The sequence below is a fragment of the Lupinus angustifolius genome, chromosome LG11 (assembly GCF_001865875.1).
Source record: "Lupinus angustifolius cultivar Tanjil chromosome LG11, LupAngTanjil_v1.0, whole genome shotgun sequence".
NCBI classification, from domain to species: Eukaryota; Viridiplantae; Streptophyta; class Magnoliopsida; order Fabales; family Fabaceae; genus Lupinus; species Lupinus angustifolius.
Genome location: NC_032019.1, coordinates 3,600,751 through 3,672,839, shown reverse-complemented (window position 1 = coordinate 3,672,839; position 72,089 = coordinate 3,600,751). Strand labels below are relative to the sequence as shown.

Here is a 72,089-nt window from a genome sequence, read left to right as displayed (position 1 = left end):
ATTTAGATATTGTGAGGTTACCTTGATTCAAGTAATAGAAGTCATGGAGCAATTCTGAAATTTTGAACATATCACCTTGTGAGAACCTATCTTGGAGGTCCTTCCAAACCTCAGCAGCTGAATCGATCCATAGTATTGACTTGACAGTTGGCTCCTCTACTGAACGTTGTAACCATGAGAGCACCATATTGTTGCTTCTCTTCCATAAATCGTGAAGGGGGTCATCTGGTGGTGGCTGCTTCAGTGTTCTAGTGATGAACTTTAATTTGTTCTTGGTATCAAGGGTGAGCTTCATAGATCGAGCCCAAGAATGGTAGTTAGTTCCATTTAAAAGAGGTGTTACCCTGTGCAGGGCTCTCGGTTGGGTGAAGGTAATATGGATTATTGCTTTGATCAACAGGGTAATTTTGTGTAGCCATTGATGAATCTGTCGAAGAGAAGAAAGGAGAAGATGAGGGTTTTGGGAAGAGGAATCAGAGCGTTGAATGCTCTGATACCATCTTAGAGAAATAACACAGCGGAAAAAGGGAGAAGAGAAAAATGCAAGAAGTTCTTTTATTCAATCTTGCAAAGAGAAAGTTTTACACAGAAAATTGAAAGAAGATGATGATTAAATTAGTAAAATTGTCTAACTAACAAAACTAACCTACATCCTATAAATAGAAACCAGCTAACTAACAAATAGAAAATGGGCTGAAGAATAACAAGCCCAAACATAAAAACAAAGAAAGAAAGAAAACGGGCTGAAGAGCAAAAGAGGCCCAAACCAAACTAACCATAAAAAGAAAAAGAAAGGGAAAAAAGTCATAGATGCTTGAAGCTTAAGGCAACAAAGGAAGGAAATTAACAACTTTATCCAATGTTTAGGCGGCGTGTTCAGTATGACAATACTCTAGCTCTAGTAGAGGTTTGTGTTGTTCAGATGAGTTTACACTCATGTAGCAAAGTTTTGTGTTCCCATAACTACTGATTAGGTCGTATCTTGTCACTATCATTCTTTATATGGCTAGTTTGATTGTCTGGACATGATCAGTGATTCCATGAGTCAGATCTTTTTTTGACCGATATTTAGCCATAACCTTAAATATTTGCCGACTTATGGTGTATCCTGGAAATGGGCTGGAATAGTAATTATTATTTTGACTATCATTAGTAGCAGTGAAATATTATCTGAAGAATAAAAATCACCACAGAATATGTAAAAGTAATTTATATATGCAAGGTGAACTGGGCATTCATATTTATACATGGTGCATGCATCATTTTTCAAGATAATGGGTATAAGACATCGGAAACCATCCACAAGTATTCTGATAGCTTTCTCTCAACTTTTTAACATTTAGCATCATTTTACCAGCTTTCTATGCTTGGTTAGGGCTCTCTTCTGTGGGAAATAGTATAAGGAGTAAAGCAAATATATGCTAAAGACGCAGTATGACACAACATTTTGGGGACAATAATTTTGTTGTCCTTTTTTTGGAGTGGATTTTTTAGATTATTTGTGAATAGAGATTACATGTCTCACTTTTGGTGTCTCATTTGTGTATCAAGTCAATTAAAAAGTGACACCTAGTTAAAAAGAAAAATAGTAAAAACATAAAATATATTTTTGATATCATATGAATAAATATGATTGATCTTATACATGGAGACATGAACTTTTTGAGACATGTGATCCTGGTTCATTATTTGTACAACTAACTCGTACACTTTCTTTTGCTTCTTTAGAGATATTAAACTTATTTGTTGCAAAAATGAGTTACTAAATTCTAGGCAGGCATGGCAAAATTCCTCATCTACCCGCTAAAATACCTGCAGCGGGTATGTATAAAAATAGCTTGTGGGTGGGAGCGAATATCATGACATTCACCCCGCGGATACCCACATATTTATAAATTTATTTTTAATTAAATAATTTATATATATTATTATTATTATTATTATTTTAATTATATATTATCTATTTTGTATTATTTATAATGAATTTTATTGATTGAAATATATGATAAATTTAACATGTACATAAATTTTATTATTTATGTAATAATTAATTTATATGTACTAATTATTACACAATATATAAATATATATTGAAAGTTAAACACCCATAGAATACCCGCAAATACTCACTGCCTATACGGATACCTGTAAATAGTGTAGGTATGTCTACAGGAAAATACCACCCGTGACCGTTCTACTCTATTGCCCTCCCTAATTCTAAGAGTATCTATACATTCCATTTCCTATTTCACGTAGGAAGATATTTGGTGGACACCAAGGCACACTTTTGTGACATTTTCAATGGGATGGGGATCATGTCTCATATCAAGTTAATAAGAAAACTTCATTCACTTAAAAAGAAAAATTATAAAAATAAAAAATAATATTTTAATATTATTTCATGAACTTTGATTGGTATAAGACATAAAGACAAAGAAATTGTGTAATATGTGATCCTTATCCTTTTCAATGCATGTAAAAGTCCACCGTTAATTAGGACCAAATTTGCCATTTATTTTCTTGTCCGTATTTTTTACTATATTTTAACTATATTATTTTAAATCTTTGGTTTTTTTTAGAAATTTAATATATATTTATATTTTACTTTCTAATTATACACTCTTATTTATTACTTTTATTTTTCACCTGATGTTACTTCATATGTTAATTTAATTTTAATGTACATTAAATAAAATTGTGTAGTCGAATTGTAATCAATTTTTACATTATTTATTAAAATATGTGTATAAACTTAAATATTAACCGTGGTAATTGTTTTGGTTGTTTTTCGGTAGATAGTCATTTAGCTTTTTCAACATTGAACATAAATTAAATGCTGATGCTAAAACTAATATGTAGTCACTCAAACACGTGTTGGGACACAGCATTCTTTAATTTTTTTTAGCTGAAAGTTGGGGCATAAGATTTTAGATGTAGATGTGAAGGTCAAAGTACCTCTGATCTATGAACAGTTGTCACAACATAAAGGATTCTCTTGGGCCCTTTAAACACAAACAAGCGAAGCAGCTTTGAGGTTTGATACCATATTTGATTCGAGGACCATTTGGTCCAAGGAAGTGAACATGAAAAAAAAGATCAAAAAGGAAATTATTCCTATAGAAGAAAATGATAATTTTATATTTGGATAGGTGATTGGGATTGGAAAAAATTATTCCTAGTAATATATGCGTTCTTCATTTAATTATAAATATGGAAAATGATATATCTCTTATAAATCCTTCTCACTTGGGTTAGAAAGATTTTGTAAGAAAATATATCATTACTTTAATAAAAATATATATCTCATCACAAAAGTAGAGAATAACTTTTAAAAAAAGTGTTTGTATTTATTTTATATTATTTCTAACATTCTAAATATACTGTCAACTAAAATTTACTCAATTGATAAGAATCTCATATATATCATTTGAGTTCAAATCTCATTATTGATTTCATATAGTACATACATTATACTCAATATAAAATAGTGGATTCCTTGATAATTCTCATCTACTTTTATTGTCATTTCATATAATAGTATTTCATCCAACCAAATATTACAAGAAAGCAATGGCATGCAAACCAAGCCTAACGGATGCATAATATTATATTGAATATGGATTCTCTCCTACGGTTGAGAGAGAAATAGACAAACATTCTCACATAAGGACCGATCATATCATGTGTGATTGTAAGGGTAAGTTGCTTATAAGTTAGGTAAGGCTTATTAAATTATATTTCATATCAAGCTTAACATTATATAAGGGTTGGTATAAGTTGGATAAGATTTGTTTTAAATGTTGAACAAATTATTTTGATGTTGAGACAGTATTTAACAAAGTCTAAGTGAATGGGTATAATTATACTTGTGAATTACTTAAGTAACTTTGGAATGGAGGTTCACCAACAAAAATCAAACCAAAGATTTTATTTTATGAACACTTTTGGAAGTTGGAACAACAATTTGTTATACTAAATTCCATCTCATATTATTGTGTTATTGGAAAAGAAATCTGATATCTCAAGTCTTGTCTCATATATTATAACAAAATAGATTTTAATTATTATTATTTTTGCTTCATTATTATTAGATGAGACAACGTATAAGACACGATTTTAGAAAACATATTGCAAGTTAATGCTCCCTTACTGAAGACATGGTGGTCTTAATAGTGCAAAATTATGATATGGATAATAAGCAGTAATATATAGTAATCAATTTGGTAATGATGCTATACAACTAGCTAAGAATCATAACCTAATTATCTGGACAATAAAATAGCTGACGAGTCATGAACCACTATAGCCCTTGAATATTGAACAGTGGTCTGTGGTGTGTGGACTCATCCAATCTTCAACAACAAAGACTTCAATGAAAACCCACCAAATTGCGTATATATAGTCATGTGCACAAAGATACACAGCACAACACCGTATGTGGAGATATAGATATAAACTTTGAGAGTGCCTCTGCCAGTGTCACCACTTACATTTGAAGGGAACTTATGTATGGAGGAGGGGTTAGGAGGGACCACACATGTGGCATCTGCACCACAACCCTATATATAACTACACCTCTTTAAGCCCACCCACTAGCTATTATTCCAAAAGCATAGGTCATATCTAGTCTTTGACCTTTGCCATGTTAATTCCTATTCTTCTTACAATTGTGTCACAAATTTCATTCTTTAATTTGTATATCAGTCTCGAAATTAATAGCCTTCAATTTCAATGCTCCATCAAGACTGTTTTATCATCCCAGATTCAAATGCTTATTGGAATGACCATGAATGGCTCAACATGGATCCAAATGTGTATTAGGTTGGTCACAAACTCATCGACCCAATAGGCAAGCCAACACAAAAGGACTAGGACCCTTAAAGTCCGAGACATGGCACAAGATCCAAACTACATTACTTCGGCCCATAATGCCTAGGATTCGGCCCACAAAGTAGCTTACAAGCCACCATGTACTTATAGACTGACTAATAGGACATCATTCATGACGTAGTTGGACATTCCTTCAGGGCAAGACAAACTTATATTAACCATTATGAATAGAGGAGACCATTACATATGAAGCATCATCTCTTTTACGTCTCTCTATTTTATTTAGTCTTCCATTGCACTCTATAAATACTTACTTCAACTTTCGATCATTTTAGGTACCTACACAAAAAAAGTCGAATGTCGATCTCAACTCAAACTACATAAGGTCGACTTTGTCTCAATTTGATCAAAATCCTCCCTTACCATGTCATCTCCCTCCACACAAAAAATCAAACACCAATGTTAAGGGGTGAAAGTTGACTGAAAGCCTTGTTTAAGAATTAAAAAGGGTAAAAACTATATAAAGAAAGTAATAGATTTATTAACCTTTTAAAGTTGAAGTTGTAATTTCCATTTTCTTGAATACTAATTTTTTATTTCTAAAACCTTAAAAAATGTCTGACATATACTGCCATAAAATTCAAAGATGCCTTGCTTTATGAATGATTGCAACTTTAGTGGAGTCATCTCTCAAGTAACCAAATTGGTTAGGTTTTGTCCTCTTCTTTTATATCAATTGTGTTAGTCTTGTTTTGCACAGAAAAACAATCGTACCTAGTCACTAGAACTAACTATTGATTTTGGATACAATGTGGGGAGGATTCAATTCAACCGAGAAAAGTGAAAAAGTTTCGAAGCTTGTTTTTTAACAACTAAAAAAAAGTTGATATGATATATAACATAAAGTGGTTATTATTTTAATTAAATATAACATGGCATCCGTATAGAGAAAATTTATGAATATTCCTATAATAATGTTATCGAAATTTAGCATAATGTGGTTGTTTTTTTTTATATAAAATAATATGATATAGTTGTATCAAAATCATGGGGGCTTATTTATTTTTTTATAAGATTTTAAGGCTTACTTATAAAATTTAACCTATGAGGGCTTATTTAAAAATTGCAAGAAACCATAGAAACAAGATTAATTTAGCCCATGATATTTAAATGAATTATACACATATTTGAAAATGATTTTAAAATTTTCTATTATGACATGTATTATTTTTTAAACTAATTTTGACTCGAAATACAAAGAAATTAAGAATCAAATTAAAATAACTTAATGATGCTTTGTCTGTAATTCTGCTTAGTTGTGAAAGGAAAATAGGTAGTAAATAAAAAACAAAGAATAACATAAGCCCATAAAAAGGAAGGAAAAGTATATCAGCCCAAAACCTTTATGGCTAACCCAAATAAACGAGGCTTTTTATTTGCATGGGTGATCCAGCATCAAACCCGATCGGATCAATGCACTGCCTGGATTGACCCACACAAAAAGTAACGTGTAGCAAACAAAGAAAGACTAGCTAGTATGAATTTATGATTAATCAAAAAGAGAGACAATCCACTTTTTCTATTGAGTTAAAAAACCGATTTCACATTTTAGTCATCTATTTTATAAAAATTTAATAGTTCATATCTATTAATTAATTCAAATAATATGAACCATTAATTTTTTATAAAATGAATGATTAAAATGTAAAGTAAGTAAATCTACTCTCAATAAAAAAATATGAAAAGCGTGAATAATGCAAGAGTATTTTAATTTTCTATTTATTTTTTATTATAACTTTATATTTTATAACTTCTACTTTCATCTTTATATATAATTATACTAATAAATAATTATATATATTAATATATAATATCTTAAAGGCAAAATCCCATTTACAACCAATAGGGACTTTGTTGTCAGGTAGGGGAATAATTGACCAAGTATTGTTGAGTTGAAGAGCTTGTAATTCTTGGTTCATGGCTTCTTGCCAACAGGGAATAGAGGAGGCTTGTTTGTAGGTGGAAGGTTCAGGAATGGTTGATACAGCAAGACAAAAATTTCTGTAAGAGGAAGCACAATTAGTATAACTGAGACAAGAAGATAAAGGATAAAGAATACTTGTAGGGGGTTCTGGTTGTTGAGGAGTGGATGTGGAAAGGCTGCAGTGATAGTCTTTTAAGTGAGACGGAGGGTTCCTAATTTTGGTTGATTGGCTAGTTGGTTGAGGGATGGTTTGTTGAGGAGAGGAATTGGGTTGGTTTTGGGATAAGGTTGGGAATCTGGCAAGGTAGCATAAGTGTTGTCATTGGAATCAATGATATGGGTATCAAGGGATGAAGAGGTAGGTTTGCAGATGGAATTAGTGTTGAGGTCATGTTTATGATTGTAATGAAAGGGGAAATGTTTTTCATAAAAGATTGTGTTCCTTGAAATGAAGACAAAATGGGATTGAAGGTTGTATAAAATGAATCATTTGGTTCCTTCTTTATATCCAAGAAAAACAGCCTTAATAGCCCTAGGTTGGAATTTAGTTCTGTGAGATTGTAAGGTAGTTGCTTATGCTAAGCATCCAAACACTCTGAGGTGGTCCATAGAAGGTAGGGTTTTATAAAGGGATTGATAAGGGCTCTCATGTTTAAGTAAGGGTGAAGGCAATATCATTTTATTGAGGGGTTTCAACATAATTTCTTTGATTAATGATACCATTTTTAGTTAGGTATGCATCAAGAACTCAACTCTATTATCACTCCTGAGACATTTAAGTTTCTTATCAAACTGAGTTTCTATATATGAGATGAAATGGATTAAATGAGACCTAGTCTTTGCCTTTGATTTTAGAAGAATGATCCATGTAAACCTTGTGTGATCATCCATAAGAGTGAGGAAATATTTGTGACCATATATAGATGGTACATAATATGGGCCCCAAATGTCAGCATGTAATATATCAAAGTAGTGTGAGGTAAGAGATGTACTTATATTAAAGGGTAACCTTTTTTGCTTAGCTATGTGGCAAACATGGCAATGAGTAATATTATGAGTAGTATGAATATAAGGAAAATATTTTCTAAGCTGAATTAAAACAGGAATTGGTGTATGTCCAAGTCTAAGGTGCCATAGGCAATTATCATTATTTGTCTTAACAGAATTAGTAGTAGTAGAGTAATGTCCTATAAAAGCCTAGAATTGTGTAAATCTATCAAGAAGAGCCCTTGATGTAGCCTAGATGAACCAATCATCCTCTTGGTATAGTTCTACAAAATTAAACATTTATTGTAAGAGATAATGAAGTGGCAATTGAGATTATGCATTAGCTTATTTACTGGAAGAATGTTAATGTGAAATTGTGGGACAAGCAATACATCAGTCAATTTGAGTGTAGGAGTAAGAAAAATAGTGCCTGAAATGCAAGTAGACACTTTGTCACCATTAGGCAGAGTGATGAACATGGGTGTTATGGACTTATAGGTTTAAAAATTATGTATATCATTGGTAATATGGTATGTACCACTTGTGTCCATGATTTAGCAGGGTTTGATATTACTTGGTAATGCATGGGGTATCTTAGTCTGAATGATAGAATTAACAGTGTGATCTCCTGCTTTGGCATTATGCATCAGGTCCAGAATACTCTGAACTTGCTCATCTGTGAATACTTTGCTAGTTCCTTGGGCTGACTTAGCTAGCTGCAATTGATTGTCTTCACTGCCTTGGTCCAAGGGGAAGCCAATTGTATGATTTTCCATCTTGGTGGATCTGTTGTTCTGGTATCCAGGAGGATAACCATGCTTGATAAAGCATGTGTCAATGGTGTGGTTAGTTCTTTGGCAGTGGGTATAGAAATTGTTCCCTTAATTTCTGCCTCCACCATTGAATCTAGACTTGTTTCCTCTATAGGTATTGCCTCCCCTTCCTCTAAAATTAGGGTTGTTACCTATATTGCTACTTGTGTTCTAGTAAGTTTCTTGACTTGTGCTGAGAGTTGAGGCCCTATTTTGAGGTTCTGGATCAGGGAGGCTTGGAACATTGAATTGCCTATCTTGTTGACTCGATAGAGAGAAGGCTTTACTTATGTTGGGTAAGGGATCAAGAAGCATTATTTGAGATCTGAATTCAGCATGTTGCTCATTCAGACCTTTTAAGAACCTAATTACATAACTTTGTTCTCTATAATCTCTTACTAGGGGAATCACTCCACAAGAACATGGGATGGAGCACTTACATTTAGGGATAGGCATAAAGGTTTCAATTTCTTCCCAAAGACTCTTTAATTCACCAAAGTATTTAGATATTGTGAGGTTACCTTGATTCAAGTAATAGAAGTCATGGAGCAATTCTGAAATTTTGAACATATCACCTTGTGAGAACCTATCTTGGAGGTCCTTCCAAACCTCAGCAGCTGAATCGATCCATAGTATTGACTTGACAGTTGGCTCCTCTACTGAACGTTGTAACCATGAGAGCACCATATTGTTGCTTCTCTTCCATAAATCGTGAAGGGGGTCATCTGGTGGTGGCTGCTTCAGTGTTCTAGTGATGAACTTTAATTTGTTCTTGGTATCAAGGGTGAGCTTCATAGATCGAGCCCAAGAATGGTAGTTAGTTCCATTTAAAAGAGGTGTTACCCTGTGCAGGGCTCTCGGTTGGGTGAAGGTAATATGGATTATTGCTTTGATCAACAGGGTAATTTTGTGTAGCCATTGATGAATCTGTCGAAGAGAAGAAAGGAGAAGATGAGGGTTTTGGGAAGAGGAATCAGAGCGTTGAATGCTCTGATACCATCTTAGAGAAATAACACAGCGGAAAAAGGGAGAAGAGAAAAATGCAAGAAGTTCTTTTATTCAATCTTGCAAAGAGAAAGTTTTACACAGAAAATTGAAAGAAGATGATGATTAAATTAGTAAAATTGTCTAACTAACAAAACTAACCTACATCCTATAAATAGAAACCAGCTAACTAACAAATAGAAAATGGGCTGAAGAATAACAAGCCCAAACATAAAAACAAAGAAAGAAAGAAAACGGGCTGAAGAGCAAAAGAGGCCCAAACCAAACTAACCATAAAAAGAAAAAGAAAGGGAAAAAAGTCATAGATGCTTGAAGCTTAAGGCAACAAAGGAAGGAAATTAACAACTTTATCCAATGTTTAGGCGGCGTGTTCAGTATGACAATACTCTAGCTCTAGTAGAGGTTTGTGTTGTTCAGATGAGTTTACACTCATGTAGCAAAGTTTTGTGTTCCCATAACTACTGATTAGGTCGTATCTTGTCACTATCATTCTTTATATGGCTAGTTTGATTGTCTGGACATGATCAGTGATTCCATGAGTCAGATCTTTTTTTGACCGATATTTAGCCATAACCTTAAATATTTGCCGACTTATGGTGTATCCTGGAAATGGGCTGGAATAGTAATTATTATTTTGACTATCATTAGTAGCAGTGAAATATTATCTGAAGAATAAAAATCACCACAGAATATGTAAAAGTAATTTATATATGCAAGGTGAACTGGGCATTCATATTTATACATGGTGCATGCATCATTTTTCAAGATAATGGGTATAAGACATCGGAAACCATCCACAAGTATTCTGATAGCTTTCTCTCAACTTTTTAACATTTAGCATCATTTTACCAGCTTTCTATGCTTGGTTAGGGCTCTCTTCTGTGGGAAATAGTATAAGGAGTAAAGCAAATATATGCTAAAGACGCAGTATGACACAACATTTTGGGGACAATAATTTTGTTGTCCTTTTTTTGGAGTGGATTTTTTAGATTATTTGTGAATAGAGATTACATGTCTCACTTTTGGTGTCTCATTTGTGTATCAAGTCAATTAAAAAGTGACACCTAGTTAAAAAGAAAAATAGTAAAAACATAAAATATATTTTTGATATCATATGAATAAATATGATTGATCTTATACATGGAGACATGAACTTTTTGAGACATGTGATCCTGGTTCATTATTTGTACAACTAACTCGTACACTTTCTTTTGCTTCTTTAGAGATATTAAACTTATTTGTTGCAAAAATGAGTTACTAAATTCTAGGCAGGCATGGCAAAATTCCTCATCTACCCGCTAAAATACCTGCAGCGGGTATGTATAAAAATAGCTTGTGGGTGGGAGCGAATATCATGACATTCACCCCGCGGATACCCACATATTTATAAATTTATTTTTAATTAAATAATTTATATATATTATTATTATTATTATTATTTTAATTATATATTATCTATTTTGTATTATTTATAATGAATTTTATTGATTGAAATATATGATAAATTTAACATGTACATAAATTTTATTATTTATGTAATAATTAATTTATATGTACTAATTATTACACAATATATAAATATATATTGAAAGTTAAACACCCATAGAATACCCGCAAATACTCACTGCCTATACGGATACCTGTAAATAGTGTAGGTATGTCTACAGGAAAATACCACCCGTGACCGTTCTACTCTATTGCCCTCCCTAATTCTAAGAGTATCTATACATTCCATTTCCTATTTCACGTAGGAAGATATTTGGTGGACACCAAGGCACACTTTTGTGACATTTTCAATGGGATGGGGATCATGTCTCATATCAAGTTAATAAGAAAACTTCATTCACTTAAAAAGAAAAATTATAAAAATAAAAAATAATATTTTAATATTATTTCATGAACTTTGATTGGTATAAGACATAAAGACAAAGAAATTGTGTAATATGTGATCCTTATCCTTTTCAATGCATGTAAAAGTCCACCGTTAATTAGGACCAAATTTGCCATTTATTTTCTTGTCCGTATTTTTTACTATATTTTAACTATATTATTTTAAATCTTTGGTTTTTTTTAGAAATTTAATATATATTTATATTTTACTTTCTAATTATACACTCTTATTTATTACTTTTATTTTTCACCTGATGTTACTTCATATGTTAATTTAATTTTAATGTACATTAAATAAAATTGTGTAGTCGAATTGTAATCAATTTTTACATTATTTATTAAAATATGTGTATAAACTTAAATATTAACCGTGGTAATTGTTTTGGTTGTTTTTCGGTAGATAGTCATTTAGCTTTTTCAACATTGAACATAAATTAAATGCTGATGCTAAAACTAATATGTAGTCACTCAAACACGTGTTGGGACACAGCATTCTTTAATTTTTTTTAGCTGAAAGTTGGGGCATAAGATTTTAGATGTAGATGTGAAGGTCAAAGTACCTCTGATCTATGAACAGTTGTCACAACATAAAGGATTCTCTTGGGCCCTTTAAACACAAACAAGCGAAGCAGCTTTGAGGTTTGATACCATATTTGATTCGAGGACCATTTGGTCCAAGGAAGTGAACATGAAAAAAAAGATCAAAAAGGAAATTATTCCTATAGAAGAAAATGATAATTTTATATTTGGATAGGTGATTGGGATTGGAAAAAATTATTCCTAGTAATATATGCGTTCTTCATTTAATTATAAATATGGAAAATGATATATCTCTTATAAATCCTTCTCACTTGGGTTAGAAAGATTTTGTAAGAAAATATATCATTACTTTAATAAAAATATATATCTCATCACAAAAGTAGAGAATAACTTTTAAAAAAAGTGTTTGTATTTATTTTATATTATTTCTAACATTCTAAATATACTGTCAACTAAAATTTACTCAATTGATAAGAATCTCATATATATCATTTGAGTTCAAATCTCATTATTGATTTCATATAGTACATACATTATACTCAATATAAAATAGTGGATTCCTTGATAATTCTCATCTACTTTTATTGTCATTTCATATAATAGTATTTCATCCAACCAAATATTACAAGAAAGCAATGGCATGCAAACCAAGCCTAACGGATGCATAATATTATATTGAATATGGATTCTCTCCTACGGTTGAGAGAGAAATAGACAAACATTCTCACATAAGGACCGATCATATCATGTGTGATTGTAAGGGTAAGTTGCTTATAAGTTAGGTAAGGCTTATTAAATTATATTTCATATCAAGCTTAACATTATATAAGGGTTGGTATAAGTTGGATAAGATTTGTTTTAAATGTTGAACAAATTATTTTGATGTTGAGACAGTATTTAACAAAGTCTAAGTGAATGGGTATAATTATACTTGTGAATTACTTAAGTAACTTTGGAATGGAGGTTCACCAACAAAAATCAAACCAAAGATTTTATTTTATGAACACTTTTGGAAGTTGGAACAACAATTTGTTATACTAAATTCCATCTCATATTATTGTGTTATTGGAAAAGAAATCTGATATCTCAAGTCTTGTCTCATATATTATAACAAAATAGATTTTAATTATTATTATTTTTGCTTCATTATTATTAGATGAGACAACGTATAAGACACGATTTTAGAAAACATATTGCAAGTTAATGCTCCCTTACTGAAGACATGGTGGTCTTAATAGTGCAAAATTATGATATGGATAATAAGCAGTAATATATAGTAATCAATTTGGTAATGATGCTATACAACTAGCTAAGAATCATAACCTAATTATCTGGACAATAAAATAGCTGACGAGTCATGAACCACTATAGCCCTTGAATATTGAACAGTGGTCTGTGGTGTGTGGACTCATCCAATCTTCAACAACAAAGACTTCAATGAAAACCCACCAAATTGCGTATATATAGTCATGTGCACAAAGATACACAGCACAACACCGTATGTGGAGATATAGATATAAACTTTGAGAGTGCCTCTGCCAGTGTCACCACTTACATTTGAAGGGAACTTATGTATGGAGGAGGGGTTAGGAGGGACCACACATGTGGCATCTGCACCACAACCCTATATATAACTACACCTCTTTAAGCCCACCCACTAGCTATTATTCCAAAAGCATAGGTCATATCTAGTCTTTGACCTTTGCCATGTTAATTCCTATTCTTCTTACAATTGTGTCACAAATTTCATTCTTTAATTTGTATATCAGTCTCGAAATTAATAGCCTTCAATTTCAATGCTCCATCAAGACTGTTTTATCATCCCAGATTCAAATGCTTATTGGAATGACCATGAATGGCTCAACATGGATCCAAATGTGTATTAGGTTGGTCACAAACTCATCGACCCAATAGGCAAGCCAACACAAAAGGACTAGGACCCTTAAAGTCCGAGACATGGCACAAGATCCAAACTACATTACTTCGGCCCATAATGCCTAGGATTCGGCCCACAAAGTAGCTTACAAGCCACCATGTACTTATAGACTGACTAATAGGACATCATTCATGACGTAGTTGGACATTCCTTCAGGGCAAGACAAACTTATATTAACCATTATGAATAGAGGAGACCATTACATATGAAGCATCATCTCTTTTACGTCTCTCTATTTTATTTAGTCTTCCATTGCACTCTATAAATACTTACTTCAACTTTCGATCATTTTAGGTACCTACACAAAAAAAGTCGAATGTCGATCTCAACTCAAACTACATAAGGTCGACTTTGTCTCAATTTGATCAAAATCCTCCCTTACCATGTCATCTCCCTCCACACAAAAAATCAAACACCAATGTTAAGGGGTGAAAGTTGACTGAAAGCCTTGTTTAAGAATTAAAAAGGGTAAAAACTATATAAAGAAAGTAATAGATTTATTAACCTTTTAAAGTTGAAGTTGTAATTTCCATTTTCTTGAATACTAATTTTTTATTTCTAAAACCTTAAAAAATGTCTGACATATACTGCCATAAAATTCAAAGATGCCTTGCTTTATGAATGATTGCAACTTTAGTGGAGTCATCTCTCAAGTAACCAAATTGGTTAGGTTTTGTCCTCTTCTTTTATATCAATTGTGTTAGTCTTGTTTTGCACAGAAAAACAATCGTACCTAGTCACTAGAACTAACTATTGATTTTGGATACAATGTGGGGAGGATTCAATTCAACCGAGAAAAGTGAAAAAGTTTCGAAGCTTGTTTTTTAACAACTAAAAAAAAGTTGATATGATATATAACATAAAGTGGTTATTATTTTAATTAAATATAACATGGCATCCGTATAGAGAAAATTTATGAATATTCCTATAATAATGTTATCGAAATTTAGCATAATGTGGTTGTTTTTTTTTATATAAAATAATATGATATAGTTGTATCAAAATCATGGGGGCTTATTTATTTTTTTATAAGATTTTAAGGCTTACTTATAAAATTTAACCTATGAGGGCTTATTTAAAAATTGCAAGAAACCATAGAAACAAGATTAATTTAGCCCATGATATTTAAATGAATTATACACATATTTGAAAATGATTTTAAAATTTTCTATTATGACATGTATTATTTTTTAAACTAATTTTGACTCGAAATACAAAGAAATTAAGAATCAAATTAAAATAACTTAATGATGCTTTGTCTGTAATTCTGCTTAGTTGTGAAAGGAAAATAGGTAGTAAATAAAAAACAAAGAATAACATAAGCCCATAAAAAGGAAGGAAAAGTATATCAGCCCAAAACCTTTATGGCTAACCCAAATAAACGAGGCTTTTTATTTGCATGGGTGATCCAGCATCAAACCCGATCGGATCAATGCACTGCCTGGATTGACCCACACAAAAAGTAACGTGTAGCAAACAAAGAAAGACTAGCTAGTATGAATTTATGATTAATCAAAAAGAGAGACAATCCACTTTTTCTATTGAGTTAAAAAACCGATTTCACATTTTAGTCATCTATTTTATAAAAATTTAATAGTTCATATCTATTAATTAATTCAAATAATATGAACCATTAATTTTTTATAAAATGAATGATTAAAATGTAAAGTAAGTAAATCTACTCTCAATAAAAAAATATGAAAAGCGTGAATAATGCAAGAGTATTTTAATTTTCTATTTATTTTTTATTATAACTTTATATTTTATAACTTCTACTTTCATCTTTATATATAATTATACTAATAAATAATTATATATATTAATATATAATATCTTAAAGGCAAAATCCAAAATAATTTTCATGAAGTAGTTTATGTTTCCCAATTTCATATTTTATAACTTCTACTTTCATCTTTATATATACTTATACTAATAAATAATTATATATTAATATATAATATCTTACTTTAAAACTCAAAATAACTTTTATGAAGTAGTTTATGTTTCCTAATTTTATATTTTATAACTTATAATTTTATTTTATAACTTCTACTTTCATCTTTATATATATTTATACTAATAAATAATTATATATTAATATATAATATGCAATTATATTATGTTAGGATTAATACTAGAAAGGAATGTTTATGTAAATTTCTATAATAATACTAATTTCATTTAAATGGGACATTGTGGCTACAAGCCTACAATATTTGCAACTTATGTCTAAAAGAAAGAATTATTTCTCATATTCATGATTCATAACTTATAGAATTTTTTTTACTAGGTTTATCATATCTATTAATTTGTGCAATTATTAATACACAATTAAAAAATATTTCATGACGACATTCCATATTACGTTCTAAACATGGTAAATTTATTTCAATTATTTCACTCTAACCATATACTTCGCCTCAACTAATATATTTAAATTTGAAATATGTAGACCACACATTACAGACAATAGGAAAGTGGTTGACAATCGTGCCTCTCAATATGCTAGTTTATATAATATTAATGTACAGATTCACACACTTAATATATAATTTAATATTTATATTATTTTTTTGGATTGGAAGGTGCAGATTTATACATACAGTAAATAAAATGTTTTAGGAATGAATTGGAAATAAAATTAATTGCATATCCGAAATAAAAAGCTACACTCGTCACAACTATCAATTTATATGATTTATTTAAATAATATAAATTAGGTAAAAAATAAAAGTAATATAATAGGAGTATAATAAGTATACCTCTCCCAAGAATAATTTCTTTTCTAACTCAAACTTCAGAGATTTTAAGGGTAATCAATGTATATAACTCTTAAATAAACCTCATATACTTTTTATATTAATTTAATTTATGGATTTAATATGTATAGATGACAGTATAAGTGATTTTACACCATCAATAAATCATTCACTATTTATATGTTAATCAACTCCTAAACAAAAGTAATACAAATCAATAATTGATAATGTGATGACAACCTAAAAAAATTTATACAGACAGTATATAGATTTTAAACTCTTAATTTATATAATTTGTTTAAATATTGTAAAATTAAAGTCAATCATCCGTGCTTGGCAAAAAATTTAAAACTAGTAACTAGTAAGCTATATACTTGATTCCAGGCTCAAGGATTACTTTTCAACCGTAATTTTAAATATTTTAAAAAATCTTCAAAATAACTATTATATATATATATATATCAGTCAAAACTGAGAGTAATTAAATAAAAAATCTTACAAAATAATGCGAGGATGAATCTATTTACACCCAAATTAAGTTAGATTTAAGAAAATGAATAACTGAGATTGAATGTAATTAGTGTAACTAAATTTGGAGTATAAATGGATCTCTCCTTATAATATTATATTATTCAAAAGTGAGAGTAATTAAAACGACAGTATTCGGCTGCGCTTGGCACTTTCCATAGAAATTGTTGCAATGCTCATCTCTTATCTGAATGAATGTGTCCAAAATACGGACTTGATTCAACCATTTCTACAAATATTGCACGTGTTGGGTCACCCGCTAAACCAATGTTACACATCAAACTCAGGCATTGACCAAATAAAATGCATGCATGCAAAACAAACCAATGGCAAAGTCCTTCTTTTTGTTACCTTTGACTTTTTGTTACAAAGAATACTTTTAAGATTTCCTCCTCTGTTCTATTTCTATCTACTAGTAGTATATATAATGTTTCCTTCCAAAATTATATCTCCTCGTAAACATCAATTTTAAGATTTATGATTGTCGGTTGTTTCTTACATAACTTTCTCAACAACCAAACAGAGCCCCTAGCATCAACAAAAAAGGAAAGAAGTAACATTTAAAAAAGATAATAGATTCATGGAACCTAGACGGTAATTGGGTTGTTTTAGTTTGTTTAGTCCATGTACACCGTACCGTGTACATTCTGTTTATGGGGTTTCAATGTTTCAAAATAAAAATCGAGTCTTTTCATAATGACGCACAAGAACCATCCATTGGTAGAATTGAAAAGCATAGCTTGATCTGTTTGTAGGTATCATCTTCAGTTTTGTACTTTTATACAAATTTATTTTTGCCTTTTTGTTTAGTTGTTAATCATCTCTCTTTTTTATTTTTGTGTATATTGTTTCTTCAGTGTCATTAGGTTACAGCAATACTTGGAAATATAAAGTTTGTGCTGTAAACAAGTGTCCCTAAAACATTAGTTAGCACTTGTTTTATTTGTTTATGTTGTGCTTTACTATAATGCAGGCAGGGGGAGTGTGATAGTGGATTTGTTCAAAAGTATACTTTTTGTGAAGCTGTGATTGGAAGTTAGGAACCTCCCACTTTCAATGGTTTGCATGTGATGGGTGGAAACGAGAGGTTAGTTTTGAGCCTATTTTGGACTTTATTCTTCAAACTCACATGATTTTTAAATTGACACTTTAATTGTGGCTATTGAGGGGTTTGAAAAGTTCAAACTTTGGTTCTGTCCTGTTTCTGATAGAAGCAAGTGTCCAATTCTGATCTGTTTTTTATTCCTGCTTTCTATAAAGTGAAAAGTAAGTTATGCGGTGCTACGTTTTGGACTTTATTATATTATATTGAATGGTAGATGAATTATGTGGCGTTATTGAGCACCAAAGTACATTGCTATGATTCTGTGAAATGGTAAAAAATGACTCAAGTTATTTTTTTATTCCAGGGGGAGGGACTTGTAGCCATAGGTTCTTTATGTTTTAGAATTTGATTCTGTTCGGATCTCTTATGAGAATGACAATTTAAAATTGTAGTTTTGTGTTATTATTTCTGAGAAACAACATAAATAATGTCTGAGAAATTCGTGCCAATAGGCCTTGAAGATGAAATCTGGTGCTCCTTGAAACCAACTTGTTTTTGCCTTCAGAGTATTGAGAGATTTTAGTTGATAAGTTCTTTAAGTTCAAAGTAAGTTAATCCAAAGGCTTATACATTTTTTCTAGTAGAAGTCAATGCTAGAAAAATGAACAAACTTGGGTGCAATTCTCCTGTCCCTGTAGTGAGTTAGGATCCTCTGGAAATGCAACTTCCAATAACACTTTTATCATTTTGAATATAATGAACTTACATTTTTACCACTAAAAATAAGTGTAAAAAATATATATTTGACTCTCCATTAATGGAGAGAATCCTTATTATGTTTTTATACATGATATGAGCAATAGGTATAAGTAAAGGTCAATGTTGTACTTTTTTTTGCAAAAAAAACCTATGTTTTGTGGCATTGCCATGTGATTCACTAGTGTTGTACTTTTATTGGAAAACAACAGCTATGTTTTGTTACTTTGTCATCTGATTCAGTAGGTCCCATATCAAAACCCACCTAAAATGTTAAAGAGAATGTCTAAATTAATATGTTACTAATGTTTAATATTTCTCTAAGTAAAGAACATCACCCTATGGGGTAGCCAGGTTCATGATATATTTTTGTTAAATTAATAAGCGGCCAAAGGCTTCCTCAAGTCAAATGAGTCTTCTCCATGAGTTAACATGAACATGTAAACTTGCTTAAATACACCATTCAATACTAACAGTCCCTATCAATTTACCTAAACTTCAAAGTAATCTGTGTGTTTTTCTTTAATTTTATTTAGTTTATATACCATCTCCTGAGAGTCCTAAAATTCGCCAAATCTTCAAATCACTATTGAAAATTAACAAGAGAAATCTACACATAGGCTTCAAACCTGACTCGAGAACTTGTATTTTCAAATGCTAGTAGGCCCAAGGTTCAACTTGTTTTGTTCAAACTTTATTTGACTCCTTTAGTTTTTAATAAGCACAAAAATTAAAGCTTCATTGTATTTTAACTATGCATAACAATGACATTTTTGGAGGGGGGGTCTGGTTTACCACCTTACAAATTTTGATACATTTTCTCATCCAGGTTGACAACTTTGACTTGAAGTTATATATACATAATCCAAACTAGCTTCAAGCTGTCTTATTGCTCAGGAAATCTTCAGCATTTACAGCTTCAACCAATAACCATCAACTTCTGTTAACATCCCAACCTTTCGTTCAGGTTGGTTAAATGTTTGTGAATCATTGCTAATGTTCAATAATGTCTCTTTCATCATTAGTTCATTACTCTATTATATCACCAATCAGTAGAGTTACTACTTAAGTAAGCATTAAGAATTTGTTTGTGAGTTGAGTTTTGAGGGGAAGAGAAGACTTGGGAGTGATGAAATACACTTGTGAGATAACTCTGAAGTTTTAAATTTCACTTCATTCTCCTCCAAAATCTAACTCGCAAACATACCCTAGGCATTACATATATGCTTGAAAGGTGTATGAGTCTATTTTGCATGCAATGTAAGTGATTATATGCTTCAGTTTAACTATTTCCATTGCTCACCCATAGCAATAATCTGTTATTACAGGTCATTGTTGATGCGTTAAATGGGTCATCAAATTGATGAAAATCTTGAAACAAAAGAGATGGGTGAGAGAAGTTTGTCAAATTCACGTAGTCAGGTACCATATCTTCACAAAGTGGGAGTTCCTCCAAGACAAAACCTCTTCAAGGAATTCCAAGCCACAGTGAAAGAAACATTCTTCTCCGACGACCCTCTACGCTCCTTCAAGGATCAAACTAAATCTCGGAAATTCATCTTAGGCATTGAAGCCATATTTCCCATACTCAGTTGGGGGAGAAATTATACTTTCAAAAAATTTAGAGGAGACCTTATAGCTGGTCTTACTATTGCAAGTCTCTGCATTCCTCAGGTAAACTTTCTTTTAACTAACGGTTTTAAGCTCTTATAGAACAGTATAATAGAATCATAATATAAATAGAGAATTGCAATTCATACAACTCACTCACCCAATTCTTGAAAATTTAACTGTAATTCTTGGCTTGATAAACAGGACATTGGATATGCAAAGCTTGCAAATTTGGATCCGCAGTATGGACTGTGTAAGAATCTTGTCTCATATTAACAACTCAAGTATATTTTCTTTGGATATTGTGGACTGATATGTTGTTGCCTTTTGTTCTGCCCTTTACAGACTCTAGCTTTGTTCCACCACTGATTTACGCTGTCATGGGTAGTTCTCGAGATATTGCAATTGGACCCGTGGCAGTGGTTTCTCTCTTGTTGGGGACTTTACTTCAGAATGAGATTGATCCTGTCGCAAATCCAACAGATTATCGGCGACTTGCTTTCACTGCGACATTTTTCGCTGGGATTACTCAAGCAATTCTTGGAGTTTTTAGGTATGACGCTACTGACTTGAGGGAATTTACACTTGGATCTTCTTAATATTAGTGTTTAAGCCCTGCACATGGCTAGTGCTACCAACCTCCAATGAAGGCACCACTTTTTATTACACCATGGTGATATTTTTGTTGGGTTGATATTTTGATCAGGTTAGGATTTTTGATTGACTTCCTATCCCATGCTGCAATTGTTGGTTTTATGGGGGGAGCTGCTATCACAATTGCACTTCAACAGCTTAAGGGATTTCTTGGGATTGTAAAGTTCACAAAGAAAAGTGACATTATCTCTGTGATGCAATCAGTGTTCTCATCAGCCCATCATGGAGTATGCTTCCTTTTTCTCTGTATATATATACCAGTGAATTCGTGAAACACTCCAACTATACATGGAGTTTAATTCTGAAGATATTTAATGCATATGTGTGCTAAATTTGATTACTATGTTACATATTGCAGTGGAACTGGCAAACTATAGTAATTGGAGCTAGCTTTCTAACTTTTCTTCTGTTTGCCAAACATATTGTAAGCATCCTACATCGTTTTATTATTTATTCCTTTTCCTTAATCAGATTGTTAAGATTGTATATTATTTATCCTGTGAATATTTGGATCAGGGCAAGAACAGGAAATTGTTCTGGGTGCCAGCAATCGCCCCATTGATATCAGTTATACTCGCCACTTTTTTTGTATACATAACCCGTGCAGACAAGGCAGGTGTTGCAATTGTAAGTATATGTATTTCTCTTCTCATCCTGAATATAACATATTATAATCTTTGTCTTGTGACTAAGCTTTTGTCTATTGATTTGTGAAGGTAAAACACATAGATAAAGGAATTAATCCTTCTTCTGTGAAGGAAATTTATTGGAGTGGTGATTACCTCGGCAAAGGTTTTAGAATTGGCATTGTGGCTGGAATGATAGCATTGACTGTAAGCAAACCTTAATCTAATGTTCTCTTGTGAAGATTATTTTAAAATTTACTCCTTCCTATTGTATAAACCGCTACATTTTGGTTATCAGGAAGCCATAGCGATTGGAAGAACATTTGCTTCTAAGAAGGACTATCAGATCGATGGAAACAAAGAAATGGTGGCATTAGGAGCTATGAATGTTGTTGGTTCAATGACTTCCTGCTATGTAGCAACTGGTAAGAAAGATGGAATAAGTTATCATATGTGATTAAATAGTGAGTGCTTTAGATCCTTTATAGTGTATGAAACATGCCTGCTAGTTATGATGCAAACTTTAACATATATTGGTTGGAGTATCCCTTGTAATCCGTAAATTAAATCTCTTAAAAAAATCTTTAAGGTTCAGTAACAACTAAGTGCATGTAAGTGGGATCTAGACTAAATTTTTATAGCATCTGATCTACCTTCTTGCTATCTTCAGGTTCATTCTCTCGGTCTGCAGTAAATTACATGGCTGGCTGTGAAACTGCAGTCTCCAATATTGTCATGTCCATCGTTGTATTTTTAACCCTTCTATTCATCACCCCTCTTTTCCAGTACACTCCAAATGCTATTCTTTCTGCTATCATCATATCTGCTGTCATCAACCTTGTGGACTATCAGGCCGCAATTTTGATATGGAAGATTGATAAATTTGACTTTGTTGCTTGCATGGGAGCATTTTTTGGCGTTGTTTTTGGCTCGGTTGAGATAGGACTTTTAATTGCGGTAAGGTCTAAGGACTAAGACTTAGTTATCTTATGCTCTAAAAGAATTAAGTTCTGATTGGTTGTGTTGAATTGTTACATGTTGTGGCAGGTGTCTATATCCTTTGCAAAGATCCTATTGCAAGTCACAAGGCCCCGAACTGCTATTCTCGGAAAGATTCCTAGAACAACTGTGTATAGAAACATTCAACAGTATCCTGAAGCCACTAAGGTTCCTGGTGTAGTGATTGTAAGAGTTGATTCTGCAATATACTTTTCCAACTCCAATTATGTTAAAGAAAGGTAAAAATGCATTCCTCCTTTCTATATACTTAAATGGATTAGAATTCTTATCTGGACTTCTGGATTGAACTGCAAAATAGTCTAGTACAAATAGTGATTTAATAATGGAAGTTTTTGTCAATCATCTAAAATGATAAAGCATAACCCTTTTTCTCTATGTGTGTAAATCATTGAACCTCGTTCTCATGCTTATGATGCAGGATATTAAGATGGCTGATGGATGAGGAAGAACAAATAAAAGGAGATTATCAAACAAAAATACAATTTTTGATAGTTGAAATGTCACGTGCGTATCTACATATTTCCCTTTCTTTTAATTTGTCACATTTTCCTCAAAATAAGCACATAATTTAGGATAGTTCTTCACCTTAAATGTTGTGTTTGTTGCAGCCGTTACAGACATCGACACCAGTGGCATCCATGCCCTTGAAGAATTATATAAAAGTCTCCAGAAGCGAGAAATTCAGGTAATGAACCAAATTACTATACATCTATGCTAATTACAATTCTAAATGATATCATATCATGTTACAATTATATATCTCACAAAACAAGTACCTCTTTGAACAGCTTGTTCTGGCAAATCCTGGTTCGTTAGTGATTGACAAGCTCCACACATCAAACTTTGCTGATTTGCTTGGTGAGAACAAGATCTTCCTCACTGTTGCTGAGGCTGTTGCATATTGTTATCCAAAGCTGGCTGAAGACCCATGATAATTCTAGAAAATTTTGTTTTGCTTCTTAGGATATAGGAAAAAAGAGATGCAGATTAAAAAAATGGAATGTAGTAGTGAGACATGCATGAGGCTTTAAGCTAAGTAGCTAATTAAGAAACATGTTGTCACTACATAAAAGTTGGTAGAAGTGCAGTCCTTGTCTGGCTTGAGCCAAACTCCTCTCCGGTTAGAGAGAAGTATGTGCAAAACAAAAAATAAAATAAAATAAAATGACAGTTATATTCTTCTATTTACACATATAATGATACCTAATGGAAAGGATCCCTAGCTAGTTAGTACCCTTGGATTGGATAATAAAAAGAAACATATAACGGTGCGCTTGCTGTGAACTCCAATAAGCAGCATTATTCTTTGATTTTACTGAAGTATCCACATGATATAATAACTGTAGTGTCTTTAAAACGTTTTTGTGTATTTTAAGTTCGAGTGTCTATTAAAAATGGCTTCTTTCTCTAATCAAATTGTGTATTTAACAAGAAAATGTGTTTGTGTACACATGATAATTAACATCCCCATAGGATATATATTTTCATGCCAAAGTGAATCGTGATACAAAAAAACTTTTATTGGTCTTTTTTAATAAGGAAATTGTATTATTCCTCATTCTATCCATCGATTCTAGGGAAATCCAACATTTTGAATTAGTGAATAAATATAAATTATTAAATATTCATAAAATTGATGGCAAAGATCGAGAATAAATTTAAAAAACTTACTAAATGGATTCTCACTCACATATATATATATATATATATATTATATATATATATATATATATATATGTTATATATATATATGCACATATATATAACCACTCTTTGGTAAGTTTGAATGAAATCTCTAAACTGTTAGTTACGAATTTTTGGGTTTGTTGCAAAAAAGGATGGTATCCACTGCGTGTCATCTTATCTACTGTTTATAAGGATTCAGTTGACGAGTTATTAGTTAAGTAGACGTTTTTCATCCAAGTTATACTTCCAACAGCACCCTTTGGATCATTTGAATGAAAATTCTATTTATAACAAATAGAGTAGAATAGAAGATTTAATAGAAATACATTCACCGATCACCTAAACAGTTAGAATTTATTGGAAGTGATAAACTTTAGTCAAGAGAAAAAACATTAATAATTCAATCTTCTATGCTAACCACCCTAAGAGTAAGACTTTGCCAAACAAAATTTATTCCCTAAACAAAAGCACCTAAGACTAACTCCCTAATTCTTCAATGACATCATAAACACCTAATGGCAAAGTACCTAAAAGAAATAAACAAAGAAAATACTGCTGATAGCAATGAGTGAAATAGAAATGGGATAGGCTGCAGGAGCTGCTAGTGCTTTTTTTGGTGCTGGTGCTGGCGCTGTACTTGCCACTGAAGGGGATGGTGCAGCCGGAGTTTCACTTGGTACTGGTTTCACACTTGGCACCGAAGAGGGTGGTGATACAGGACTTTTAATTGGTTCTGGCTTTAGATATGGTGCATGACTTCTACATGAAGCTTTAGGGGGAGCTGGCTTTGACACTTGAGACTCTGAACCATGCAAGGCCATATTAGAAAAATCATAAATAAATAAATAAAAAGGTACAAGGTATCATTAGAAAACTAAAAATATAACTATTTTATTTATTAATTGTGTTTTATTCAACTTGGCCATAAGAGCATATGAGAATAAGCAATTAAAAGTACTATCAAAACATTAAATATTTAGTTTTCTGATACATATATTCTTTTAGCCTCTTCTCTTTTGTGCTGAGAAACGAGTTTTAGAAAACTTTGTTTTGGTACATTCTAAAAAAAACTTATTAAACAGATGACTTCATTACCTTAAGTGCTACTGTTAGCAAAACAAGTTCATTCAAAAGTGTAACTTTAAGATTTCTATATATTAAATTGATAGTACTTTTTAATGTAACATTTTGTATATTTGAATCCTTTAAGTAGTAACATATAAACCTAAAATAGAAAAAATTCACTTACCACCACATTGACCTAATGGAGATTTAATCCCACAGCCACTAGGAATTGTGATCGCCTTTGAACGTTGCGGTTTCAATTCATGACTGTTTATGATCGCGCAAAGGCACCGCATATTTGTTGAAGCAGCAGCAATAAAACCTGCACAGCAACCTGCATCTGGTTTTGAACTATCGTCACTGTACAAAAATGATATACAACTCATCACATCATCGATAGTTGAATCACAATCTGGAGTTGAAGCTGGAGCGGGAGCCGAAGAAGGAATTGACTTGGATTTATCATCATTTGATGAGAACCGAGAGCTTGAAAAACTAGCATCACAGGTTGAATATGAGCATGCAAGCAATAAACATGCAAAAATAGTGAAAAACTTTGTCATCTTTTCTCAATCAAATAATCTAAGAGTTGTAACACCAAATGTATGTAATCTGTGAAGTGAAGAAAACACACAACTATTGCGTTCTACTTGTGTCTTATGTATAAAGTATGTTCCGATAAGTCTGTTGTTTCAGATAAGCATGAAACAAACTCCTGATATATTTGAAATGCTTATCACCATTTATCAATTTTTGAATCTTTATAAACTATAAGGTATATTCTAAGAACCGTTAAAAAATATATGTATTTTAAGAAAAATATTTTTTCAAGTCAGCATATTCTCATGCCTAACATTTGAGTTTATTGAATTGTTTTTCTTGTTGTTGGAAATATTAGTTATTTCACATTCAAAGAAAACGAAAATCAAGGAAGAAAGAGCTCTTCTTCAAATGATTTATTAGAATTGAATGAATGAGATACAATTATGATACTTCTAATTTATAACAAAAAGAATGCTGACTAACCGAATCTAACTGAATTAACTAACTAAACTACTACATTTTCCATATGTTAAATATGCTAAAACACATAAGCCAAATGATGACTTGGGCGGCAAGAAATAGAAGACCCATTGATCTTATGCTTTGAATTGTAAACTCAACATTGGGTTGATGCTTGGATAAGTGAATGATTTGATGTGTGTGTTCTTTGTGTGTGGCTTTAGCATGACGAGTGCTAAGAATAATCTGGTTGTATGTGTCTTTAGTAGCCTTGCCCTGATGCACTTGATGTGAATCTGTATCCCTTGCCTGATGCAATTGGTGCATGGCTCTGGACTGATATTCGTGCTCAGTTTTGATGGAGAACAAGTTATGAGCCAAATTTGGTATATCAATGATCAATCTGCACATATTAATTTTGGGCTTGGTTGCATTGATCATAACTGGTGTGGCATTGCTACTGCCTTGGATGAGCAGCAGTTTATCAACACTGGGCAAGCTATTCACAACATTGTTAGGCAAGTACTCATAATATTATTAATAGTATGATCTTGATTAATGGTTAATTTTGATACCCCCACAAGTTGGGGCACATATGTCTATAAGACCCGATTTGATGTGAATGTCCTTGTATATAGTTGGCCCTAATGCTTTGGTTAATGCATCAGCAAGTTGTAAATGAGTAGGAACAGGGAGTAACTTGATCAAACCTTGGTTGCACTTCTCTCTTATAGTGTGACAATCTATCTCAATGTGTTTTGTCCTTTCATGAAAAACGAGATTAGAGGCAAGATAAATAGCATATTGATTATCGCAGTAAAGTATGGTAGGCATGGAGTAATCAGATTGCAAATCCTCTAATACATAGTTAAGCCATGTGATCTCACATGTAGTCAAGGCTAATCCCCTATACTCAGCTTCACAAGAGCTTCTAGAAACAGTTTTCAGTTTCTTTGATTTCCAAGATATCAATGAATTACCTAGATAAATGCAATAGCCACTTACTGATCTTCTGGTATCTGGGAAGGAAGCCCAATCACAATCACTATAAGCTTTCAGCTGCACAGAAGAGTTAGCAATCGTACGGGTTGCTCTGCCATAGCTTTACATAAGTAAAAATAGTAGAATAAAAATATAAAATAATTCATAATCAACAATCGAAGCAATACAATTGAATGAGATAAACAAAAATGTTGATATATGCAACTGATATTTGATATTTATTGGCATGCTTAAACTAAAATTGGAAGATGTAGAAAATGAAGTTTAAGGAATCACCAAGTTGTCCAGTATTTTTAAATATTTAGGTTGATAATAAAATTTCTTAAGAAGTATGACCCTATTTTATCTCAATCCACTTTTCTTTATAGCATAAGGTTATACCTAATATTTTCTATAGATAGTAATGAGCTTAGCATTTTCCATAGTATAAGATACCTATCATGTGAATATTTACCACATCATATATCAATAGTTTATAGAAGTTTAAATCTCAAATAAAATGATTTAAGTCATCATAGTAAGTACTACTTGTTGTTATTTAGTTATTTGTGTACACAAAAATCTCAGAAATTGATTTTGTTGGAAAATATGAAGTATTTATTGTGTTGGTAAAGTTAACCTTGCATTTTCAAATGTTTAGCCTAACAATAAAAATATATTTGCAGAGCATTTGATTTTTCATAGTCTTTTTCCAAAGGAGCCTACTACAAAACATGAGTAATTATTTTGAAGATATCTTCCTAGAGCATTATACTTATATTTTCAATATAGTTATACAATTATTTGTCTTTTGCTTTATACATAGAGTTTTTTTTTTTCAAAATCTAATGTAAAAGTGATATACACATTTGAGAGTTTACAATTGATATTGTGATAGACCTATATATGTTGTACAAAGTGCAAAAGTTGAAGTTTTATTTTCAAAATAATAACTAAAAATAAATTCATAAAAGCGATTGTGATAGATATATTCATTTACTTCAATGTTCACACTTTCTACATTTTTATTTTCAAAATAATAATAAAAAGTACAATCATAACAACTTTCATATAGAAAAATTGATTTACGTCACGCCCCAGTACACTCTAAATTGAATGGAAGAAGAAAAAAATGTGATCTTCTAATCTATTTCAATATTCTTACTAAATTATTAACAAGTACATAAACATGAAAACTATTAAACTTCACCATAAATCATTAAAATGAAAATACTAATATTATAAGAGAAAAAAATTTATGCACGAACAATTATGAGTTCTATACACTATCATTATATCATCAACCATTCATATATAATCGTCATTGATTCTTCGAAAAAAATAATCTAAATTTCTTATACTAATCTTATCTATGAAAAATTAATTTATTCTCACCTATATGTAGAATAATTTTGTCATAATTTCATTTAAAAACTTGTTGTTCTTCTCATAAACATTTTTTAAACAAAAAGTGTTTGCTATAATTCAATTAGCCGAAATAATTGGAAGAAAATATCATCCTTACTTAGAAGTTAATGATCTATATTTTATGTTTTTTTTTGTGGATGACAGTTTTCTTGTTGAAGCTAGTTATGACAAAGTCTCTCCATAAATTCTAAATTCATTTTTATATTCGTGATATGCTATAAAAGACAAATATTAACTATGAAATTTAAACAAATATTATATTATCATTTTAAACCTAGAGACATGACAGTATATATAAACATTAGCTATTTAACTCAACTTAGATTGATTAGAATCACGTGCATCAGATTTACCTTCACTAACCAGTGTATGAGAGCACATCTTCTCTCCCAAAATGTGTCCAACTCCATATACCCCAATATAGTAGGAACATATATGAAAAAACATATCTTTGAATGGATGAATGAGTATGAACATATGTGAGTATCAGATGTTAGAAACATTATCGTAACTATTCAACTCTTCAAACACAAAAAAATAAAAGCTATAAGATTTGATGATAAAAAAGTTGTAAGGAAATATCATAGAAGAATCCACCGATCGGTTTCACAGGTAAAGAAGTTGAGCATGGGATGAAGAAAGAAGTTTGCGGAAGAAAATATGGAAAATGTTTAGTGTGGAAGAAAAAATGGAAAATGTTTAGATTTTTGCTTTATGTCTCGCTCATCCAAATACATTTCTAACCATCGCAATCAAATGTATCATATGATAAAGGGTTACTCATTTTGATAATATCATCTCATAATAATAAATGAGTCTGCATGTGCCCTGTAACACTAATTTATTGTATATATCTATAATTATGAAATGTCTAAATTATCTCCATCATTACCAAAGACATAAGTAAAGTTATATATACTTTTCAGTAAAATACTAAACATAATTTCGTTTTATAATATTTTTAAACAAATAAAACATTCATTACCGATAAACTTTTTTTATTAAAATAATTTGAATGAACTTTATTCTAACATCAGTTTGCCTTTTGGTGTTGTTTTTATTGGTGTCATCTTTATATATGCGTGTAAAGATACGATAGTATTAAAAATGGAGGATTTTTTTAACCTAAACTCTTAATAAGCTAAAAATAAAAATATTTTATAGAAAATCAAAATGTTTATTATACCAAAAATACAAATTTGGAGTAACTATTCTTAATTTTTTCTCATTTTTGTATTCTTGAACTATCATTACAAAATTTAAAGTCAACATATACATATTAACTGATTTAACTATAATTTTGATAAAAAATCGAATGTTAGTATAAAATATGAGAAAAAATGAAAGAAGTGAAAGTGTAAGAGTTTTATATATTGTTAATTCATTGTTTATCATTCACTTTTTATCATTATTTCATTTTTCAAAAAATAATACAAATGAACGATGAATGATATATGAATTGTATATAAATCTTTATACTAATAGTACATATATGTTACACTCATAAAATAAATGTTATTTTAAGCAGTAAAATATGGTAAAAAGAGGCTATGTCTTTATGTAAATTCCTTTTCAATAAGCTTATTCTATAAATTCTTATTATTCTATAAAATATGGTAATAAAAAGGTTTAGGAAGATTTAAAAATTTCTTACAATAAATACAACTTGATGGAGAGAGAAAAGTTACACTAACTTAAATGTCCTTTATAAACAACAAATGTTAAGTGATTGAAAAGTTTAGTTCTCTCATTTCATAATTATGTTTTACAATTTTTTAAACAAATAAAATATGATATTGCAAATATACCCCTTTAAATACCAAGTGTCAATCGAAATTCTATTTTAGTAATTTTGCTAGCCCATTACATTAATATATAGAAGATATAGATAGATATAGATAAATTATTGGGTGACATATTCTGTCTCATAATTTGTGTTATTTATGTGTCATAAGTTATTATAATTAACAAAAAAAAAATACTTAATAATTAAATTTTAATTTAAATAAATTTTTTTCAACCAATCACAATTTCAGAATACATAGAATAATTAAGCATCATTCATATTTGATGATTGAACATGTGCATTCATTATTGACCAAGAATTATTACTAAAAAAACAGGAGGCGTTTGAATATAAAAATTCAGGATATGAAGTACAACTTACTATTAGATTTATTTTATTTTTAACATCCTTTTCCTTTTTCGTGGGGGAGTTGAAAATAGGTTAGAGAATTTGAAGCCATAAAGGCTTCCAATCAATCAATACCACTGGCAAATAATACTAATGTGCAAGAAGGTATAAATGCATTTCTCAGTTATTAGGAGGGGGAACACAAACACAAACACAAACAAACATGAGGCATGGTAATTACTAAGATTTTTCTATTTTTTTTCCATTTTATCAATTGGTTCAAAATCCCATGGAAATAATACTTTTTTTTCCAAATACTTGCCCAGATCCCTATGTTTGCAAAGAATGCCACCAAACTCCCACACTCGAAAAAGGCGCTACTGAAAACAAGAAAAAAAAGAAGCAAAAGGATCCGAGAGAAAGAGAGTGAGGCATTAAACATAATTTAACAAAGGTGAAATGGACATGATTATGAAAAGTAGCTAGATAGTTGTTTCAGTTTATCCTTCAGTGTTGTTGGGGTTTGATTATAACTACAAAGCAGTGACAGTTTCGCCCTTTGTAGCAACCTGAGAACGGGATGGAGAAGGAGGCACAACTTGTTTCTTTGATGCCACAAAATACTTTTCTCCTTTTCTATCATCCCGCTTCATCTGCTGTTGCCTACACTCCAGGCTACAGAAAGCACTATCACCTCTGCCAACAAAAATAATCATTTCAACCAAAAACCAACCATAGACACCACTGCAAATTTCATAACTCTTCTATCTGTTTTAAATTACATTTTCTAAAAGCAATTGTAACCATAATATTATGGTTTTAGCTCTGACCACGACCCTCATGGCCGCGTTTTTCACAAGCAGAATCTAACTATAAACATAATTTAAAACATGAATCATTAACTTAGTTTGACTATGGTATAAAGATATGTGATGACAAAAACTGGAAAACCGCATCGACCATATTATTAAGGCAAATACTAGTATATATCGAAATGTGAAATTGTAACAACAGGTAAAGGTTTGTTTTTTAATGCAGAAAATTGTAACCAATAGCGAGTAACTTTCTTTCGAATAAAACCAGAAAGATAAGCCAAAAATTAATCAATTATCTATCAACTGTAGAATCTAGTAAATAAGTGGTGGCGAAAGAAAGGAGAATTATTGAAGTGATCTAGGTACCTGTACATGTAGATGTCATGACCAGGTCCAAAAGGACGTTTACAGAGAGAACAAGCACGCAAGAAATCTGAGGTCTCCTGAACGCAATTTGCTGAATGCCTTCTTTGGATTCTAGGTGAATCTGTGGCCATCATCACCCTGTTGCTCTGATCTAACAACCCATTGAAGTGATTGAACCCACCAATAACTCCAACACATGGTGTGTGTCTGGGTGCAACATCAGTGGATTTGTTAAGATCTAAGGTTATCTCCGACATGCTTGTTGTTCTCTTCATTGGATTGCGAGGTCTTTTCCCTAGCAGCATCTTTTCTAATCTTTCTTCTGTTGGGTTCAACTTCTGCTGCTATTGCTGGTTTTGGTGGTAATAATTTGAGTTGGTTTTGGCTATGAAGGAAGCATTTGGTAAGGGGGGAGAAAGAGATTAAGGGATGAGAAAAAAGGAGTGAAGGTGAAACTGAAAAGGGGAGTGGGGGAGATAAAACTAAGAGCCTGAAACCGAGGAGTGAAGCTGGACCGTTGATTTTTTGTGTGAGAGATGTTCATCAATCATCACTAACCAGAAAATATACTCACGTCAGCTCTTCCTTTTTCCATTCATTTAATTATTCATCATTCATTATTCGTGTTGTACTACTTTATTACATTTTTTTAATTAATGTTGAAGATTATAATGGAATTTTGAATAAAATTTGATTAAAATTAATTTATTTAATGTATTAAAGTCAAAATTTTAAAACATCTAAAAATTGAAATAACATGAAAAAAATAAAATATTAAAAGATATGAAATTGGTAATTTTAAATGTTTTAGAAGTGCAAAATGGGGCATCGGATACGACCCCCAGATAGTGGGGAAGTTAAGCAATTCATGAGGCACAAGCTAAGCTAGAATGTAAACTTAATTTTTTTTATAATACCAAGTATTTCTCTCCCCTGATAACTAATGAACTGATCTATTTTAACATGTATGGTTCTTATTCCAACAAATATTTTTCACATAAATCAAATTTATAACTTTTAGTTAATCTAAAAATTTAACGAATTTTACACTAGACAAATGTTTTATTGGCAGCATAAACTGAATTGTAATAGAATAATATGTGGTGCTTGGAAGACAGACAGCAAGGTGGGATTGCTGAACTGTGCTGGCCTCGTGTGTTGTTTTATTCGAGTTCTGTAGTACCCCTTCATAAGTGGCACCAATAATTTTGGCTGGTCCACGCACCACCATTTTCACTTTAAGCGTTTTGGGTGTGCAGTATAGTATACTACATTCCTTCATTACATAATGGACAAAAGCATTTCCTCACCACTTTTTCTAGTAGAATCTACTTAAGTCAAACTTTACATCAATTAATATTTAAGATCTAAATCCCTCCTATATTCTAATTATTTATTACGAAATACAAAGCCCATATTCTTGTTTAGTGTAAAATTGAGCATTGGTAAACTAGATGTGCACAATTTTTCTCCTTCTTGTAATCAATTAATTGTATAATTTAACTGTTTAATTAAATGAAACAAAATAATAAAACCTAACTTAGATATAGTGATGATCAATTAATCTGGACGGTGACCAGTGAAAATGATTGGAGAGGTACAGAAAAATGCAACAAGTTGAGAGAATTAGGACCCTGTGCCCTTTAATTAGTGGTCCAACTGTTTGAAAGTTTTAGAACCCAAACATACAGCCAACTCATATGAAGGCGAAAGGGAGACTTGTCACTTTCTACACAATTATGAGTGAAGTCAAGTGATATATATCACTTGAGAATTACGGAGATTCACCATAGTGGGCATTTTTTAGAAAGATGGAGGAAAAATATGTACTCTTACGTTATAGTCACATGGGAATGATGTACAAAAAACTCATCATAACTTTGTAATTAAGAAAATTGTTTCCATTTTTTAATCAGCTACAAGTAGAGCATTATTTAAGCCAGACTTATTAAGGATTGACACGTGTTAAGATTAGAAGTAAACCATTTTTAACTTAAGATTGATATAATTAAACTTTATGAACTAGAAATAAGACTTTTAAATTGATTTGTACGATATTTTTAATTTTAATATTTATAATATTAATATTGATATTGATGTGATAATATAAAAAGTATATATAATAATTATAAAATATTTTTTGAAATATGTATATATAAAATATTAATTATATATGACTTTTTATATACAAGATTACATATTTAATGTGTATAACTTTAAAAGTTCTCAAAATATATATATATATATATGAGGAGATTATAGTAAGTAAAAAAAACGAACTCCACATCCTAGTCATTCATTCTTGAAAAATCCAATGATTTAAATTAAACTATTAGATTATCAATAATTGATGGTTATGATGTGCAGTAAGTTTTTCCCACTTAGTCAAATATATATATAACCGAATTGGTTCATTAATCTAACAAGTTGAATTATATATACTTCATTCAAATTCAACTCGTTTATTAACGAGCTCAATGTTTAACTTAAGCTCAACTAGTTTGATTAATAAAACATCATTTGTGCTACTTTATGAAAAATGAGATAAATCCTTTTATATTACAAAAAATAACATGGTTGTGACACATGTCAATTTATAATGATTATGAGAATTTGTGAATTGATTTTATAGAAGATATATTATATAATTACCCTATTTACTAGAAATATAATATATATATATATATATATATATAAAAGTTATAAACAATTCTCAATTATATCCATATAGTGCAAATATTGTTATATATCAATATCTATACAAGTATATAGATGTTACAATATTTTATATGTAGAAAGATAGAAATGTCATGTTAGTTTTTTATTTATAAACATTAATACATTACTTTGATACTGAAACTAGTTTTTCATTTTTTTTTAAATATTTGCATTATTATTTAAAAAATGGAAAAGGAAAAAATTTAGTACAAAATATTACAATTTTATCAAAAAAAAATATTTTCAAACATTAGTGATTAAATGGTACAAGATGTTAAGAGGGTATCGGAAGAGTGAGAATCTGATAATAACGATGTTTCCTACTCTCATCGTCATTTACAAAACTTGTGTCTCCATAAAGGTTATTCTAGGGTCACTTCATGTACCCGCATCCATGGATTCTAGTATTCTACCATGTCCACTCTTCATGAATCTCAGTTGTGGTGTTAAATTCATGCACACAATAAACGCTTTGTTATCGGCTACTGCCTTCCACTAAGACATGCAAGTGGAAACATTTTATTTGCTCGTAAGTGGTAAGAATACCACCATCTATCTAATCCTACTAGGTAGGAACTAGGAACATGGTGTGTGACCACTCTTTATGTTAATTATTACATTCTAATAAGTATTTTATTTTGTTTTGTTTTTATTAAATATTCTTTACACTTATACAACTCAACATTTCCGAAAAGGAAATAGAGAAATGTGAGTTTACTTGCCCCTCCCTCAATCCATCTCTAAAATATTCAGAGCTTAGCATAATATAATCAAAGGACTGCACAAGGTAAATTATTTTTAATCAATGGACAGTTCCAAAGAGTAAAGTTTTCTAAAGCTTGATATAACCATTCTTTATCATCCACTCGAGACTAAAATGGTTCCTGACGCTCCTGAAAGTCCAGTAAGACCACCCTAACGTTGCTCTCCCATAAACTTTCAATTGGATCTTGGCAAATGCTTTGTACTCCTCTTTTGTAGCCCCCTTAGCATTCCACTCATCAGCCCATTCACCTACAATTCAAATTAATGTCCAAAACTTTCAAACTTTAAAATTTTGAATGATGTGAAGCCTAAAATAAAATTAGGCAACAAGTCAAAAGCTTTATTTTGGTATTTAAAATATAGACGATATGTCAATTTAATTCATGACATATTCTTCCTCTAATTTCAGTGGCAATGGCATCTCAATCTGAATAAAAATCTGGTGTTACAAATTTTGCCTCATATGATATTTCATAATGAAGTAAAAATAACAATAATAATAAATATTTAAAATTTTTAATTGATATGATATATTTTCATTAGTACGAAACAATGTATAAGACATGATTTGAGACAACAAATTTATTTTCTCTAAATCTTAATAGTAGAAGTTATATTTTCACTTTGTTTTTATTTTCTTATATATACATATTTGTTCCTTTGTGCTAGCTAGCCTCTAGTAACTTGGAGCTAAAAGAGTGGTGACATTTAAATTATTTAGAAACTGCGGGGTAAAATTGAATAAAAAATTGTCAAGAACTAAATTAAAATCATGTAATTCCTAAATAATCTCTCTAAACTATTATGCTAAACCCATTTAGTGGGAACTAGGAAAAGGCTTAATTTGATGTGATATTAAGAACTTTTGTGTATATGAATGTAAACAAAAATACATAATCAATTATCATGGATAGCAAATAAGAGAGAGAGAGGATCATGATAATTTGAAGACTCACCTACAAAGGTAAGAGGGCCATTTGTGGTTGTAATAGAATTCAACTGTGATGAACGGTTGATGCGAATATAATCAATGTTCTCCTTGACACTAGTCATGTTTTGAAATATAGATCCAAAGAGGTTGTAATAGTGAACATCAATCACACATCGAGAAAGACCATTGGCAATTGGTAACAGTTCTCTGGGATTTGATGTGTCCAACCTATTTGAGAACACTACATAAACCATAGGAGAGTGTTTTCTAACTACTTTATAAGCAGCATTATAGTACTTTTTCAAGGTCTCTAATGTCACACCTGGTGCACGAGGCTCGTTTAAGAGACCAAATGCATATAAGCTTGTGATATTTGCATACCTACGATGTATAGCAATATGACATTGATTATTTATATATATTGTATATTATTGCTATAATAACTAAAGCATGTCAATGAGGTGTAATTAATATAAAAGTGTGCTATAAAACTATAAACCTTGCAATTAGGAAATCTATAACATCTATTGTTTGTTGGATGTTTGTATCTGTTTTTCCCCATTCTTGATAACCATCTCTTGTGGAGGTGGAAGGAAAGCCATTTTGAGAACCGGGTCCAGCATGAAGATCAAGGATGACTTTCAATCCATATTTCCTGATAGCATATGGTTAACCCCAATATTAATATTAAATACACCAACATTTTCATAATTATTTTGATTTCACATATTATTTTGTAATTTATTGCAATATCTCATAGAATAAGAATATCTATTTTTTACTCACAATGCCAAAAATCATTTATTTTTATTCTTATTCGGATCTCACAGCCTACGTTATCTTTGATCAAACATGTACAGTTTTCTTTCTCTCTCCTTGTTCTTATTTCTCATTCTTATTTAATAATATGATACTGAATAATAAAATAAAAATATTCTTAATTTTCATAAGAATCACTTAAAAAACAACAATCAGAAAAAAGGGTATGTGTAGTATATGCATGTACTTACTTTGCCCACAAAAAGGCATTGTCTAGTGCGTTCAAGGAACCACCAACATAAGGCAGTGGTGGAGTTAGATCACTTACTATCCACCACCCTACGGGAATTCTAACAGCATTTAATCCATTACTTGCTATGAACTTGAAGTCTTGTTCAACAATAAAAGTGCTCCAATGTTTCTGAGAAAATACACACCCTCAATCATTTACATTCCAATGTGCTAGACGGGACAGATTAATTGAAGACGTGATCATAATAATTTGAATAAAATTAAATCAGATAGTAACTGTGAAGTTTTTTTAGGTAAATATATATGGAAAGGGGATTATCTGTCCCAAAATGAGAGTATCTTCATATCCTTGTTCAAAAGTATTCCATAAAATAATATATAATATTGATTTATTTTTTATAACTTTTTTCTAATTAAATATTGCATTTTGATTGATTTAGGAGATCTCCCTTATATAGATATGAGTTATTACTGAATATCATAAGTGTGCAAATAAGAGAAATTTGTTGGTTTTGTTTGATATTATGTTGACCTTCATAACTAGAGGAGCCTTTTTTGGGCCATAACCATTTGTTAGTTGGAATTCGCCTTGCAACGTTGAAGAGATGTTCAATACAAAAATGGTTGGGTCGTTATTTCTCCATCCGTTAACCTCTGAAATATCAGCAGTTACCAGCTCCTCATTCTTTGTCTGCAAATTCATACCATGAAACATCATCCACTAACCATTGCATAACAGGGATAAGAATGAGAAAATTAATACTTGTTATAAGTGTTATATATATGTATATATGTATTGTAGAGGATTACCTGCAAGAAGTATCCTTTGGATGTTTTGATTCTAATACGGCTAGAGTTGTCACTTTCCTTAACAAAATGAAACGTCTCAGAATGAGTGGAAATATTGGAAACAGCAACAACGTTAATCCCATCTAGCCCCACAAACTTTTTGTCGTACACCCTAAACCTGAAAGAGTTCTCGTTTAACCTCCACAACTGCACAACATTACACGCAAAATCATCAAAAAATGTATAGCATCAAACATCATTTTTTAAATGCAGTTGAGTTCTAATTAATTAATGAATACTAGACATAGTTCAATTACTCTAAATGTTTCCCAATTCGAAGCATTTGAACGATTTGCGACTAGGATTGTTCCTCCTCCACCTCTAGAATCTGCACTCAGATATTTCCCTGTTGTCACAGATTTTAACTGTATAGAAGTTCCATCCTAACAAAATTTGAGAGAGTAAGAAGATAACTACAAAGCCTATAATAATAACATCTGATAAATTGTGATGCAATTATTTATATATGCATTAAGTAGTGGTGCTAACCAAAAAGTTCTTATTTGGAATACCATCGAAGAGAGAAGGTGTGATTGAACCTTCAGTAACCAACCAACCACCAAGATTAACAGCTTTCAATCGAAACTTGAGATTTTGTCTCCCATGAGACAAAAAAAGCTGAGAAAACAAGATAACCAAGTTAAGAAGCCATATTTTGCTGTTGATATACCTCGTCATCATTTTGTCTTTAATCTTTTGTAAAAAATGCTCCAAATGCTGGGTTTGAATTGAGTATGCTACACATTTATATGGAAAATGTTCAGATTACCTTTGTCCTTATTTATACACATTTTGTCTGACTGATAAGAGAGAGTACTATGACACATTTTCGCTACCAACTTTTCTGTATTGGTCACTGTAATTTTTAATAGACAAATTTGTGATTTATCTATAAATTATGCAGATTGTTTGGAATTTCTCAATGTTAAAATTGATTTAACAATGTTGCACTACTTTCTTTATTACAATAAAAAAAATCATTTCTTATGGAGGTTTGTTTATTCCATTCATGATTCATGGGATTCATATTCCTAAGAATGACAACTATGTCTAGTATTTAACTGTTGAAGTGAGTTTTCATTCCTAGTAAAATCAATGACAACAAAAAGATATTGGTTTAGTGATGAAATGTTATCTCACGATGACCAAAACTATCAAGATTTCAATATTTGAGATCGACATTTGTTGGAAAGGCAATCACCCACACCCAAAGAAGATTATTTCTTTATAAAAAGAAATTAATAATCGGCACTTCACACTTAAAAAGGTTGGGATCCTTTCCAATACTGGATAGTCCAATACTAAAATATGAGATCCAAAATAATTTGATAATATTAAAAAAACTATTTAAAATCTATATCATTAAATATTTTTAAATAACATATGTCACTAACTAGACGGTCCAAAGTACTCTACCACTTTTAGGTTATTCCCTTCACTTGCTTTAAATAGTTGTTCAAAGTACTCGTTTTTTAAGTTGTTCCACATTTTCTATCTGTTTGCCTTTTATATTTTAGTTTTGTAATTTCTCTACTATATATCGCTTTTAACTCATAATCTTAATTTTTATTAAAATTTCAATTATTATATAATTATTTATTATAGAGAAATTATTAAGATTTCAATATTTATTTTATTAATTGCATTATAATCTTAATACTTTAATAACAATGATTATATAGTAGGAGTTTTTAAATAAATGTACTATATATTCTTAGAAATATACATCATAAACCAATGTGGAAGTTATGTCGAGAAATGTCAAAAATATTTTAAGAATCATAAACGCTAACCAAACATATTTTTTGTAACATGCCTGCATAATTTTACATGGGAACATTTTATGTCAAGGAATGTTTTTTTTTTTACAATTTGTAATAAACACAATATAAATTATTTCTCAATTCTTCATTTCCAATAATGATAAATATAAGTCTCAACATATGGGTCCTTATAAGAGCTAGTTTTGATTATTGTTTACATTTAGAATGACTTCTCAACTATCAATAACAGCTAATGTTAACACACCAACAACAATGGAGGAATTGTGTGTATTGTGAGCTCTAATGGCACAAGCAACATTGAATGGGTTGGTTTAGTAGTCTAAATATCAGCAATTAGGTGTGATCAATCCTCTAAACGCTTCCTTCAATGCTCAGATTATCCCCTGCTTTGGACAAACTTCTCTCTTTTTTTATTAATATTAGTGTAAGAAAATAGAATGCTTTGAGAAGTTGATTTCTAACAAATTAACTTAACTATCAACGTTTTTTCACACAAAAATTAACAATTAGGTGGTGCTAGAAAGAGAAGTATTCAAAATAATGTAGGGAGAGTTATCAAAATAATTCATGGATGATTTGATCTCTATTCATGAACATAGATACTAAATGATGTGTGTTGTTTTATGATGTCAGGCTCCAAACAAGTTGGTGAGAAATGTGAAATGTTACAATAAGTAGTATTAGAGTTAACTATTTGGACATCCATATCCAAGGCCAGGTTTGAGGAGGGCCTCCAAAAAATGTGTTAATGTTTTTTAGTATTTAAACGTGGAAAATTTCTAATTAAAATTCTGTCTCTCTATTAGAAAAAGAGTACTATGATTACTCAAACCACAGACATAAAAATACATGAACAACCAGCAAGTCTGTGTAAGCATCTTTTTGGGAAAGAAACCTGAAATTCCCCTTTCATAAATATCACTCTCAAGATAACTTCGTCTAGCAAACCCAAATCCTTAAAAGAAGGGAAGAGGTTAATGTTGTCCAAATAGTGTCCTGAACCATGTCATATATCAATAATGTTAAAACAAAAACAGAAAAATAATAAAAATTTAATTATTAATTAACATTATATGTTTTCATTGGTTTAGGATATGATTTGAGATACTATTTAAGATAGTAGATCATTGTCCGAAAAGAAGACCGTCTAAAAAATTAGAACATGTAAGAGCCAACCAAAACATTGATCCACATGCACATGCGAAAATCCAGGAAAAAATGCATGGAATCAGCACCTAACCATGTGAAAACATGATGCCAAATAATATTGCTAGTATGGATGCAGTTCGTGAATAAATGCTTACTAAACTCGTTGGATTGCTCGCGTTAAGGACAACAGACTCATTCACCACAACTGGCATCACCAAGTTGAATAATTATATCATCCAATTTTGTGATATTTTTTGGCACACTTTTTGATATATTTTGTATAGATCACACTTATAAAAAATGATTTATTCCAAATTTTTACTTATCATATAGCACTTGAGCCAATCATTCGATGCTAGCACATTTTATATTAATAGTACTTATGTACAAACTATATAACATGAGTGAATGCTTTTCTTTAGCAAACAATAAATGTTTGAATTAGATTTCAAAATCCAATACTAGTAATTGTTTTGAAGGTCATTAATAATTTGTGCAATAAATGTTAATTTCCTTCCTGTGTTACCTTAAGCTTCAAGCATCTATGGCTTCTTTCCCTCTCGTTTTCTTTTTCTGTTTAGTTTGGTAAGTTATATTTTTCAAAATCATTCAATCTTTTCCCTGGACCATCTTCATATAAATGATTAAATAATAACTAAGCAATCTCCATGAGGGAGCAAGTATAATGTCAACACAAGAAAGCAAAGTACTCAAGAAGCACAAGCAAGCATTACATGCCTGTACAATGTATTCAAGGGTACACAAGCTTCCATCCACAAACAAGTGAAAATTATTTGCCACCATAAATCCAACATCAAGTTCTGAAAAAGTATCTTGATTATAAAATTCAAACTAGAATAATGTCACAAACACTTGCCTGAGCTCTCCTCAAAAAAAGGCAGAGTTATGTAATCTCTCATTCTAATGCGTATCTGCACTAGCATTACTAGCAACATGATTAACCACAATGTGCTTGTTGGGGTTGATGATCTCTTTCTCCATCTCAGGATCAGGGGAAGAGTTTACTTTCTCATTGTCAGACTCAGAGTCAGCATCTAAGGTAATCGAATCTAAAGAAGAAACAATGTTTGAGACTGGTGATGGAGAGTTTTCTCCTGTCCAGTAAGAGGAACTCTTCTTGTCATCCTCTTTCATTCTCTCAGCATATTTACTTATATCAAAACCTGTGTCATCATTCCCACCGAATGCAGATTCAAGAAGGTCCATATCAAACAAATCCTCCATGATCTTCTTGGTGTTTTGATCATCAGAGTAAGCGAACTTGACTTTATTAAAAGTCTTAGGCTCTAACAGTGGCTTCACCATCTGCAACAATACATTTTTGTCATAAAAATGATATAGGGTTAACTAACTAAATTTTAGCAGCTAAAACAAAAGGCCGCCAGTGGCAAATCCAGGACCCGACTACCCAAGGACAGGGGGTGTAAGTTGCACTGAATAGTCCAAACTCCAAAGTATATCAAAATATGACAAATGGAGTGGCATGAGTGCAATTTTATATAATCAGTGTTGCAAAAAATATTATCTATAAAGATAAGATAATAAAGTATCTTCTGGTATAAAGAGATAATTTATCTCCTCCAACCACTAAAACTATGACATGGGTCCAATTTAATCATTTTCAATAAAAATATTTCTAAAACTAAGCAAAATAGAACACATGTCATACTTTTACTGGCTGGATGAGATAAGTTATCTCCTAGTATGAGGAATATTTTATTCTCTAAAGATAATATACACATTTTTTTATAACAGATGCAAAGATGAAGTGAACCGGGTACATTGCAAATGTGCTTACTGCCTCATTACAGGTTTGGAAAATATAACAATCAAATGAAGAAAGATGAAAGCTTGGATCCAGTCCATCACATAGGAGTGAGCAAAGGTTGGATAAGCCAATCCAACCCCATGATCCAATCCAGCATAAGCTAATTAGATCAGGTTTTATCTCTTGGGTTGAGCCTGATCCAATCCAACCAGGGTAATGGGTTTCATTCCAATTATCCCACCAAATTACCATTATTTGAAATAATTACTGAAATAAATATATTGTACTAACAATGTAGCTGTAACCTTTCTTTTTTATTATCTCCCTCATTATCTTATGGCTTCAGTTCTGGACCAAGTGCAATCATTCTCATCCTAAGTGGCTCAAAAACATATGAAACAATGAAAGTTCTTTATGCATAAAATTCACTCTAGGTTTCATTCTGAGATACAATAAAAAATATTTAGCATCAAATCATCAACTTGTGGCTGCATTCTATACTTTATAATGTCAATGCAGATGAACAATATATGAGATAAACAGAAGATATTGAAGGCATGAAGTGTGAGACGGAACGCTTTCGTTTAATTACCGTGAAGAATGGTTCGAAGAACTTAGGGGGATTGTACAGTATTGCCAGACCCAGCCGTTCAGGATAATGGTCTTGTAATACATGGGCAGTCTCACGTGTTACCTTGACTGATATATGTGACAAATTAAAACCCTGGAAGTCAATCAGCCACACCATCTTTTCTTGTTGTGTTGGAAGATTTAAAACAGCATTCTCCATACAGTATACCAAATACTTAATCTGTCCTTTCGTTGACTTCGAGTTCTGCACTCCAAATAAAGAAGTCAAGTCAAACTACAAACATGGTACATTACTCTATAAGATCAATAATAAACAAGATTTTGTATAATCTATTAAACCAGACATCAGTGTCAAAGCAGGTGACTAAAACAGAGCTTTCTTGGAGTCAAAAAAATGGTAGAAATGAAAGCAAAAAAGGTGGTAGGACAGTGTATATCAAAATGCACTCCTCACTCTCATTCTTCCATTGTCATTTATTCAAAGTAAACCTTAATAAATAGACATGCTAGAGAGGTTAGAAGTGATTTACAGAAGATACCTGGCGGCTAGGTCTCATTACAAGGACTGTTCTCCCGTGCTTGTCAGTATAATTTGATCTATAGATCTTCCCTGTCTCTGCTTCAAGAGCAACCTCTTCCTATATCAACAAAAAATGTGCATCAAACCATCTGGGGGAATCAGTTAATAAGGAAATATCTGTCTCAACAAAATTCAGTTAATCAATCTTAGCTCTTAAGATCAATAAAATACTCCCTCTATCCCACTTTCATTTTCACTTCAGCCTAACGCGCACAAACTAAGGTAATTATTGAATGTGTTGATTACCTATGTAAAATATTGTATTTGTACTAAACCATCCCTAACAACACACAATCATTTTTAACACACATTATTTAATGCAATAAGGACAAAAGGGAGACGAAAGTAGTTACAACACCTTGATTTCTTAAGGTGACAAACAATATGAAAAAACTTAAAATGTTAACGTGACAATTAAAATGGGATGGGGAATATACAAAACAGGGCTAGTGGATACCATGGAGAACTCTTGATGTTTGCTCCAGCCTACCCTAGTACCCTCAATTTCACTTAAGAGATAGGTGTAGACAAAGGAAAAGACACAACAAATACTCAGCTCAACCACCTTAACCTAGTTACATAAAAAGATCTTAAATTACACTCAGCAATAGCAACAAGTGTGTAACAGGAAAGCCCGAAGGCTGTTCCCGTCTCTGTCAGGGGAGATGCCAACCATCTCTTCTTTTCACGAACACTACGTGGGTAACCGGAAACAGTCTCTCCGCTTGCAGTGTAAGACTGCGTACATCTACATTCCCAAACCACACTAAGTAAGAGCCTCGTGCACTGATTCACACTTTTTTAATAGCAACAAAGACACTGGATACATCTCAGCTATGCATTCTGTCTCAAAAGTCATAAGAAAAAGTTAAGACAAGCAGTCACTCACCCAGCGAATCTCCTCTGGTTTGTATTCTGCTCTCCATTTTAGGGACTGTTTCAACATTTTAGCTGCCTTCTTGACATTCCAATTTCGTGCCCTTAAATACCTTGCAATGGATGCATCAGAACAATAAGTAGACGCCTTACCAGACAATGGCCCTATCAACCTTCGCACCTCATTGATCTGGAAGGAAACAAATTATTATGGCTCTAATGCCCCTTTGCTTAAAACATTGCAATTTAATATTTTCAAATACTAAGTCTCAAAACAAGGTGAGAGTATATTTATCTTTAAGTATACACCATGGTAAAACGTACCTGTGCCTGCTGTTCTTGTGATATTGACAAATTCTCATTGCCATTAGAGGCAGTTTTCTTTAGGTCTACACTCATGATGGTCCTTGTAGAGACTTCCTAAAAGTCAACAATGAACACTTAAACTCAAAACCAGTCTCTATTACATGAGTGATAGTGAGATTGAAACTTCCATTGCTGATCAAAAAAAAAAAGTGGGATTGAAACTTTACTATTGTGAAAAATTAGATCAATTAGTGGTGAGAAGAACTCCAATTGCCTATTCACACTCCTTGCTAAATACTCTGAATCACAATTTTCTAAATTACCCTGGTATATTTGTTATATTCAAGTCAAGTCTTAATTGATGAAATTCTTTTTTCTAATCCACATTTATTTGAGAGAAAAATAGAAAATTGCAATTCAAATAGTTCGTGTGCTAATAGTCATTATCGAAATTGATACCTATTTATTAAATAATATAAAATGGCTCTCAGGCCTCAGCTATGGCCTATGATTCAATCCTTTAAATATGCTTGAAGGGCAAAAGAAAAAAAATAACACACAAAAAAGTAGAATATACAAATTGATAGTTGAAAAATATATATAATTTTTATGCGAGAATATAGGGATTTGAATTAATCGGGACTGAAAGAACGGAGACAAAGACATAAGAAAAATTGAAATTCGGAGAAAATAAAGAGAGTGAGTGGTATGATGTTGTAACCTGAAGTACGATGTGTCGGAGCTGATTGTTTGAAAGGGAAGAGAATGGAAAAGTCAAACCTCCGTCTCTCTCTATCTCTGTCTCTCTCTTATGTTTCAAAATGAAAGAGAGAAAACATAAATAGTTTTATGTGCAGAAAGTGATGCTGATTCTAATATTTATTACTCTCTTTAGTTTGTAATATAAAACACTTTTTAAAAAGTTTTGATGATTAAGATACTTTACAGTAATATTTTTTATTGCTATTAATAGAAATATTAATTAATAAAATAATCAATTTAATGATATGTCCAAATGTCTTACCATCCAACAACTCCTATGATTAAAAGCCTAAAAATTAAATGTATAATATATATATATATATTATTGGTGTAAAAATTTATACATATTTAATACATTATTCATTTGTAATATTATATTTAAAAGTTAATAATGATTAAATATAGATAATCAATAATGGAGCAACAAAATAACAAACTCTTACGATGTATATATTTTCTTTTCTTAAAACTTAATTCATGTAATTGGCCTAGCCAACAACAAACAAATATTATTCCTTTTGTTCCAAATTTTTATGATGTATAAAGTTATACACTCAGATTAAGAAGTCAATGAATAATGTAAAATTTTAATATTATTTAATTAAAACATTATCATTAAATTTTCATATATTCTTTTCCATAAATTTGATTTCAATTTCAATAAGTGGAGAGTGAAAATTGGAACTAAAGTTATTTAAATAAAATTAGGAAGAGGAAATATTATATTGAAAAGTTGATAGATTACTTTCATCCTAATTATACATGTGTAGTAAATAAATTACTAAAAGAGTTTAGTATATTGATAAGGTAGAGTGAAGAAAATTTTGGAACAGAAATTAAAAGTGATTATTAAATTAGATCGGAGAAATATTTAAATACATAAAGATAGATTTGAAAAAAATACATATAATTTATAAAATATATGAGATGATATTTTTAAGGAAAAAATATTTATCAAGAAAGCTAAATTAACCTATTGAATATGAGATGATACTCTAATGCATATTTTTTTTTAGTATTTAGCTTACCCCTGTCAAACAATGCAACAAGGGGAGACAAATCCCTACGACAATATCGATCCAAGCTTAAATTTTTTTACTTGAGAAAAACAAGAAGCCATATTAATTTCTTTAGATCCATTAAGTCAAAGATTCGATTACTGTAAACGATATTTGTTGAAAGGGGCAACCACGAATCTCAAAAAATATTAATTTCTTATCATAAAGTGAGGAGATACATTGCTTTCTCATATATATGAAAATAGAATAATTTTGGTAAAATTACTCTCACATCCCAAAAAAAGACCGGTAGACCAGGATTTCTCAATTTAACGAAACTTCATTTTAGTTTCCGAAATTAATAAATGTTATTCGCATACATTCATGTTATCTCTGAGACCGAAGTACATTATAACATGGTAACTTGTGTCACACCACGATAACAACACAGCATTGTTTTGATAAAATCGAAATAAAAAACCCCTAAACTGACATTTATGCCCCTACCTTCTTCTTTATAGTCCACAAAGGCAATTGTTCATCTTCTTATTATTTTTTTGTCCATTCTCCTCACCACAAGTTGATGGTGGTTACTCTATGGAGACTAGGTGATTTTTAGTGAACAAGTCAGAGGATGAATTTTCAAATTTATTATACGCATCGTTTTGTTTTTTCATTTGTTGTGTGAATCTCAAGGATGAAGATTCATGCAAATAGATAAAGAGAAGTAAAATAAATGGTGTCCTATGATATTCGTTAGTAGATATAAAATAAAATTTTATATTAAAAAATACATTTTTCATTTTAATATATTAAATACCTTAACTTTCAATACTAAACTATCATATTTTTTATGTTCAAGATAACATGTTAATCGGTGGAAGCCGGATTCTTTACAAAGTTTGTGATTATAAGTTTATGACATGTGTATCTAGATTTAAAAATAACATTAATATCGTATTTTGTATTTTTAAGGATCTTAGGACCCTCCACTTTTTAGGCAAAAATAACACTGACATTTGTGATTTTTTTATCAAAGAGTGTATGCGGATACAATGGCTTTTGAATGAACTGAAATCACAATACATTGATTAGTCACAAGATCCTTAAAGTCAAGACTCAATCCATTGCATGGTTGCATCAGGTAATGATATTTAATGGGTACTCTTCTTCTCCTGCTATCAATATATAAGACCCTTCTTCTACTACCTTTAAACCAGCCTCATTTGCTGTGCTAAGATGCTCACAAGGACTTATCTCAAATCCTACTTGAGATTTTTCTCCTGCATCTAGCTTCACACTTTGAAAACCCACCAACTGTTTCACTGGATTTCCATTTCTCTGTTTTGCTTGCCTCATAAACAACAATACCGGATGTTTCCCCATCATGCTTCCATGATTTGTAACTCCCAAAGTGATTGAGACAGACATGCTTTGGCATGTTTCTTCGCTTAAGTCTGAAACCAGTTTGTAACGGATGGTTTCGGAATTTTCAACCATCAAATGAGTGGATGATTGATTTAAGTGAATGTTGTTCTTTGCAACAGAAACAAACTCATAGGAATATTTTGAGTAGCTTAGGCCATAGCCAAATTCATACACCTTTGGACCCGTGTAAAATCGGTAGGTTCTCCCGGGATAGCCTGATGATGGATCAGCTCTCATCCTCATGTCTGTCATTGGTACTCTGATGAAATCCTTTGGATACCAAGTAATTGGAAGTCTCCCTCCTGCATTCCAATGATGAAAAAAATACATCATTTTGAGTAATGCATTGGGAAAAACATAATTTCACAAACTATAGATATGTGCACAATTTGTACCATTCAGAAAAAAATAAGTGAAAGCAGGTGTTTCTAGTAGGGGTGTTTATGCAAGGATCATTACTCAAACTTTTAGATCTATGAAGTGGTTAGTTTGATTCTTTTGACGTTCCTTTGTTCATGGATAAAGTACAGAAGAAAACTCACCTGGGTTGTGGTCACCAAATATAATCTGTGCAAGGGCCAATCCTCCGAGTTCACCAGGATAACCAGCCCACAAGATGCCTCCAATTTTGTTGTCAAACTTGGCGAAAGTGATATCTACAGGGCCTCCAGACAAGAGCACCAAAATAACTGGTCTCTTAGAAGCTTCAGCAATGCTGTTGATGAGTTCTTGCTGCTTGCCTGGCAAGTCTAGCTGATCGCGATCATTTGATTCCCTCTCCTGGCTTTGATCCAATCCCATAACCAAAACCACATAATCAACCTTTTTTGCAACTTCCACTGCCTGATTTATTTGAGCAGAAGCACATTGTGTTCCATCATCACATCCGCGATGATAAATGGTGTTCTTAGCATAGTGCTGAAAGCCTTGCAATAGTGTCACCAATTTACAAGGACTGCCAAAATAGTTTCCTAGAACAGCGAGTGATGAAGCATTGGCATTCGGGCCTATCACTGCAAGGGAGATACTTGGGTTTGTTTTCGGAAGTGGGAGAAGTGCTTTATTGTTCTTCAAAAGGACAATGCCATTTCTTGCAGCATCAAGAGCTAGTTGCAAGTGTTGTTTGGAACATACTTGACTGGCACCAATCATGCCAAATAAAAGCTTGGATGGATTTCCATCGAACAAGCCTAGCCTTATTCTAATAGAGAAAAGATTCTGAAGGGCACGGTCGATTTGATATATAGGTACTTTTTTCTGCGACACTGCTGATTTACCATGTTTTGTTATGTAATCACCACATTCCACATCCATCCCTGCAAAATTGGGTCACACAATCATGACAGTACATCTAAATTGCAAGTGTTAACTACTAGTTTAAATGAGTGGTTTTGTTCACACACCACTTTGATAGTGAGCATGGTCCAAAGTAATGTGTGTGGGTGATGGGATCTTCAATTCATGTATATTAAAAATGTTGTAGAAGTCTATAAAATTATTGAATTAGAAAGTATTGTGTTTACTTCCTTTTTTTACACATGCATATGAAACCAGATAGAATACAAAAAAATGTATGCACAAAAGTTTTTTACACTATAACTATATCATGTTAATATTTAATCGATCATTGACTCTTAAATATAAGTATCACAAATTAATGCTAGACGATTTGTTGATTGTATATATATCTTTACACTGACACTCTTGATTTTTTTACACTTCAGTAAAAAAATCATGTGGAAGATTTACACTTCCGTACAGAACCACATAGAATGATTTTTTACTCTTCTGCATGAATTCATAAACAAGATTAGGGTGTGAAATTTAAATATTAGGATGTCAAAATTGAATCCCAATAAAAAATAGATAACACTCATGATTTTTTTGACAATAATTTTTTTTGGGTTACTTTTAGACTTTTAAACACCCCTACTAGAAAGGGAAATGCCAGCTGAAAGTATTGTTTCGGATATACGCAAATACTAAGAATAAGGTACACCATTCCTAATTTTTCTGCCCCACCAATAAGTTTAGTTGTCCCTCAACCCCACCACCTCTATAAAAGAGGCCACAGTATTAATGGGCGTGGACAGAGAATTTGGACATTTTCCGTTTGAAGGGCACACATATAGAAAGTAAGCATAAATTACATGTTTTTTAGCAGCACGTGAAAGTGATGGTTGTTTTGAGAATAAGAATGAAAGCCCTACTAAATGTATGCCAGTTTTTGTTTAAACCACATGTATCAATCCTGCTAAGGGAAGGATTACTATTGTCGACAAAGCACTTTATACCGAACACAATTGTATTTTCAGGGACTCTAACTCAAGATCCCTGATTAAGCTAGAACACTCCCCGCCAATTGGCCTACTAGCTTATTGGTAAATTTATGGTATTTGGTAGAGAATCAGAAAAAAACAAGTGAAAGAATCTAAACACTTTTCTATGTTTATTGGTAAATGTATGGCATATGGCATTTGCAGTACGTACAGATTAGGAACAACCCCATCACCTTTTTGCGTCCAGAACAAAAGCTATTGGAGGGAGGGATAAGGAGTGTTAACAATTTTAGACAGGGACATTTTTATCATACCAACTTACCAAAAGTTGAAAAAATTAATAATCTTGTCATGAAATTTGTCACAGATTCAAAAATTGAGACTGACTATGTAGAGTACAATTAAGCCAAGACTCATTTATAATAGTTTAGATATCTCTCTATGAACTAGTTTTTGGAGTAGAGTTAGACCCAATTAACTCATAAACCTTGATAAAAGTTGGGGTAATTTTTGAGAAAAAAGTATAATAAATATAAAATCCATAAACTTGAAATATGTTGGTGTAATTTTTCCTAATCAATACTAGTAACCAATGTAACACTAATGGTGTGTTTGCTTTTTTCAGTAGAGCAGACCTTAAAAGAACATTTAGCCAACGCCTACTAGTTGTCTTGTCATAGCAGTTTTTAGCCTGAATCACATTTGAGAGAACATGTAAACTTAAAACCAAATATGCTATAAATTGAGTTGAAGAATTGTTTTAAATAATTCTTTGATCACTCATTATAATTAGTACTAATCTTATAAATAAATAAATATAGGTAAAGATATATCGAACAATACGTATAAAACGGATCATAACACATTGAGCAGAAAGAAGATTGATGGGTGAAAATGAGAGATTTGGCATGTGACCTATGGGGACCAGGATTTGGTGGAAGTGTGGGCCAAATATATGACTTTGCTAATACTAAAGTTAAAGAAAGTGGACCGACCAAAGAAAAGTATCATGCATTGTGTTATAGAACCTTGCCTTGATTATTAAGTCCTACTTGCCAATATAATGGTTGTTTTATTTTTTGGTCCATGCAAATACAAAGGTTTAATACTCTTATGATATTATCATCACATAAACAAGGGAAGAAAATATGCAGATAAAAACAAAGGATGAGACAGAGTCCACAATACCAGCTTTAAGGACATCGGCTATAGCATCCTCTGCTGTTTTTGCATAACCTTGTTCCTCATGTATAATGGATACTGCTCCACAATCTGATGTAATATACCTATATTTGACAATCAAACACTTTCTTATTAAAAAATAACTCAAAGAAGTAATATGTCATTCTCACAATCTGGTGAAATTGTAACTTAAAACAGGGGAATGAATAAATAAATAAATAATGGATCGATTTGAAAAGGAATTTTCACCAAAAAAAATCTAAAAGAAAGTAATGTGCCACTCTCACATTCACTAGTGAAACCATTATTTCAAAAAAGCAAAAATATATACAGTTATATTATACCCATGGAAGTTCCATTTGTTTCTAGCTGTTCCGGTTAAAAGATTGAAGTCTGCGCAATTTGGAACACCATTCACACGGTTGTAAGCACACATTATCCCACTGGCTCGACCTTGCAGGATGCAACTCTGAAATGGAGGCTGATATGTATCTGCTAAATCTTGTAAAGTGACCTGAGAATCAGAAAAGATTTTGGAGAATTCAGATAATGAAAAGGCAAAAAAGATATACTAAATCATAGAAGTACAATAATAAATTCTTAGAATCAAAATTCCGTGATTCACAGCAATTATTCAGGAGAGTATGACGAAGCAAAAGCACTAAGACAATTGTTTATTAAATAAAATTACAACTACAATCACAAAGAATCCAATGCACACTCAATATGATTTGTTACAAATGAAAAGACAAAGGTAGAATGTTTAAACTATTCTATTCTTTTTTATAAGCACCTTCATATTAGATTAAGAGGCTCAGTCTCTGCAAAACCATAACATGTTTGTCGTGTGATCTAGAAGTTTCAAATCCTAGTAAACCAACTGAGGCTGCATACATCTATCTTAGCAAACAGCGCTAGGACCTTGTTTACTATTATATTAGATTCCTTTTATATCGGTCCGATTGTCATGCGTCAATAATAATGAGACAAAAATAGCAATAATAATGAATGTTTATATTTTTTAATTGACATACATGTTTTTATTAGTACAATATAATATATAGGCAGATTCTAGCACAACACTTACTCGAGCATTGAAGACAAAGCGATCCAGACCCTTCCAATGGTCCAAATCATATGCAGTGAAGTGCTTACAACAAGCAGAAGCTTGAAGACGCTCACCCAATCTCCCTCCTTGTAATGAATCTCCTTGAAGTCCTCTCACATAAGCCACTGCATACTTAGCTGTAACAAGAGGATCCTCCCCAGGTGTTTCTTGCCCTCTCCCCCATCTTGGGTCCCTAAATATATTTATATTTGGTGCCCAAAATGTCATTCCCTCAGCTTGCCCAGCATTATACACTCCTCTTGCTTCAGTTCCAATTGCCTACATACCCATAACATTATAACACAAAAAAAGGAACCTTTATTCTATTGGGTCATAACTCATAATGTGAGTCACTCACCTTGCTTATTTGGTACCAGAGATTAGGGTCAAAAGAAGCAGCAGTGAGAATAACTTGAGGGAAGCTAGTTGCTGATTTGATAGTGCCATTGAATCTGATGCCAGGTCCAGCGTTGGCAACTCCGTGCAATGCTTCGCTCCACCATTGGTAACTCGGGATACCGAGTCGGGGAATGGAAGGGGCTGTGTTAACGAGTTGGGAGAGTTTTTCATCCAAAGTGAGTCGTGAGACAAGGTCTTTGGCCCTTTGAGCGATGGGGAGCTTGGGGTTACAGAATGGGTAGGATCTAGTGGTTGGGTTGGAGCTGTCACAAGAATATGGAGGCTGAGTTGACTCGGTAAAGACGAGTTGGTAGTGAGTTAGGAGAAGAATAGAGAGAATGGGGATGAGAAAGGAAGAGAGACCCATGCTTTGATGGAATTGGAAGTGAGGTTGTATAACACTATAACTGAACAAGTATAGATGGTTTTATAAAAGACCTGTGTCTCGTTGTTGATAGGAACACATAACGTGCTAATGCAGAAAAAAGAGCTTTATGGTCCTCTTGTTTTCTTTATTATAATGATTATATCTTGAAAGAAGTACCCTAACTTCCTGAAATTATAATACGCCGGTACTATAAAAAATTAAATATCAATCAGAAGAAAAACCAACATAAAGAAGGAGAGGCTAAAGGGAGGAGTTTAGTTTTCTCATTTAAAGTACATTACCCTAAAACCTGTACTATTTGCAAATGAACCTAAATATAAGTGTCTGTAGCAAGTTAAAAAAGAGGACTGGTCTACTCTTTATTTTTGACTGGCCATGAAACCATTCATGGCACAGTTTGCGAGAGTGAATTGTTTTTTCTGTTGTGGTTGAAGATAAGAAACCCAACAGTATTGTCAGATACCAAACACAGGACGTGCCTTTTTTATATCTTCGAAGAAAATATTGTTTTATATATCTAGTTATCTAATATTCTCTTCCGTTATTTTCATATTTTTAAGTAATTCAATAGATAGAGATTTATTAAATTTTAAATAATCACATATATTTAACAAAAAAATTCACTCATTCATGAAACTAAATATTTTCTTTTACTGCTGAAATTATTTGAATAGATGATAAAAAATATTATAAAAAGGATTAGAGAGAATAAAAAATTGATACTACGTCCAAACACAAATATTTGAAAAAACTCATTCACTAAATTATAATTTTTGTAATTAATTACATAATGTCATCTTTAAAATAATTTTGATCTATTTTAAATATATTCTCAATCTAGCATTATGATTCGAAGTTAAAGTTTACTTCTTAATCATAAATTTCTAAAAAATCTATATATCAATTTTACATAAAAAAAATATATATCATTTTAGTAGAATCCAAATATCTACTTATATTTGATCTGATCTCTAGAATGATAAAAATATAAATTAATATTTAAACATCACGAATGTTTATCACATACCAACTACCAAAAACTTAACTTTTAAAAAAATTATTCATAAAAAATAAAAAATTACTAATTTATTAATTTAATATTTTTTAGACAATATTAAAAAAAATTAAAATTTATAAGGATCAAGTTAACAACACAAAAGATTTTGAGAGGCCAAAATCAATTTTATGTTTTGATAATACTACTTTCTTAAAGAGAAACAGTGATGCTCACAAAATTTACCTATTATTGTAATAGGTTAGTAAGTGATTTTAATTTATTTCTATATTTAGAAGAGTGGGCCGAATACTTATATCCACCAAAAAGAAGAGTGGGCCTAGTTGAACCCGGTCCACCACCATGCTACCAATACCACGCTTTTTCCTCAAAACCATAATCACAACCTATTCACCTTCGTCACCATCGTCTCTATCTTTATCCTTAATCTTCATACACTGGTGGACCTTTGTCTTCACCAAATCTATCATCATTACATTTATAAATTCTTTTAAACTGATTGTTTATGTTTATTCTTTTCTCATATTGTAATCTATCAACATTTTTGCAGTATTGTCCCAAAAGAGTCGCCTTGTGGTGTATAGAAAACATTGTGGTATGTTTTAATGAGAGTGATGGAACCTCTCACTTTTTAACCAATCCGTTGCAGGGTCTTTATGGTACAAGGAGTAGTGCTGCTTTAAATTTAGGCGCATGTTATTGATTTCCGTATTCAGAAGCTTAAGTAGACAAAAGAGAAAAGACACATGGAACTGACCAAGATCATGTTAGGAAGCAAACCAATAACTCCTTTTATTATAACTAAGGGCATAGCAATAACTCATTTGATATCTGGCTTCCCTTTGCTATATTCATGATATATATGCATAATTAAAGCAGCTTCTAGAGTGCTCTACTTGCTGGATTTATCTATGAGATATACATGATATTTTGATAATGGATTAATAAGTTTGATGGAATGGCTAAAATATTTTGTTATTCAAATTTTATTTGTGGGGTAAGATTGTGTATATTTATCTTCATCAAACTTTATAAGTGAGAGTCTCATGTCGCTAATTTAAAAAAAAAAATAAACGAGGACCACCTAAAACTTTTATCTAACATTTTGTTTACATATTTCAGTACTTACCACATCTGATCCATCCCTATTTGGACCTAAGCCGAGTAAACAAATGAGTCTAAAAAATCTCTATTATCCATCCACCAATTTTCTTTCTCATTTAATCCTTCTGTCTCCATAGGGCCATTTTAGTCTTTTGCATAATTGAACTTCATAAAAGAAAGAGCACTTTAGCAGTTTACCCTCATGCTCCCATCAATTCTCTCTCAAGAAACATTTCAGTCTTGGCATTCAATTTAAAAATATAGATTCTTCTGCCTCTACTAAATATCACCAATTTATGGATATATAGAATCACAAACCAAAACCTTTCAATGAACCCATATTCCTTACTCCTCTTCCTCCTCCAAAGGTGAGGTGGAGAAATTTCACATTTTTTCTTCACGTTCTTTTTCATATTTTTTTCCACATACCTTATATTTATTAATTAATAATCACTTTATTCCTTTAAAAGAATCAAATTATTATTTTTGTCTTAAAAAGTATGGTACATAATCAAATAATCAATGTTATAAAATAAGCAAAACAATGTAACTATAATTATTATAAAAATGAATGACTATAATTATTATAGAGTGAAAAATGATTCAACGACAAAAGATCCATGCTCTTGTTTTTGCAATAATGGACTACAAAGATTAACCATCCAGATACTTTTCATACTTAAATATCACTATTGTATAGTCAGACTTCCATGTCAACGAAAGCACCTTAGACCCATGCCACAAGCCATATATCTTCAGAAACATTTCGAATTTTCGATCACGACCTTAATCAATTCAATTTAAAAATATAGATTCTTCTAGATATAGAAAAACCAAACAATTCAATAAAACCCAATAGAAGGACGGTTCATGGGGCTTGCTAGTTGCTACACCATTGAATGGTCCTCAAAATTCAATGGCTAAACTTCTTAAAAACGCAAGCATTCATTATAATCAATTAGACCCATGACTCTCTCTTCTCTCTTCCCACCTTTCCAGCTCAAATTGTTGAAAAACGGGGTATAAGAATTACAACAAGACAAAAATCGATAAATTTCTGATTAAAAAAGACAAAAAATCAATTAATTCGTTATGGGAAAACGCGGACATTTTGATCAATTTGACTTTCCATAATGTTGGCCTCCCTGTTTTAATTTCATATCAACTCCATACTTGTTTCTAGTAAAATCTGGTCATCCAATATCACAATGAGTCCAAGTACTCCTAGTCAATCTCTTTCTTCTACTAACTTTATGCATTAAATTTGAACTTAATTATAGCTACAACAATTAAAGGAAAACTTAATATTTTGTGTTCAGCAAGCAAGATAACCAAAAGAGATAGGACGAAATGAAACTTGCACGTATCCTTCGTAGTAGTAGGGTGATGATTGAATGATACGATTTGTTCATAATTAACATGGAGGACCATAATTACTACGAACTATTTTCTAAGAAGTGAAGTTTAATGTCCATGACGTAAATCATTTAAGAGTCAATTTGATACCAAAAAGAATTAATTTCTTTCAAAGTTTTGTGTTTGTCTTTCCCATCAAGTATTAAAATTTAATTGAATCATTAAAATATAATTGTATTAGGAATTTATTTAGTCAAATAATTTGACTCAAAATTTAATTGAATCATTCAAATATAATTGTGTTACCCAAGTACATTTATTTACACTAATAGTTTAAGTGGAAAGAGTAAATAATTTAAGTTTATTATGGAAGACAATTTTGATAAAATAAAGATAATTGTGTGCAAATTTAACAATTTTTCACCAATGTTACTAATATCCAACTCTCCCTATTTTAGTTTGTACTAATCACTCCAAGTGTGTAATTACAATTTTCAACAAGTGTCACCCATAAGAATCAAATTCTTTATACTTCGGTTTTTTGAATCTAATTAGGTTTTATACCATTATATAAATATTTGTGGAGACAACCAATTAAACATTGTGAACACATTAAAAATTTAATCCTAATTAAAATTTAGTTATAAATGATAGTATAAAAAAGCATAAACATAATAACACTTATCTCTAATTATGACGTGGTGGATATGTCTCCATACAAGTTTTTCTCATACCACTAAACCACCAACTTATTGGTATGCACGCACTAATCTATGGTTAGAGGAGAGAGTATTACTTAATTGTCAACTTAAATTACATTAAATTACAAGCACACAAATTCGGGCATGAACCGAGGAAAATAAATAAAGGCTTCACCTGGCACACCATTTTTCCATAGAACGACTCTCAACGAGTAGTTTTAAAAATAACCCTCAATACTGGCTTGTGCCTTCACGGAGTGGGACAAAAACCAGAAACAAAAACGTATTGTGTGAGATTATGTAGCCAAATAGGACGAGCAAAAGAATAATATAATGTGGTATGAAGGATATCATAGATATTGTAATAGCATGTTAACTTAGAATTTCTGCTATTTGTGCAGCATATTTTTCTGCATATCAAAATTTTGGCATCGTGCTATTTTTTAACATTCTATTAAGGTCCAACTTTTGGTGTTAAAAATGATTTTGAGAGTTAGGACCTGCTAGAATCAGATCAAGCCAATTGATTAGCTAGTTAGCTTGCCAATAGATTGTACTAATACTATACAAAAGTACTCTTCGTAATTAAAGAATCACACCAACATCTTTCGATCACCTCGATTTAAAAACCGTATTTCAGTATAGGAAAATTCAATAGTTTAAATTAGTGAGTATGAGTAATTATGATTTAATTCTTACAAAACTACCAAAAGATACACAACAAAAAACAATCTATCAATAGAATTGAATTTCAATAATATACTTTCACTAACGTCAAAGCATAAATAATACCTTAACCAAAGCTATTCTACATGGCCAAGCAAGACAAAAAAATCAGCTAGCCATAGGTAGAGATTTACAACACGTTGACAGAATAATCAATATGACAATTAAAAAAAGAAAAACCTAGTATAACCAAATCCTAGGAATTGCCCTGCAATTTTAAAAAAATTAATTGCAGCTGCCACTAGAGACACTACCACCTAGCCATATACTTGTAAATTATTAACATGCAATAACTCATAATCAGAGAGAATCCCAGTCAATCTCATAAGAAGGGAACTTCATCAGATTAAAATGTTCTGAAGGAGTTTCCCACTGTGGCTCAGTGAATTCATCAAATGTAAAATCTGAAAGAGGAGAAGACCCTGAAGAGCCTTCACTATCTGTCACAACAGGAGACACTAAGGTTTCAACCTTGCAGTTGTTGTTGCTGTTGTTGTTGTTGTTGTTCTCCAACTGTGGCTGAGCCTCTTCCTTTGAACTCACTTTTGGTTTCTTAGAAGACCTCACAGGCTTCTCTGGCTTTCCTTGTTTCTGCAAATCATCACAGATAGCATCAAGCTTTGCATATACAGAAGAATGCAAAGGCTTATACTCTCCAAAAGCACCACCAACACATGATCCTTGGTGCTTCAGGTTAGGGAAGTTAAGCCTTGCAGAGTCACCTCTGAGCTTGTATGCTGCTTTGTCATAAGCCAAAGCAGCTTCTTCAGCAGTATCAAAGGTACCAAGCCAAAGCCTTGACCTGTTCTTTGGGAGTCTTATCTCAGCCACCCATTTCCCCCAATGTCTTTGCCTTACCCCTCTGTATAGCTTGGTGGGCTTTGGAGGCAAGCCCACTTGCTTCATTGGGACAGGTTTGGGACACAGGAAGCTGAGTGTGTTGCTATTGCTGTTGATGATGTTGTTGTTGTTGTTCTGTTGGGCCTGAAACACTATCTGGGCTTGGATCTGGTTAATTTGAGATGTAGTTAGGTTGTTCAGCCCAAGCACAGAAGTTGGTTGCTCAAAGCCTATGAAATTTTGGCTGTTTGATGATCCAGTGTCAAATAAATGGGTCATCATTGTTGGGCAACTTTCTGTGTAGAAATTGGGCTGGATAGGGAGTGAGGAAGAGGAGTTGAAGTAGGTAGGGGAAGGGGTAGAAGAGTAAGAAGTAGAAGGTAGGTATGAAATTGAAGAAGGGGGTGAGGGTAGAGATGGAGTTGGTGTTGTGGAAGAACTTTTCATAAAAGGTGCAAGAACTTCCATTAACTCACCTCTGAAGGGATCTGATTCAAGTTGTGTGCTGCTGTTTAAGAAATCCATTTTAGCTGCCATAACTTACACAGATCTTAAGTAAAGTTAATAAAAACACTGATAAAAATTTGATAGAAAAACGGATGGAAGAGGTTTATAATACACAACCCCTTTAATCCAACGAAATTAAAAAAAATCCAACCTTTAGGGATAAAAAAACAACCCTCTTGGCTGATTGAAAGATGAAAAGGTGAAAAACTAAGAAATTCAAATAAAAAACCAATTTTTATACTGAAAAAGCTGGACCTCTATTCTGAAAACACCTGGCTTTGTAGAAAAGCTTTGAAGTTTGATTGTAGATAAGATTTTAGAGACAAACCCAAAAACCCAAAACTTGAAAGACAGATGATTAACAGAAAGGGATTCAGAGAAGCGGGGAGTAATTGAGGGGGAATGAAGTTGATTGAAGATCAGAGAACGATGATTGGGAACTAGAAAATGTGAACTCTCTCTCTCTCTCACACACGCGCTCTAAGGAAGTGTTTGATTTTGTGAGTATCTCTCGGTCACTCTTGGTTTTCGCAATCCTAACACGCTTCATTATATAGTAGCTGGGACCATGATTAGCAGTATTAAACTGTAATTAGTGAATTAATTACTTCAATTATGGAGTTTCAGCAAAATCCATGTTAATACGCGCAAGACAGTTTCACCATGATAAGGTTAGAGCCACTGAGTGATGTACACATAACCAGACTCTGTTAGATAGAGAACACGTGGCTTGCGAGTTCGTCAAGTGTCTGTGTTTCTAACGTTGTCACTATCTTCAGGCTGTCATTTGACCATGTCATTCTGCGTTCACATCTCAGAGGAAACTAAGGTTTAGTAATAATGTGTGCATAATTATTATACTACAATAGTATCAACTCATGTGCCATTAGCTTGTGATTGATTACAAAAATTAAGTTAACATTTAACTTTTAAAAAATTTTCCACCAATCTTAGCTTATGGTGCATATAGTGATACTTATTATATAATAGAAGATATGTTCTTGGTAATAATATATTCTCCTAATAAAATTTTTATTGTGTCATTTATTAATTAATCCTAATTAATTATCGGGAAAATCTATAAAAATATCTCAAATTTTACATCTTTTGCACTTAGTCAATATGAATTGAAATATTTTTTCTTTCTAATTATTACTTATTAAACTTTGATTATTTGTAAAATGAATCGTTGCATAAAGATAATTTAAAGTAATAACAACAAAAAATTAACTCTTAGTTTTTTTAATATCGATTGTTAGATTATCATTATTTTATTTTTGTGTATATGAAAAATAATATTGTATTAACCACTTTTAATTATAAAATTTTACTTATTTTATTCTTCTCAATTAATTGTACATTTTGATGGTGGTTTCCACCGGATATCAATATTGACTAACCTATATTATTGTGTTAGTATTGTTGTGAATCTATGATTTCTTTATTGTCTATGAGTAATTTAACAATAAATTTATACATGAACCAATTTCATCAACTGATAAAGTTTAAGGAGTAGTTAAAAAAATAATTTATGGTACTAACTTATAAAAAACATAAAGTTTAGGGGGTTTATATATTTTTTCCTTAATCATTCGAGTAGTAGTAGGATTTCTAAAAAAAAAAATAGTATAATCATATATTTTTTTCCTTGCAAAAATGGTTTTATAAAATTGGCCTTTTCTTCAAAATCACTTCTATTATAAAATCAAATAGATCACATATTTTTTATATTAATACTCAATTCATTCAACAAAATTTGGTGTCTTAATTTTGTTTCATATTATTCCATATTTCTTCTTGTTTTAAAATCTCGATACACATTTATACTTTAATTTCCAATAATATCTTTATTCATTAATTCTATTTTCATCATACATTTCTCTCTTTCTTTTTTAATTCAACTTCCAATTTTAATCAAATTATATTCCACTTTTTTATATTATTTATTATTAAGTTCTCAAACTATATGCATAATCTTAAAATCAAAAGCTTTGAAATGGTGAGACCATGAGAGTACTTAATTGTTGTAAATTTAGTGTTAAGAAGATTTTGAGGATGATATAATGAGAGGATATAACAAAAATAATTTTAAAATTTTCAACTTATGTATCATATGGGTACGATTAATTTTAAATATAATGGGAAAATTCCAAAAAAAATATATTATGTTTATTAATAAATTAGTTTTTAACTCATGTCAAACACGAGTTGTATATTTCTTTAATTTATAAATCACTTTGGTAATAAAAATTCGAAAACAATAACATTGTAATTAGAATAGTGTAATATATATGTTATATTATTAAATAAGGTATAATACATAAAAATTTATTCATTATAAGTTATTTGTTACTTTTTAAGAAAGGGTCAATGTTCAAATTTGTTGAATGTGATCACTATTCACTTTTGATAAGACATGGCATATCTCAATATTAAAATTAACAACAACAAAAATAAATAATCATAACATAAATTTATGAGATATTTCACAATGTTAATAAGCTGCCTACATAATCATATACTTCAAATTAACTTTGCAATTAGAAACTCATATCTATACAGTACAAGCTCTTAGCTACATGTTACAAACTCAATTTTGTAGAACCATTATAAGTAACCTAATACATACATATTAAAATGCAAGGGTGAATGAATGGTACATACTAAAAACTACTGTTAAAATAAACATGTGAGAGGAAGAAAAGGATGGAACGCTCAAGTTGGATAGGAGCACATGTGTTGTCCCACAATTTGTGTCACTTCATGTGTCATTAGCTTGTGATTGGTTAGAAAAATACTTAATAATTAAATTTTAACTTAAATATATTTTTTCTAACCAATTATAAGTTCATGACATATGGAGTGACACAAACTGTGTGACAACAGATGTGTACCCGTTGTATTCGTATTTGCTAACCATTTTCCAAGAGTAACGGACAGAAAGGATAAAATAAGTTAAGAAAAATCATCATTTATATTAGGCTCAATTAGTACTTTTATATTTCTAATAAATTAGTATAAAATTGTCCTAACTATAAAAATAATATATCCCTTAAACAAACACATATTAGCCTTATGTGGAATGTTGTATATTCTTTTTTATTATTTAAAGAATTTTTAGATTGATTTATTAAGAGAATATGTCATTTATCATTACTAATACTCACTCAAACAATTATATATTAAAAATTAAATTATATCAATAAAATTGGTAAATTATAATCATTTTTATTTGGAATAATGATATATCATCTTATTAAATTCCCATACTACAAGAAAATAATATATGTTAGTTGCGAGCTAATCATTAACAAATAAAATAGTAAATTACATTTACACTCCCGAGTTTTAATGAAATTGTACAAATTATCCATCATTTTTTTGTCCTTACACAAATCACCCAATTTTGTACATATATTAGATTAACTACTCCTATATGAGATATAAGTGTATTATTTTAAGAAACATGTGTAGAGTATAATTATGTTAAACAAAATATTGTATAGAGAAGTCCAAATAGTATAACAATAAATAATGTCTCTTTATTGTTTTTGGTTTATTACAAAACAAGTTAATAATTATAAGGAGATATTTAAATAACTCTTAAACTATTTTGGAATGGATCAAAAATAATAAAGATGAATTGAATCTTATACTATTCGAACTTGACTATACAATATAAAATATTTTGTTTAACTTAGATATTTTTTTTGTTTACAAGATTATGTTTATGACATATGCATAGACAATGAGTATAATGTATAGAGTAAATAAAATTTACTCTCTAAATAAAGCAGGTTGTAACATATGCTACTGCTTAGCCATGGTTGAGTTTTTGTTGACCATAGTTGGGTTTGTGACATGGGACACAAGCAAGCAAGATAACGTGGGAGTGGCACGTGGGGCGTGAGACAAACACTTAAGTTGCGGCGCCAATATATGTCACTTTTTTATTGCGTTGAATATACGCGCCACGATTAGCGACAGCGCAGTCGCAGACTATGATTTGAACCTAACTAACTCTTTGCTTCTTCGTTGACCTGATTTGGTGAATATATTTTCGAATAAATAATCGCCGTGTACATTAATACAACCTTACTCCTTCTCCTGTCGTTGCTGACTTGCTAATGCATGCTTCTTATTTAAGGGAAGGATGGCAAAAAAAACTCAACCCGTAGATACTCGTAGAAATATTTGTAACGGATATTCGCAATAATAATTTTGGGCGAGAACAAGTTTTGTATACTTTTATTATTATTTCATAATAAATTACACATATTTCACTATGACTATAAATTTATTATATAAGTATCATATTATTTATATAACAATTATTTTTACATATTGAATATTACAAATTATATAAATATATAATTAAAAATAAAAATATGTTGGATACCCACAAATACTCACTACCCACACCCATAAATATTGCGAGTTTGGGCACGGGAAAGCACTACCTGCGCTAGCCCGCACCCGTTGCCATCCTAATTCAAGGGATTATTTTTTGAGAAAATGTATTATACACTTATGATATATAAGTTTTATAATTGTTGTTATATTATATATTATTATATTTGATTATTATTAACTCTTTTAAAAAATAATAATTCAAATGAATGGTAAAATATATAATATTGTATATAAATCTTTAAACATTAATAATATATTGATATTCCATTCTTATTTTTATCTAATTATATTTTCTCTGTATGATCACTATAAAGTTTTTATTACATCAATGACAAATGTGTATTAATTTTATTTAAAAATTAATATATAAATAGTGTATAATATTTTTTGGGTACATAAATAATATATAATATGTTAACGATATAAAAAATCATTATACTTTAAACCTATAAAATATTTTCACTCGTAAGTCATAAGTCAAACACCAAAATAAAATATTTCTTTTTCCCTTGTTGCTTCCACTTCTCATTAATTATTTTCCTTATCAATAGAGCTCATCCTAATGCACTTGACAAGTGGGAGCACTATTAAATTAGATTCCTTTAATAATTGCCAACGTTTCTTCCTTGGTATCAATCCTCTCCTTTTTTTAGTAGAGTAGGGGTGTTAATTTTGAGTGTAATATATATATACTCAATGCAAAGATTTATACTCGATTCATATATTATCTACTATTTATTTGTATTATTTATATTTAATAATTAATGATGATTAAATTTTAATTGTGAATGATAAAATGACACTGTAAAAAAAATTCTTACACTTTAATATATCCATCATTTTCTCATTAATTTTCTCCCTATTATTATCATGCCCCAATAATTCTCTCCCTATTAATTCTCAACCACAGCATGTGACAATAATTAGCCAAATTGATAGGGTATAGTATCCCGAGACATGTTATAAAAGATTTATGTCTAGTTTTCCAATACAACATTCTTTTAAGACTTTTCAGTGCATTTCTAACCATGTATTCTGGTTGAAATCAGAATATTATTATTCCCTTATTTATTGTTGTAAGATTTTTATTTCTTAATAATATTCAGAATGATATTTATTATAATGAAAAAAAAAGTATGTGTTATTATTAATTTTCAAGGATGTTTAATAAATTATGAAACAATATGTGTTTCTCAAAAAAAAAAATGAAATTTATATTAAGATGCTCTTAACTTTAACTGTTAAGTCTGATTATAACAAAGTCCTATTTTCATTTATTGCATAAATATATGGTTTAAATCTTGTAATACGCAATAACCTAAAAGGCTAAAATAGAGTAACTTTTCATTTTAAATTTTTTTGTGTCAGTAAGAGTACATAAATGATTAATTTGTTTGTTCAACAATACAAACCTTGAATTTTTATCTAATTATTCCCCCTCCACCTTAGTTTTTGAACGTGCACTTAAAAAAACACATAAAGAGAAGGTCAGCATACCATTTAACAAATAATTTTCATTTTAATGGGAATCTTAAAATGCAGTGTCTTTCGCTCCTAAAACCCTATTAAGAGGAATTATTCGAATTCCAAATACTTGCATGGACAATAAAATAAAAACATAATATACACAAGTTGTGACTTGTGTCACCCATTTGAGTACATATCCCTGATTTAGAGTACATTTTTTCCATTAAAAATAAATGCGAGTTTTGTTTCTTCAAGCCACAACTACGTATTTTAATTTTTTCCTTTCTCAATTCAATTTCCCATCCTTAAGGAAACCGCAACTTTGATTGTTAAATGCACTTGGAAAATCACAATCCACATGAGGATCAAGGGCTTATTATTCCTTCTTCGTTGACTAATGGTAACTACTAATTAGCCTACCAATATAACGTTAAACCTGAAATACAAGTATTTTACTTGTTAAAAAATACAATTCTAATTTAGTACATAGTTAGAAATTGAGAATTTAGAACCATAGAAATTAGAAATCTACCTCCCATCCTTTTTATTGAGGTTATAGCTAGTTTTGATCATTTTTATGGGATCATTGCAAAGTTTTACACATATTAATTGTTTGTTTAACAATATAATGTTACACTAATTGATCAGAAAAAGAAAATCAGTAATTAATTGAGTGAAAATAGAAGTTGAATGAGACAGATTAACACAGACCAATGTGAAAAATATATAATTGTTGACAAAATTAATAATATTAAAAATATTTATAATTTTTCTTCATTTAAGTAAAATAGTCAAAATGTGCTTACAAATAAAACAATATGTAATATTTAAGTCATCCATAACATAAATAACCAACATTATAAAATTTTAAATCACACTCACACCCACTATAAGTCTATAATTGTCATGGTCAAATTTTAGTGAAACCAGATTTTATAATAATTCTGAAAATAAATTTTCAATGGAATTATTTAAAGAGAAATACACATTACAGTAAATCACATTGAAAGCTTAAGATTTTTTTTTGAAATTATATAGAATATTTATCGTTTTATACTTATATAAATCACTTTTAATTTATATATGCATATCGCCCAAGATATTTGTACATGGAAGATTAGTGTTAATACATGAATATCCACTTAAATAAGATGAGTATAATAATTTTAAAGTGTAAAAATAGAAATCTCGTAAGTTTCTATGTAATTTATTCTTATAAATATTGTAGAGGAAATAACATTGACTCGGAATATTGATTGAATGTTTGTTTTGTTTATACGTATATATGATACTAGAATAAGTGGAAAGTTGTGCTTGCCATGTGAAACTGGAATCACGTGGCCATTTGTCAAGATCGATGTCAATAGCATATTGAGTGAGGGGTAGAAACGTCTTATCTCGTATGATTCGAAGAACGAAATATAAATGCTGAATATCATTTCTTATCTCTGCACATAAAAGTAAAAACTTACATTCCAATTATTAATCATAACTAATATCATTTCTTATCTCTGCACATAAAGGAAATTACTTAAATTTTGTGAGTGGTAGGGCTATGTCTTTGTATTTTTCTATCTCATATACGTCATATGGGACCATGAGGAGGCTTGAGTGCAAGCAAATTACTCTCAGTTTGTATTTATTTCCAGCTATGAAAAATTGTCCTCTTTCATAAGATTATTACAGGTTTCTTAAGCCAATAATTCTTAACAAATAAAATTTTAATACTTAAATATAATATTAATATATAATATACCGGGTATATGTTAAATTAAAATGATAGTTTTTAACTAATGTCAAATTTTAAATGTTCAAATATAATATTAATATATTATATACCGGGTATGTGTTAAATTGAAATGATTTTTTTAACTAATGTCATATTTTAAATGTTCAAATAATTCATGATTCTTATTTATATATCATAGAGGAGGAAGAGGAGATTGACCAATATCTAAACAATAAGATTTACGTAAATTGGATATGATGATGAAATGGTTCAAGTGTTATACATAAAAATGTGTTACTTAAGTTTAAGGAGAAGTTTTAATACACAACTATAAGATTTATAATTGAACTGAATATTGAGCGATAAAACAACAGCAAGATAATAGACTTCAAGTAATAGAGACAATGAGAATATTATGTGGATAAGTGAACATATTAGACAAGATAATTAAAAATGAATGCATCATGGAGAAAGTTGGTGTAGCTCTATTGTAGAAATGATGATACAATCTCGTTTCATGTTGTTTGGACATGTGTGGAGGAGGCAAATAGAAGCCTCTGTAAATATATTAGACCAAATGAAAACTAGTCCAATTCCTAGAGGAAGATGGAGGCTAAGAAAAACTATAAGGAGAATGATTGAGAAAGACATATAACCCAATGTTTTGTCGATGAACATGATTTATTATAGAGCATCATGACATCATTCAATCCATATAGTCGACCAATCTGGTGAGACAAAGACTCAATTGTTGTTGCTAGAAAAAATATTTAGCTATGTGAAATTTGTATGCCTAAGTTTGAGCAAAGTGGAAGGTCCAAAAAATTGTGAAAACAAAATAAAAATGAATACGTATTATTTATCAAAAGAATTTAATTATTGTTAAAATATGGTTTTTAACAATTATGTCTTACCTTTACATTTCCTTTCAGAGTTTGACTTTTATTACTTATTAGAGAGTTGAGTTTATGATGTTTTTTTATAACTTCTTAATGAACCTTAAACAGCCTCATAGTTTGCTCATCATAAATTAAATTATTATTTTAATTCTATGTCAATTATATTATAATATAATATAATGATCATTACAATCAATAAAGTATTGAACGAAATCATACATATATTAATAATAATTGATAACACAAGATAAAAAAAATAAAAGTATGAAAGGACTTGTCCCGAAAATGATTTTTTTATAAGAACTTTGAATGCAAAATTATTTATATATCTATGTAAAAAAAACCACGTGTCATGCAAATGTAGCAAACCTCTAAGAGCCACCCCTGTGGAGAGAAAGTCCAAAGCTGTCCAAAAAAAGTTCAACTCTAAAGCTAATATGTAAAACATATCCAAAAAAAGAAAACTTTCTCATAAATCCTAACGTACTTGACTTCTAATCCTTAAAAGTAAAAATAAAAATTATATTGGTAGGGGAGCATGGGTTACCTACCTTAGATATGTCCTTGGACCATGGACTACTAACAAGTTGATCATGACAACGACCACTATTATTTCACTACCATTACCCCAGCCACCACAAAATAAAACACTGAAAAAACTCAATATATCTAACAAACATTAATTCTAAAGTAGGGGTTGTAAATTAGTGAGGATTTAGTCTGTATTAATAACATAAGAATTTTTTACAATTTCAGTAAATAATTCATCATTTATGTGTAACTTAATTCTTAACTAAATGTAACATATATGAATGAATAATGAACAATTATATCAACAATGCATCAAACTAGCTATCTTGTTTTGTGATTTATTTACCCTATTTTATTGTTGCTTGATTAACGGTGAGCGTGTAATGCTTATTATTTATACGACAACTGCCATCTCGATTTTGAGTAATAAGTTTGGTTCTTCATCACGCTAGCTTTAAAGAAATTTTTTAATGACCTGCAAAAAAACTGGACCTTCTCTTGAAAGTTGTAAATCTGTATCTGAAGTTCAAACATTGAGTTCCACGCTAGCTTGGGAATCTAATCACGTACTGTAAAAACTCACCTGAAATTATTCCATTCAATGAACCTTAAGCTTTGAACAGGAAATGGCCCAATAATCAAGAACTCTGCTCTTATATATTGTCAGAGTTACAAACAAATCGGTAAGTAGAAAACAAAATTGATAAAAACAAAAGCTTTCACATCTTTTTAAGTAACTACAATATATATGGTAACCAAATTTGTGAACTTTGTCTGATTGCTCGAGGTACTACTGTACAAGATTAAATATCTTTATTTGTATCACAAGTTATTTATTTATCTTGAACTATATAGATTCCATAACGGGAACTAGATGAAGAGAATTAACATGGCACCCGCACAGACACATAGTGTAATAGTGTATTGTATACGCTTCTAAAACATACACAGAACCGAAAACTCGCAAGCTATGTCAATACTAGAACTTGGAAATTGATTAGTAGCAATCGGTTAATCTAACATCATATTATACTAATATTTTTTAGAAACTAGCTAGTACGTGGTAGAAGAGAGCTTGCACGTCATTATTGTTAGATAATTTAGTTACATGGCGAGAGCGTGGAATAATTGAGCATATGATAATAGTATGTATTTCCTTGATTGTGATCTACAATTTGAGCTGCTTTGATTATTTTCTCCTTAATTGTAAGACTCACTGCTTGATCTTGAACTCATGTGCTTAATATGTTAATTTAATTAATTCAATCTACCAACAAAATATTGGATTAATAGTATAAAGTTCCTTTAAATATCTAGAAGGGCAAAAAGTTAATGATTCGATTCATGGTAACGACACTTATTGGAAGAGAAAATCATATATTCCGAAAGAAATTAGTTTCTTACCAAGAGAAGAGGGAATACCGGCATCTAAGGGTGGAAACAGGTCAGACCGCCTATCAGGGGCCTATTACCTGATCTATAACAGGCTAGGTCAGACTTTTTTCGTGAACAGGTCAGGCTCAGGTGTTTTGAAAAGCCTATTTACTTTTAACATGTCAGACTTTAGGTCATTCAAAATGCCTATTAAGCCTAACAAACCAGCCTATTTAGTTATATTATGCAATAAATTTATATTATATAATTTTAATATAAGTAATATTATAATATATATATATATATAATTTTAATATAAAAATGTATACAAAATATAATTTAATTGTTAGAGTTAGAAAAATGTAATTAAAAGTAGGAATATTAGCATATTTAAATGTATACATGATGACACATTTCAAGATTATATAGTATAACATGCCTTAAACAGGCTAACAAGCCAAACTATGCTTTTAAGCAGGTCAGACATAAGCTTTGAATTTTTTTAAACATGCTAACAAGCCAGACCCAGACTCCTATTTACTATATAGGCTGAGCCTATTTAAGGCAAAGTCTGGCCTCACCTGACCTTTCCACCCTTACCAGCACCAATTTTTTTTTAACTCAATCATAGTTAGTTGATTGTGTTATTAAGAAGAAATTCTCTCCCTTTGGCAATAAGCAGTGATTGTTTTGTTGATGTTCGGAATTAGATGAAGATAAAATATATTACAAATAGGGTTCGAAAACTAATGTTGTGAAACCCGAGCCAGACATTAAATCGAAAGAGGACCCATATACAGTTAAACCGTCCAGTCAGACCGAATGATTTCATATATAATTTGTCATTTTTATCAATAAATATATACTTATATATAAATACAAAATTTTATATAATTATATTGAAATAACATTTTTTTGTCTTTTTTGTATCAGAGTAAAACAAAAAACATTAGAGTAATGTTCTATTTTTTTAAATTTTAAGTGAACTGTTTGGTTCACTTACTGAGTTATTGCAGTTCAACCGAGTTTAACATGGTTGGACTAGAATTTTTCCAATTCAAAGCGATCCAACCC

The 72,089-nt window shown here is 31.0% G+C and overlaps 8 protein-coding genes across 10 annotated transcripts in view; 1 reads left to right on the top strand and 7 right to left on the bottom strand.

The window, feature by feature from the left end:
* LOC109361115 (sulfate transporter 1.3-like) lies at window positions 17,687–24,113 on the top strand. 2 transcript variants are annotated; one of them, XM_019606433.1, is made up of 16 exons: window positions 17,687–17,865; window positions 18,245–18,358; window positions 19,902–20,039; window positions 20,401–20,746; window positions 20,888–20,936; window positions 21,029–21,236; window positions 21,390–21,564; window positions 21,696–21,761; window positions 21,854–21,964; window positions 22,054–22,170; window positions 22,262–22,388; window positions 22,634–22,920; window positions 23,011–23,201; window positions 23,402–23,487; window positions 23,592–23,668; window positions 23,772–24,113. In XM_019606433.1, the coding sequence occupies exons 4-16, from the start codon at window positions 20,420–20,422 to the stop codon at window positions 23,913–23,915; spliced, it is 1,965 nt and encodes a 654-aa protein (XP_019461978.1). In that variant the 5' UTR covers window positions 17,687–17,865; window positions 18,245–18,358; window positions 19,902–20,039; window positions 20,401–20,419; the 3' UTR covers window positions 23,916–24,113. The 2 variants fall into 2 exon arrangements, with proteins under 2 accessions (XP_019461978.1, XP_019461979.1); XM_019606434.1 differs by having other exon boundaries at window positions 17,687–18,022.
* LOC109361116 (non-specific lipid-transfer protein-like protein At5g64080) lies at window positions 25,028–26,514 on the bottom strand. Its single transcript, XM_019606436.1, has 2 exons — window positions 25,919–26,514; window positions 25,028–25,471 (listed from the first exon to the last, which is right to left on the bottom strand). The coding sequence occupies exons 1-2, from the start codon at window positions 26,295–26,297 to the stop codon at window positions 25,197–25,199; spliced, it is 654 nt and encodes a 217-aa protein (XP_019461981.1). The 5' UTR covers window positions 26,298–26,514; the 3' UTR covers window positions 25,028–25,196.
* LOC109361117 lies at window positions 31,388–32,960 on the bottom strand. Its single transcript, XM_019606437.1, has 2 exons — window positions 32,461–32,960; window positions 31,388–31,975 (listed from the first exon to the last, which is right to left on the bottom strand). The coding sequence occupies exons 1-2, from the start codon at window positions 32,763–32,765 to the stop codon at window positions 31,813–31,815; spliced, it is 468 nt and encodes a 155-aa protein (XP_019461982.1). The 5' UTR covers window positions 32,766–32,960; the 3' UTR covers window positions 31,388–31,812.
* Window positions 35,550–39,461, bottom strand: LOC109360109 (probable glucan 1,3-beta-glucosidase A). Its single transcript, XM_019604841.1, has 8 exons — window positions 39,224–39,461; window positions 38,992–39,117; window positions 38,696–38,881; window positions 38,418–38,576; window positions 37,885–38,054; window positions 37,374–37,529; window positions 36,900–37,255; window positions 35,550–36,192 (listed from the first exon to the last, which is right to left on the bottom strand). Exons 1-8 carry the CDS (start codon window positions 39,413–39,415, stop codon window positions 36,011–36,013), a joined length of 1,527 nt encoding a protein of 508 aa, XP_019460386.1. The 5' UTR covers window positions 39,416–39,461; the 3' UTR covers window positions 35,550–36,010.
* LOC109361076 (random slug protein 5-like) lies at window positions 42,324–46,655 on the bottom strand. Of its 2 annotated transcripts, none has more exons than XM_019606389.1 (6): window positions 46,531–46,655; window positions 45,828–45,923; window positions 45,517–45,693; window positions 44,587–44,685; window positions 44,049–44,291; window positions 42,324–42,993 (listed from the first exon to the last, which is right to left on the bottom strand). In XM_019606389.1, exons 2-6 carry the CDS (start codon window positions 45,900–45,902, stop codon window positions 42,589–42,591), a joined length of 999 nt encoding a protein of 332 aa, XP_019461934.1. In that variant the 5' UTR covers window positions 45,903–45,923; window positions 46,531–46,655; the 3' UTR covers window positions 42,324–42,588. The 2 variants fall into 2 exon arrangements, with proteins under 2 accessions (XP_019461934.1, XP_019461935.1); XM_019606390.1 differs by having other exon boundaries at window positions 45,828–45,943; window positions 46,531–46,650.
* LOC109360807 (probable beta-D-xylosidase 7) lies at window positions 48,547–54,443 on the bottom strand. Its single transcript, XM_019605936.1, has 6 exons — window positions 53,925–54,443; window positions 53,546–53,845; window positions 52,803–52,972; window positions 52,465–52,562; window positions 49,540–50,313; window positions 48,547–49,299 (listed from the first exon to the last, which is right to left on the bottom strand). The coding sequence occupies exons 1-6, from the start codon at window positions 54,330–54,332 to the stop codon at window positions 48,710–48,712; spliced, it is 2,340 nt and encodes a 779-aa protein (XP_019461481.1). The 5' UTR covers window positions 54,333–54,443; the 3' UTR covers window positions 48,547–48,709.
* LOC109360919 (ethylene-responsive transcription factor RAP2-4-like) lies at window positions 59,272–61,136 on the bottom strand. Its single transcript, XM_019606135.1, has one exon. The coding sequence runs from the start codon at window positions 60,630–60,632 to the stop codon at window positions 59,556–59,558; it is 1,077 nt and encodes a 358-aa protein (XP_019461680.1). The 5' UTR covers window positions 60,633–61,136; the 3' UTR covers window positions 59,272–59,555.
* Window positions 62,473–72,089, bottom strand: part of LOC109361017 (probable trehalose-phosphate phosphatase C) — a 25,090-nt gene continuing 15,473 nt past the window's right edge. The window contains exon 12 of the transcript XR_002109249.1: window positions 62,473–62,483. The gene's annotated coding sequence lies outside the window, so the exon portion shown is untranslated. The remainder of the gene's footprint in view (window positions 62,484–72,089) is intronic.

Bases quoted from the DNA above. Each gene is read 5' to 3' on its own strand.
- LOC109361117 (XM_019606437.1), bottom strand. From the start codon at position 32,765: ATGCTGCTAGGGAAAAGACCTCGCAATCCAATGAAGAGAACAACAAGC. The intron at 31,976-32,460 runs GTACCTAGATCA...TTTTGTTGGCAG, and splicing joins CATGACATCTACATGTACAG to AGGTGATAGTGCTTTCTGTA.
- LOC109360919 (XM_019606135.1), bottom strand. From the start codon at position 60,632: ATGGCAGCTAAAATGGATTTCTTAAACAGCAGCACACAACTTGAATCA.
- LOC109361116 (XM_019606436.1), bottom strand. From the start codon at position 26,297: ATGACAAAGTTTTTCACTATTTTTGCATGTTTATTGCTTGCATGCTCA. The intron at 25,472-25,918 runs GTAAGTGAATTT...TGCATGGTTCAG, and splicing joins TCCATTAGGTCAATGTGGTG to AGTCTCAAGTGTCAAAGCCA.
- LOC109360807 (XM_019605936.1), bottom strand. From the start codon at position 54,332: ATGGGTCTCTCTTCCTTTCTCATCCCCATTCTCTCTATTCTTCTCCTA. The intron at 52,973-53,545 runs GTAAGTGTTGTG...TCTGATTCTCAG, and splicing joins GCTTTGTCTTCAATGCTCGA to GTCACTTTACAAGATTTAGC. The intron at 49,300-49,539 runs GTGAGTTTTCTT...ATTGGAATGCAG, and splicing joins ATTTGGTGACCACAACCCAG to GAGGGAGACTTCCAATTACT.
- LOC109361076 (XM_019606389.1), bottom strand. From the start codon at position 45,902: ATGAGTGTAGACCTAAAGAAAACTGCCTCTAATGGCAATGAGAATTTG. The intron at 45,694-45,827 runs GTACGTTTTACC...GTTTCCTTCCAG, and splicing joins CACAAGAACAGCAGGCACAG to ATCAATGAGGTGCGAAGGTT. The intron at 42,994-44,048 runs GTAATTAAACGA...GTATTGTTGCAG, and splicing joins TCTTCGAACCATTCTTCACG to ATGGTGAAGCCACTGTTAGA.
- LOC109360109 (XM_019604841.1), bottom strand. From the start codon at position 39,415: ATGATGACGAGGTATATCAACAGCAAAATATGGCTTCTTAACTTGGTT. The intron at 38,577-38,695 runs GTAATCCTCTAC...ATGAATTTGCAG, and splicing joins CCAAAGGATACTTCTTGCAG to ACAAAGAATGAGGAGCTGGT. The intron at 37,530-37,884 runs GTAAGTACATGC...ATATGCTATCAG, and splicing joins AATGCCTTTTTGTGGGCAAA to GAAATATGGATTGAAAGTCA.
- LOC109361115 (XM_019606433.1), top strand. From the start codon at position 20,420: ATGGGTCATCAAATTGATGAAAATCTTGAAACAAAAGAGATGGGTGAG. The intron at 22,171-22,261 runs GTAAGCAAACCT...TTTGGTTATCAG, and splicing joins CTGGAATGATAGCATTGACT to GAAGCCATAGCGATTGGAAG. The intron at 22,389-22,633 runs GTAAGAAAGATG...TGCTATCTTCAG, and splicing joins TTCCTGCTATGTAGCAACTG to GTTCATTCTCTCGGTCTGCA.